We start from the raw sequence: 59,028 nt of genomic DNA, 5'->3' as shown, positions 1-59,028 counted from the left end.
AAACTAAAAAAAGAATACACTTGGCAAAAAATATCACTCAGATGTCAGGAATCTCCAACTTTGGGTCATTACGAATAGAATAGAATAGAATAGAATAGATTAAAACGGAATAGAATTGAGAGAGAAAGAGAAAGAGAAAGAGAAAGAGAAAGAGAAAGAGAAAGAGAAAGAGAAGAGAAGAGAAGAGAAGAGAAGAGAATATGGGAGTTCTGGGTTGTAATGTTCAATTATTCTAACAAGCAGTTGGACTAAAAAACAACAACAACGGGTGTTATTATCATAAAAAATGTAGCAAAAACTTGTTAAAAATCGAGTTGATTATTTAGTTTGGGTTTTACTTTAAGATTTTTTTTTGCAGGAATACAATTTGGTTAGCTCTAAAAGAAAAGAAAATAGATCTACTGAAAATCCACTTCAGAGAAATAATCACAATTAATCCCAATCAATTGTAATGGAATTGTTGACATTATCAAATAAATAGGAAACAAACGAATTCAGACTTATTTAAAGGGACACTGCTATCTTTTTTCTCTCTTCTTCTCCATTTTTTTCTATCTCTCTTTTTATCACTTTATCACTCGTTTCCTTGTTTTCTCCTTTTCTCTTTCTATGTGTCTCTGTCACTCTTTGCTTTTTCTATATTTTTATTCTCTCTCTCTCTCTCTATTGTTTTTTTCATTTTCTGTCTGTTTCTCTTTCTCTCTCTCCTTTCCCTCTAATGTTTCTCTCGTTTTCTCTTTCGTTATCTTTCCGTCTTTCTTTCTTTCTTTCTCCCTGAACTCTATTTTTTCTCTATATTTGCCTCCCCTCTCTCCCCCTTTCCTCCCCTCGCTCTTTTTTCTCTTGAATCTATCAGTCTGGCCCCCAGTGAGAAGTTTTTTTTTCTAGAATGTTTTTTTCTAGAATTATCACAGTTTTATGGAATTGTTTGGCTGCTTGATGTGGTAAATATCAAAAGTTATTGTTTGTATTTCGTGAACCGGAGCATTAGAGGCGGGGTTAAAGTCACATGACGTCTTGTTGTCAAGGAGAACTCTACCCTCTCTTTAAATGACAGCCCTTTGAACCAATCACATATTCATTTCCTCTGCCGACTAATTCAATTGGCTAGGCTTGAGTCTGACGTCACTGTCGCGCGAGTTTATATATACGCGGCGGAGACTCGTCGCACTGAGTTATACACAGTATGGCCGGCGATATTAGCTAGCATTCGCTCACGGTGTTCTCTGCAAAAGGGAAGAACGGCAACAAGATACGAAAAAGCTTCAACGTTCGGATTCGCTCACGGACTGTACAATCCTAAATTATAATCTAATTGCGGATTTATCAAGACTAAACGTTATAAGCTACGTTATTATCCATTTTTCCCCCCTCCTTTTTTTTTGCGGGTCTTGTTGAGTCCCATGATGGAAGATAACGGCGCACATTTCTTCGAGGGGACCGAGAAACTCTTGGAGTTGTGGTTCTCCCGGCAGGACGACACCAAAGGAACCGGGGACCTGCGAACTATCCCGAGGTGGGTCTCCAACTCGCGTGACGTCATGACGGGGATGTTTTAGTTAATTGATTGAAAGTCGTCATTTATTCGATCACGTGTTTTTGACATGAGGCCATGCGAAATGCCCCCCCCCCCCCCCCCCCCCCCCATTTACTGACTCATTCGTTTGCTCACTAGTTAGCTAAATTCCGTCGTGTTTACACTGGAAATTGTCCAATTAAAATCGCGCCTTCAAATGTAAAACGGGCTGTTATTAGCTATAAACAATTGACTATTCAATCTAAACATTAGCATTCGTTAGCATTTTTGGGGGAACCGCGAAGGTCACTCTGCAACAGGCCGCAAAAGGCGAAAGTGGCTCCGTTCGAACTCGCGTTTCTGACATATGGCGACGCCAAAAGGGGGAATTATGAATTCTTTCGGTTTCTCGTCGAGGTTTCGAAGCCATTTGACGGCCGACATGTGCTCGCCCGTCGCCGCCATGTGTCGGGGCCTCGTATCGTGTTACGCCGTCGCCTTCAGGAGCACTCGGAATTCGGAGAACTGCTTAAAAGTCCGGAAGTTGTGGCGCGTGGCCCCGCCCTGCAGAGAAAAACGCTTAAATTATTCTGCATCAGTTCTTGAAAGTATGACGTCATTTGCAGTTGTCTGTATTGAGTATAAAATAGTAACTATTGTCTTTATCTTATGTTTCCCTCCAGAATACCGACATACAAAAGCAGTGCGTTACTCCGAAAGTAACTAGTTACAAATTACCATACATACTGTAATTGAAGCAGCCCCACCATAACTGCCACATCATAAAATAATAACATGTACACAATCAGTGGGAACGGTGAAGCTTTCGTACTTCAACAGTCGAGACACTACATATCCATTTTGTCGTCTTCAAATCACTATATATTTCCGTTTGGATTTCTGGGTAATGTCCAAGACATTTTTTCTCTCCAGGCATGGTGTATAGCAAAAATAATTATACAAATTCAACGACCAATCTATTTTTCAGAACTTTTGAGTTCATATTTGCCTCTTTGTTTTTGTTGTTTTATTTTTTTTTTTAAAGCCACGCCCCCCCCTCTCAATGCCTTTCATTCTCTACTGGTGACACAACCTAATATGTTTTTTAAAATCGATGATCCTCCAAGTAATACATTTTGGGACTTCATATCCGCTATCTAAATATTTGTGTTGAAAATAAATCAATAATAAAGTAAAAGGAGTATATTACATAAATACCCAATGTAACGTGTTGATATAGAGTATTTAAATAGTGCAACATAAAATACACACTGTCATAAAAATAGGGTAACATGCAAATCTGGGGGTGGGGTTTCATGTGGGCTTTTGCTCCCCCGGGTGGAGTTAAAGAGCCTTATGGCATATTGTGTTATTATGGGAGTGGTTTTTGGTTGTACTCTTGTCGAAGTAGTTTTAAAGCAGGGTTTCTGTAGTGCAGTGGTTAGCACATTCGCCTAACACACGAAAGGTCTTTGGTTTGAGACTGGGTGGACATTTGTTGTCCTGGAGAGGGATGTACTTGCCCAAGACGCACCACAGGAAATGGTACTCGTAAGACCCCTTGTGCTGGAGGGATCCACCCACCCGTTTTTGTAATTCCAGAGTAGTAATATTTTAGTCGTATTTTTATTGTATTTACTTATCATTTTTGTGTTGTTACTGAAGTAGTGTTTCATTTGTAATATTATTGTAGTAGTATTTTTGTATTGTAGGATTACTATAGTAGTATTTAATCATTATTTTGTAAGTATATTTACATTTTCAGATTGAAAGCAAAATAAAACATTAGGTCCCTGTTTTTTGCTTGTTGCTAGTTTTTAGGAGAGAAAATCATCAATTGTATCGGATGGCAATACTTGCAGAATCACGATTATCGAGAACCGTGACGTAAATCGAATCGGCGCCTCAGTATTGTGTTACGATCGAAGCATATCGTTCTACTCCGATTAGGAAGAATATCAATAGGGAGAAATTACGCATCATTTTACTCTGAGCCACCATAACGGAGTTGTTTGTGGATGGATCTAAACATCCCAGCCTTGCCTGCATGATGTATTAACGAGTGTTCTCTGTTACATCATGAGCGAAGGAAAATCCGCTGCAGAACAGAAGTTCTTAACCACGGTCTGTTTTTAAAAAAGAGTGGAGGAACGTACCATGTTGTAACCACAGCATATCATTTTCATCGATTTGGGATTTAATGCCAATTTAACTGGAACGGTGAGGGGTTTAAAGCTGTCTGGATCTTTTATACTCACTGCCGCCATTTCCTGGCTTGTGTCATCATTCCAGACTCCGTCACGCTCCTAATGTTGGTCCCTTTCTTAGACGTGCTTGACTAAACTCTTCTTTTTTTATCTTTTGGGTTTTGGGACTGTTGTAGGAGCAGGCCTTTGTCTTACTTTCACCATTTTCAAGCTACACTCATAAATGAGAAGAAAAAAACATGGATACGAGCGTGAAGTCCCCCCCCTTTCCTCTTACCTTATGTGATCCGCCCCGAACAGCTTTGCAACAGGGAGTGATATTACTGATAGCATAACTGTATTATTATTATTTCTTCCTTATTATGCTACTTATCCCTAAAGATGTTTGAAAAGGGTTAAGAGTGGATGCAAAATGTCTGCCGTCTATGAGGAAGTCCTCTGCCCCGTTCCAACGACCCATTGAAATAGATTCTGGTTTGTCAAGCAGGGTATGTATACTGGATAATTTTCCCTTCTAACAGACCTTGATGTTCATTATGAAATGAAATGCATTTCTATAGCGCTTTTCAAGTTAATGACTTCCCAAAGCGCTTTTACAATGTGCTCCACATTTCCAAATAGCGGCCTTGCAAGGCGCTAACCTGCTTTTCGGGGGTATTAGGGGTTCAGTGTCTTACCCAAGGACACTTCGACATGTAACACGGACGAGGCGGGATTCGAACTGGGATCCCTTGATCCCAAGACCAGCGCTCTACCCCCTGAGCTACTGCTGCCCTCCTTCATGCCTTTAGATATGTTTCTTCGCTCTGAGTTTTTGGCGCATTTAACGCTATAAAAGAAGCAAAGTTTTCTTAAGGCTGTCTTTGGAGATCACTTTGAGTTGAGAACAAACCCGTTCCGGAAATGTTCAAGGCGTGTCAAGGTTTCTGTATCATATAGCAAATGTACAGGTATTCATCTTGATAATTGATTTCTCATACAACATGAATGAATCACGTCATTTCTAAGACGTAATAGGAAAAGGCAACATCCTGTTAATCACACGCGATGCGAGACGTCCTCTGACAGGGAACTTAGGTCTTAAGTGGGTTAGGCAACGGTGGGGTCAAATCAGCTCTTCTTACCCTATTTAATGTCTCATTTTTTTCCTATTTAGTCTCAACGGACGCCAAGTTAACATAGGTGCCGCCGCAAGCGGCAGCCTTTCCAGCAGCTCCGTGTTATTTCACTCTTTTTGTTATTTCTTGTTTTAAGTGTCTGCTTTTATCTTCGTCCCGCTTTCGATCCTATGGTTATGGGTTTTAAGGCACAAAAATGCCTTTATTCGAGGAATCGAGTCCTTGCCCTGAAGAATTCTCGTGCCGGCGTGATGAGGGGGCCCTATCGTGGATGCAGAGCCGGAGCTAAGGCTTAGCGGCTAGTGGCGTTATAAGTCTTGGGTACCGTCCGTAATCATGGGAAATGTGAACTCTACCAAATTAGACCAAGGAACTGGCTGTCCTGGTGAAAAACATCAAATGACAGGGAGTGCAGTTTGCTGTGTTTTACGGAAACGTGGCTCACGTCTAGCATCCTGGACGCTAACGTAGAGCTACCCGGCTTCAGCGCTGTTAGGACAGACAGAGACACAAAAGCCTGCGGGAAGCGGAGAGGAGGCAGACTCCCTATCTACGTAAACATGAGGCAGTGTAACCCTGGGCACAAAGATTTCCTTCTGCTGGAGGGACGTGGAACTTTTGGCCTAGCGTGTGACGTCATCCACTCCGCTCTGGCTAAACTACAACACAGCCCCCCGAGGCCATCCTGTTCATCTGTTCATAAACAACAAAAGGATACTGCTGGAAGTGTGAATTTCCCTCCAGGGATGAATAAAGTATTCATCTATCTATCTAAATATCAAAACTTGTACTATTGCCCACCTCTACTCTCACCGTGACACTTTGTTGTCTTTAGGACCAATCAGAATCTCGAGAACTGCTCAAAAGTGCGATTTTTCCGGAGGTTTTCGGCAAGTGGCCAAGTTCTACGAGGAAGCATGTGATCCAAAATGTTGAAGTCACGTTTTCAGGCTTGCATTCTTGCAGAGTTTCCCTCCGAGAGATTTGGATTGGTCAGCGGCCTGCAGGGCCATGCCACTTCCTTCCTCCCTTGTGGGTTTGGCAGAAGTCGCTGCCGCTTACCATAATAAGCATGTTGAATCGCTCACACCGTGACAGACCGATTGTTGTTAGCTCAAAAAAAAAATACTGGCTAGGAAAATGACATTTGTCAAGTCACATTTACTTGCATGCGAACGGATCAAATCATAAACTCTCAAAAGCTGCACGGAGACCTAAAATGGTAACAACAGCCTATCGTCTCAAACCTAAAACTAGGAGTGAGCGATCCCAGAAATCCAAGTATATACAAATTAGTATCGATCAATATAGATCCAATGTTTATACTTCTAAGATTTCTCAGACTTCCATTTATTTGGTCCCCTTAGAGAAATTTATTTTCACCGACTGTACTGGGGTGTACAGTAAGTGCTGTCGCAGTAGAGCGTGCGCCAAATGACCCATTTACAGCATCAGGTATTTGCCGGCGGTCTCCCTCCGATGACTAACCAAGTCCAATCCTGCTCAGCTTCCCGAAACTGGGTGATCCTAGGGTGGTATGGCCGTAAACGGGTCATGAGCATGGAGTCATCCAAACTATCCCCGGTTGATATATTTGATATACGCAGCGTAAAGACTTTAGGCACCATAAACATCTCACTTTTTATTCAATACATACACTGCAAACTTAAACAGTATTAGAACATATGAATATTTATATTTGCTGCAGAACAAAAGTTAAGAGATTTAAACCAAAAGTAAAAAAAGTATCAATTCTCTCTCACTGGCTCTTCAATTTTGCCACATATGCTAAAAGCACAACATACAGCACAGATGAAATTACCTTCCCTTTCCGGCTGCAAACATGCAACAAATAAGGCACAATACAAGTTAAAAAGAGAAACAAAATACTCGTTTAAAAATACATAAGGTTTAGAATACAATAAGTGCAAAGTATAGCAGTCATATAAATAAAGCAATTTTGCATCGATTTGACAGGTTTTTGTTCAGGAACAGTAAGATGTTTACGTTTTTGGTTATGGCTCGTTGCTCTCTGCCGGGTGTGCTTTTTCCAGGTGTTTATGTCAAATTTTGGTGTTGCCACAGTAGCAGACCACTTTACCACACAAATGACACATGGCACTGACTTTTTCTGTAGTTCTTAAGTCCATGCTCTGCTGCCCTTCCTCTTTGTCATTCTCGCTTAGTAGCACTTGCAGTCATTATTTTAATTTGGGAAACAAACTTGAGAGTTTTAACTTTAAAAAAAAGACTAAAAGCATCCAGATCCACAAACGGTTCAACAATCGCATTCTATTGGCATTGGATACGTCTTGAATTGGGATTTGAGGTGGATTTTACAGGATAGTTTAAATGGTTAAATTTCTGTAAAGTAAACAGCACCCTCGTCTGCGGGGGGTAAAGCGGTTGGTTTAACCGTGCAGCCCTGGATCTTAGCAAAACAGTTGAGTCCCCACTGGTTTAAGGCCGGATCAAGCTAGTTGCCAACGTCCAAGTAAGCCCAGGATAAGGTTTCAATTTGGGTGTGCCTGTGTGCCTCCATATCCTCTCTCCTCCCTGGTCTCCCCATTCATCCAGCTTGTCACTGAAGAGCCGCAAATAGACGTAGCGTGGTGTGCATTTCACGCCGCAGTGGGAGTCCTGGCTCTCCGATGGCATTCATTCCTCGTTCTGTGGCTGGTTTAGTTGCGCTCTATATATGAAAAAACAATCGCAATCTCTGCTGCAACGTATTATCGTATTGAGACATTATTTTGTGAGCTCAGACTCTGCCTTTAATATCTCAATTTCTCATGAGTCACGGGCGCATAGCAACTGTTGTTGGAGTTCATGAACTCCAAATACTGACTGGTCTTCCTCCAAGAATGTTTGCCGTATCATACTACTCGTATCGAATGTGCGGTACTCGGGATATTAAGTAATACCTATGTAACATATTTTTCCTGACTTCAAAGCGCACCTGAAAGCCTCAAATTGGCTCGAAACAAGAAACTAGGCATTATAACCCTTATAGACTGCAAAATACAACGGATAACATTGGGAATATATAGATTATGAAACGTGTTTTACTACACAAGGATTTTGGGTATTGATGCAATGCACGGCTCCGGGTTTATACGGGTGCTGACAATCTTTGAAAATGAAAAATTTTAATTTGTGTAGTGCTTGAAATTGTTGCCATGTTGCTCAACAAGTCTACTTAAGAATGATTCAGACACTGCTCTCTGACGGCTTCGCTATTGCATTTCTTCTTTCTTTATGTACCGATTGCAAAATTGAAATTGTGATGGGACGAACTTGCTGCAACTGAAAATGTTAGCTACATAATACTGTCATTTTTACCCGACACCTAAATTATATGAGGAGAGATTTGTTTTCAAAACGAATATATCCGCCATTTATTCAATATCTACTAATAAGATGTCTTGATAAATGTACACGCAAGATTAAAAATGGCAGATATATTTGTGGCTCCACAAAATACATCATTTTCACTGGATTTCTTCTTTTAATGGTACTGGAGAAATAGGAAAATTGGCTTTGCAAGTCCTTATGAAGTGCTTGAATTTGGCCAAAGGTGTAAGACGCACAACTTATAAAATAAAATAAGTAAGACAAAAAAGCAAAAGTTCAGCAGTCTCTAAGACTGAAAAGATTAACGTGCATTGTTGAAGAAGAACGGCAGAATTCATGTCAGTTTATAGCAGCCCATTGACATATAAAATCTTAGCTCGGAACAGCTCAGGAGTATGTGCTAGCAGCAAGATAGCGACTTTATTTTAGTCGTCAAACAACATAACTTTCTTCCTTTGGATTTCTTTCTTTGAAGGTACTGGAAAAATTGTCCCGAAAAGTGCTTAAAAAAGTGTTTGAATTTGGTTGTGAAACCCCTATAAAAATAGTGGCTTGTAGTCTGGAATTGACAGTGATAAGTTGTAATACTGTTTCATGTTTTTGTGTTTTTTCTTTCAGGTTTGAGTGGGACAAACTTCTGGAGAATGTGCACTGTTTGATCATAAGTGTGACCAAGACGGACAAGCAGGAAGCTTATATACTCAGGTGAGAGGCGGGACGCCGCGTCTGCCGGCTAACATTAGAAAGATTTCCGGGATTACGAGGCTCACCTTTGCGAGCGCTCGACATTGCTCCCCGTCACTTTCGGGTGACGCCGCTCGCCCTCACACTGTCTGGCCAAAGGATTGACCCCCGAGAACGTTTTGCCATATTGCATCATTTAAGGCGGGGCCCTAGCAACGTTTAAAAACAAATTAGCGTCACTGAAATCTGTCCTGACACATATCGTCGGAAAGACTCAACTCTCGGAATTCATGTTATGCTGTATACCGTTTCGAAATATACTCCTCACAAAAACATCCCTGAAACAGGACACCACAAAGCTATAAGCCGGCATAGCTCCACAAATACAGTCTCAAATCCATGAGATTCCAGTGAATCCAACCGTTGAAATAATTACTCCAAAACACAATATCATGTTGACGGATACATTTAAAAAATCTTCGTTGAAATCCGTCTGTTTGGCTTCATGACTCCCCTTTAAACATAAAGGGACACGTCAAATTATTTTCAATACTCCTTTTGGCCTCTGACCTCTTAATTGACACTGCTCTTGGCCAATTGCGAGCTTTTTTACACTGTCCTTTGCCGATGCGCTAATGAAATTCCTAACGTCGCTATGTACACGTTTACGGTGTATTCAAAATTAGAGACGAATGTTAAGGTGGTATCTATTTCTACGCACTAGTTTGCTCAATCATTGATTTGACTTCTAGAAAGAGAAGTCAAACGGTTACAACTCTTTGACAAGGTCTAAAAATTGGCCATTGTGAAATGCAAAATTTTAGGGCTGCGAAACGGTCGTCGCCAAATGGCCACTTTTGAATAAACCTTGACATACTCTTAGAAAACGTGCAGAATTCCAATGTTTAGTTTTTCAGATTGTGATCAGAGTTGACCTCAAACCAGGTGGGGCTTCAAGCTATTGTCCCAGCTGTTTTTCAGCCAAGATATCCACGCTCCACTCGTATGCTGGCGTTTATTTGCAAAAAATAAATAATTCAGACGGGAATAAAAACCTATTTCTGTGTGTTCCAACTCGAATGACTCACTGTTAGTTAGATTTTACTTGGTTACCTTTGAAAGGGGACCAAAAGCGTCCGTATTCTCCAAAGGCTTCAAGAACCGCATTCTCTGACTGGGTGCGTCTTGGATTGGCATTTGAGACCAATTCTAAAGGAATGCTAAGGGTTTAAAAAACTGAAAAAATGTTTTCTTAGAATTGATAACATGCAAGACAGGATTTTCCTCTTTTTCTTCCCAATGTTTGAATTTTAGTTTATTATTTCCCCCGTTTTTCCCTTTTCGACTTTTTCCCAAAAATGAGAACCAAAATGTTGAGTCTCCGTAGTTTGCATTCTCCCTATTGCGTTGTAGCATTCCTTTGTCCCTTAAAGTCACGTGTGTTGGCGACGCATTTAAAAATATCTCCTTTTTGTGTGTGTGTGTGCATTCCAGTGAGAGTAGCATGTTTGTCTCCAAGAGACGTTTCATTTTGAAAACATGCGGAAGCACCCTCTTACTGCAAGCACTGGTGCCTCTGCTGGAACTCGCCAGGGAGTACTGCGGTTTCGACGCCATTGAGGTGAGAAAAAAACAAACAAAAACTCCCCCACCGCCACCGGCCCAGCCTCCTTGTGCTAAATGTGTCCTTGTTTGCAGAATTTCTTCTACTCCCGCAAGAACTTTATGAAGCCGACCCATCAAGAGTTCCCTCATCGAAACTTCCAGGAGGAAGTTGACTTTCTCAGCCAGATTTTCCCAAGTAGGTCGTGAGAACTTCATTTGCGGGGGGAAATACGCCCTAAAAGTATTCATTCCAAACTCGTTCTTGTGGGATCCAAAAATAGAAAAACCTGAAGATTATTTCTACCAGTTTAGAGTGCAACAGAAACTCCAAATAAGGAGAGAAAACACCGAGCTTGCAAGGGGGACAGAAGTTTAATCGTGGTCAAAATGAAGCAACCCTGGTATTACAGGCATTCTTCCTTACCAGGGTTCAATAGTCAAAACGAAACAAACACGGCTTCATAAATATTGTCTTATAGTTAAATAAATATTCTAAGGAAAGAAGCCACACTTTACAAGTGTGTAATAATTCAGAATAGAACTACCCGGGGATAATAAGCATTCTTCCTTACCAGCGTTCAATAGTCAAAACAAAACAAACACGGCTATATAAATAGTCTCTTATAGTTAAACAAACACTCCAAGGAAAGAAGCCACGCTTTGCAAGTGTTTAATAATTCAAAATAGAACTACCCGGGGATAATAAGCATTCTTCTTTGAGAGCGTTCAATCGTGAAAAAAATAAACCCATCTTTGTTATCATTCTTTTATAGTTTAAAAAATAGTAAGGAGAGAATGCATTTGTAGCTTGCATGAATAACCGGAGCACTCGATAATCGTTAAAATAAATCAACACAGGCGATAATAGACATCCTTGTTTGCCTGTATTCAATAGTCAGAAGAAAACAAACCTGGCGCTATAAGCAACTTTCTTTGCAAGCGTTTAAGATAGAAAATGGGACGACCCTGGCATTACAAGCATTCTTCTCTGCATGCGTACGATCGTTAAAATAAACCTCTCGTTGTTTGCATTGCTTTATAGTCAAAATAAGGAGAGATGACACCAATTCATTTGAAGCTTGCAAGCAGAACAGGAGTGCTCAGTCATCTTTAAAATAAACCAACCCTGGCCTCGTAGGTTTTCTTATTTGCCAACCTTTAATCATCAAAAAATGAACTACCCTGACATGATCGGCATTCTTCTTTGTAAGCATTCAATAGCCAAATTATACATAACCTGGCATTCTAAACATTCTTCTTTGCAAGCATTTAATGACAAAAGATGGAACTACCCCGGTATTATGAGCACTCTTTGTCAGCGGGCAAAAAAACAAATAGAACAAACCTGGCATGATAATCATTCTTATTGTTATTGTTTAATCGTGAAAAATGAAACGTTGTTAGCATTATAAGCATTCTTCTTTCCAAGTGTTTAATCATCAAAAGTAAAATTACCCCGGCATTCTTGATAAGCGTTCAAAGGTCAAAATAAAACAAACCTGGCACGATGAACATTCTGGTTTAATCATGAAAAATGAAACTCCCCTGTTGTTCTTTTCAAACGTTCAAAATTAAAATCAAACTGCCCCGGAAGGATAAGCGTCATTCGTTGCGAGCGAAATAAAGACCGGGCTGACGCCGATTTCAAAAATGGGACGCTAAACATCATCTGACGGCCTATTTGATGCTTTTTCCTTTTAGACGGTGCAGCCTACTGCATGGGACGTTTGAACTCTGACTGCTGGTAAGTCGACCACGGCAAACGCCCAAAAATTGTCGGCGCGGCCGCGTCACAAAGGCCTTTTCTCCGCAGGTATTTGTTTACTCTGGACCTGCCCGAGTACTTCGAGAACAAGTACGCGGATCAGACGTTGGAAGTTCTGATGAGTGACCTTGATTCGGCCGTGATGGACCAGTTCTACATGAAAGATGGTGTTTCTGCAAGTGATGTCACTCGTGTAAGCCAACCCAGCTCACCGTGTTTTGCGAGAGTGTAGAGTGGTGGTGGGGGCCGGGTCGCTCATGCTCCCCCGGAAGAAAATTTGGTACGTTTTTAGGGCAAAATCCAGAACCGAGATCTATGATCAATGCGTAATCTTGTAAACGATTGAATGGTCAACACCCACAAAAGCATGGTAGTGTGGTACTGATTTTTAAGGCATGGTATCGGTGTGTGAACAAACCAAAGAACTCGTATGAGTTCATCATGAAATGACATCTTGTATCAGTGACGGTATCAAATATCTGTACTGATAGCTACTGTGACAGGATGCCGGTTCTTCTTCTATGGTTTTTATGAAGTTCGGCGTGTAAACAAATCAAAGAACCCGTATGAGTTCATCACGAAATGGCATCTTGTATCAGTGACGGTATCAAATATCAGTACTCATAGCTACTGTGACAGGGTGCCGGTTCGGTTCTTCTTCTATGGTTTTTATGAAGTTCGGGTGATTCCGGGAATCGAAGAAAATTCGTGGTGGTGTCGATCGATACCGTGTAATGATCATGCAGAATTGAGCCCTCCTCCCTTTAGTTGCAAAGCTTTTAGCTGTCTCCCTTTTGAAACACTCTCTCTCACTTTCATTCCCTCCTTTTCGCTTTCTCACTCTCTTTTCTCTACCTCTTTCTGTTCTCTCTCTTTAGCTCTTGTTCTTTCTTTCCCTCTGTCCCAGTTTCTTTTGCTTTCTGTTTCTCTTTGTTCTCTTCCATTCTGTCTCTTTTTTTCTTGCTTTCTGTTCTCGTTTTCTCTCATTGTCTTCCTTTCCCTCTTTCTCAGTCTCCTCTCTGTGTTTCTCTCACGTTTTCCGTTTCTCTTTCTCTTATTGACTCTGTTTTTTTGTCTTTTTTTCTCCAGTGCTATCTCGTTTTCTTTCTCAGCGCAAAGATTTTAGGCTCTAGAAAAGTTTCATTTTTTATTAGATAACGACGGCGCTAATAAACGTTACGAAAACAACGGGGCACCTATTGACTCACAGCAAGACAGATTATTTGAAATCAAAAGGAGCATTTTATTGACTGAATAATAGTTCACGATCTTTCTTGGTTCCAGCCGCACGTGCAGGAATTTTATGGTAAAAGTTCTTTCGATGAACTCGGCATTTCCGCCTATTTAAAAATGCGATCCGGTTCGAGACTCTGGCGGGGCGAACGAACGAAGGCTGCAGGGATCTTCCCGCAGTACGGGAAACAGTGCGCTAGCTCACCTGAGCGAGTACGGTGACCTGTTTCTTGTGGTTTGTGTGCAGATGAGTGGAATTTGTGACCTGATACCAGGTTCTGTGATGGACGCCACCATGTTCAACCCGTGCGGTTACTCCATGAACGGAATGAAGACCGACGTGAGTCCCGGACCGGTCAATCGTGTGTGTGCTTCGCTGACGTCACCTTTGAAACGCTCCTTTTCCCTTTTTCTTTCTCCCCCTCTCACTTTCTCATTCTCTCCAATTATTTCACCTGTTCTCAGTCTTTCCCTCTCTTTTTTCATCATCTTTCTCTTTCACTTTGCAGCCCTTTGAGACTCTTTGTGATTAAGGGCTATACAAATAAAAATGACTTGACTCTTACTCTTTCTATCTGTTTCCCTCCTTCTCTCCCTTTTCTCTCTTTTTGCTTTCTTTCTTGCGCTCTCTCTTTTTTTCTCATTCGTTCTCCTCTCTATTTTTTGCTCTCTTTCGTGCTTCTTCTCTCTTGTTCTGTTTTGTTCTCTTTTTCCTGGTTTTGTCATTCCTTCTCTCATTTTCTTATTCTTGTTCTTTTTGTATTACTCTTTTTTCCCCCTCTAGTTTTCTTTCTCCTTTTTTTCTCTTTTCTACCTCGTTTTCTCTTGTTCTCTCTGATAATTTCTTTCATTCACTTTTTCTTTATTTATTCTACTCAATTGTTTTCTTTTTCTCATTCACTTTTTATCTTTCTCACTATTTTAATATCTGTTTCTCTTTCTCTCTTGCTCTCTCTTGTTCTCTCTCATTGACTTGTTCTCTTGTTTCTTTTTTTTGTTCCCGCTCTCTGTCTCCCTCTTGAAGGCGCTCGTGATTGGTCAATAGGAGTAGCGTCATCTCTGTGTTTTGCCTAGCATTAACAATTTGACATGAGGTAAAAGTTGACTGTACATTGAAACAATCGAGGCTATTCTAATAAAGACGCATGATACATTTTCAAAATGAAGGAATTTGCTGCATAAGGTTATAAGGTATATCATTTTAAAACAACAAAAAACGTAAAGAACCCTCGTCTTATTCGCGAGAGCCAGAAGAGCCACTTCTGTAGAAACGTCCACGCCGCTTGGAGCTAATGGTGTTCCTCCTGCTCCTTCTCCTCAGGGGACCTACTGGACCATCCACATCACCCCCGAGCCCGATTTCTCCTACGTCAGCTTCGAGACCAATTTGTCGCAGACCTCCTACGACGAGTTGGTCCGCAAAGTGGTGGACGTGTTTAAGCCGGGGAAGTTTGTCACCACGCTGTTTGTCAACCAGGCACGTATTCGGCCGCGCCGCTAAAGTGCCTTGCGAAACTATCGACCCCCGCCTGCCTTATATCATTTCGACATATGAATCGAAAACGTGTTTGATGCGATCGTGAAGAGGAACCGAATGTTGTTGGGCTGTTAAATACAATTTTGATTAGTAGGTTTTGACTAAATACTTTTTACAAGCTCCTTTTACTGCGATCGATTTGGTGTATGTCTCTGCAGGTTTTGCATATCTTGAAAACAGAAATATTTGCCAATTCTTCTTGGCAAAACCGCTCATGTTCCTTAAGGTTTGATGGCAAGCCGTGCACATCATTTTTCAAATCTTTCCACAAATGTTCTTTGCGACTTCGGTTTGGCTGTTCTAACGCCTTAATATTGTTAGTTTTGAACCATTCTATTGTGTTTGACCTGACGGAAGGTGAACCTGCGCCTCATTTTCAGGTCTCTTGCAGACTTCAACAGAGTTTCTGCCCGAATTGACCTCTATTTGGCTCTAATCATTTTCCTAATAACTCTAACTGTCTCTACCTTCCCTGCTGAAGAAAAGCAACCCCAGAGAATGATGCTGCCACCACCATGTTTGACATGTTGGACATGTGATGTTCCAGGTTACGCTTACGTCAAACGTAACGCTTTGCGCCTTCAGCCCAAAAGGTTCAACGTTGGTCTGATCTGACCACAGCATCTTGTTCCACGCGTTATTTGTGTCTTCCATGTAGCTTCACACGCATATTCTTTCAAAAAGGGCCTTCTGTTGGCCCCTCCTCCATAAATGACAAATTTATGCCGAGTACGACGAATGGTTGTCTTATGCACAGACTGTCCTGCCTCAGCTGTGTATGCCTGCAGGTCATCCAATGTGATCTTGACCCTAACGGTTGCTTCTCTGATTAGTTTTTTCTTGTTCGGGCTCATAGTTTAGAGACGGCCAGGTCTTGGTAGGTTTGCAGTGTTTTTCATCTCATCTCCATTTTGATATTACTCATCGCACCGTACTCCAGGGAGATGTGCAAATATTGCTAAATCTTGCATCCCGTTCTCGCTTTGAACTTTTCCACAGCTCTATCCCGGACCTGCCTGGTCTGTACTTGAGTCTTCATCATGCTGTCTGTTCTCCAGGGTCTCCTTTCGCATACCTTAGGGTTGATCACTGAGCAGGTGCATATCAACTGAGACTCGATGACACTCTGATATTGTGGATTATTTAGCGCGTTTTTGGATCATTTAGAACTCTTAAGGGAATTTCTGGAGTCAGTTAGCTGAATTGAGAGAACGTAGGGACTATATTTTTGCAACACCTACTTCTCAGTTTTTTTTCTGTTTTGAATATCTGCTTATTCTCAGTAGATTTGCAGGTGAATGTAATCTAAAATGTTGAAATCATTTGGCCTCCAACGATTCCGTCTCACACGTTGTTGATTCTTGGCTAGTATTCTGTTTTTTTAGCTTTAAATTTGAAGGTTTCCGGGGTCGGATATTTTGGCTCGGCACCGTAACGGGCCGGGTTTGTTCTAACGTGCCGGATTTCTCAGCAGAACTCCAAATGCCGCAGCGTCTTCTCCTCCAACCAGAAGCTGGAGGGCTTCAAGCGTCTGGACCGCCAGCTGGCCCAATTCAACGATTACAATTTTGTCTTCACCAGCTACGCCAAGAAGTGCCCCAAAAGCTGAGGGCGGGCCGGGCGTCCCGAGAGCGCCCCCTGGCCGAAGACGACGCGCTCGCTCCAAAGGCTTTTTGTGGTTTCCCTGACTCGGAGCTCTCGCACGCGAGCTCTTTTCTCCCCGGGGACGGGTCTTCTCGACGTCCCGTGGCGGCGCGAAGGCCCCTTCCTGCGGGTCTCCCCCCGAATTCGCCACAGACAGGGATTCCGGCCCCACTGACCTCCCCGGAACAGGTTTCAAATTGGACTTTTTCTATAGTTTGTGATCCTTTTGCTCGAGAATCTGCCGAATAGAGAATCCGCCCCTTTTACCGCTTTCCGGTAATGACCAATTTTCTTATCCGGGGTGTTTTAAAAAATTGGGATATCCTTTGAGATGTCGATGTCACAGAAAGCACACGATGAGGGTAAATGAAAGTAGATTTATTTTGATGAAATCTGAAAAAGCATGTGGATCACGGGAATGATTTCACGAATATTGTTATGGTATTTCCTACATATTGTATATTTTATTGTCGTGTTAAAAGTTGGACCCGCCTCCCGTTGAAATGACATCATTCCGTGACAAAATCCACGCCAATTTCAGAAACGACGACAAAATCCAAAATGTCTTTTGCCCGAATCGCGTACTTTCCCCCCCCCTGTATTTTCTGGTTGGTTTAGGACGCATCCAGTCCGCTGTCAAATTCACTCTGTCTCGCCTGCGTTAGCTTATTGAAAGAAAAAAAAAAAAAAGCGAAAGTTCCAGAATCGAATGTAGAACTCCGTCACGCAATCCCCCCCCTTCACGCTCTCTAGCACACAATGCCCTCTGTTATTCTGTTGTTTTTCTGAGCGCTCGACTAGGGAACGATTTGAGGTGAGCCTCGAGAAAGCGTTTTAGGCCCGGCTTCTTCCCTTTCACGTTGCGAAGGAAAAAGTGAATCCGATGGTGTGCGGTTTTGGTTCAATGTCACTTTGCCCGAAGGCGTCCTTCACTCTTTGTTTAGCCGGCGGAAACTTTAGATAGGGGGGACAAACGTGAGAACCCTCTCTTTTCTCTCTCATTCTATTTTTTCCTATTTTATCACTTTCCTTTCTGTCATTCGTTATCACTCTTGTCTATCTCTATACCTCTATCCATCCATCCATCAATTCATCTCTTTTTGTTTCTCGCTCCCTTTCCAGGATTCTAAAAATGAGGCCTCGTTGGCATTCAAATGTCTTTCGATCCAATTTTCAAAGGTTTTTTAAAACATGAAGGCATGAATAAGATTTCAATGTGTTTGGTTTGAAAAGAAGAAATAACGTTTATCAGTTGTCAAGATTGAATCATTCACCGATTGACTTTAGCGGCGCAATCGCGGAAGTATCAAAACGGCGATGTGCTTTCAGTCGCATGCGTGTATTGTGTTCTGCAAGAAATAGTTGTGTTTTGGGGTTTCAATGTTGGGTTTTTTTGTGGACTGGGTCTTTTATTTGACGTTGAAAGGCATCAAAAAGTCTTGAATTTATTTTGCTTTGCTGGAGGAACCCTGCCTTATTTTCCTCCCCTCTTTCACTTTTTTTTTCTAGCTGTTATTTTCCTTATTGTCTCTCGTTCTCCTTAGTTTCTTTCTCATTTGTCTCTATTTTTCCTCTTTCTATCTTTACTAATCTTTCTCCCTCTTTCTTTCTTTGTCTCTTTATTTATGTTCCTCCCTCTCTTTCTCTTGTACCTTCTTTTTCTCTCTTTTACTCTTTGTTTCCTTCTCTCAACGTTCTTTCATTCTCCTTTGGTTCTTTTTTTCTTAATCTGACTCGATCTTTTTCTCAAACGTTCTCATTTGTTCTTTCTGTCTTGTTCTCCTTTTCTCGTTCTCCTTTTTTCTTGTTCTTTCGCTTTCTCATCTCTCACCTTCCATCCCCCCTGTCCGCCCTCTTTCTCATCTCGCGCTCTTTCTCTCAAAGAGAAAGTACCATTTCGACCACGCGGGCCACTGAGCCGAAACGAGCGTGACGCCCCCGCTCTGAGACGACTCGAGAAAGTGGAAAGCGAGGGATCGTCTTTGATGCTCTTTGAGTGCGCTTTTACCAAATGTCCTACCTGCGTAGGAGCACTGCTGGATCTCCCTCACGGTCCAATCCAACATGGCCGTCTTTCCTTCTCCGTTACTTTGTCGGCCAGTGTTCCCCTTTTTGTCCAGCGCTCGTTGCAAAAGTGAAGGTTTCCCGCTGTTACATATACTGCTTTCTGGTTCTTTTGCTATTTGGATGCTCCAAAATGGAAAGCTGTTTGTAAGAACGTCACGCTTCAATAAAAATAGTCATCTGTGAGTCGGAGGTTCTTATTAATTCAATTGTCTTTCCCGCTCCCTCATTTTCTCACGAGTTTTCTCGCTTTAGCGTTTGGCCCCCGAGTCGGCTGGCCCCGCTTTGAACTCGTCGGTGACGACGGAAGGCGTTTTGCGTGGAAACGGGAAGCAAGAACTCGTTTCTCCTCCAAGCTCTAAGAAGAATTTGCAGTTTCTTGAAAACACTCTCAATTCCGAGCAATAAAGATCTTGTTGCAGGTTACGCCCGTGTTAGGCAAGGAGAAACGGTTTTCCCTGAAGTCGAAAGTCAAGGGAGTCGGGCCTTGGAAGCGAGGATCCCGTGAGTTTTTTTGTCCACAAAAACTGCCGATTTAAAACATCTTAAAGGGAAATGAATTCATATGTGTTCACTAGATGGCACTCTCACCCGAAATGAGTCCAAGGAAGACTACAAACTACGGAGACTGAAAGGGAGCAGAAAGCAGCCTTTTTCTTCCCATTTTTATCCAGCCTTTCTCAAAGTAAAGACAAAAAAAGGAAATGATTTTAAATAAGAATGAGGGGGGGGAAGGAAAAGTTGAGGAAATAAAAGAGAAAAATGGCGGGAAAGGAAAGCAAGAAAAACAAAGTTATTTAAATGTTTTTCTCAGATTTCATTTCATTTTTATTTTCCTTTTTCTTGAATTCTACGATTGGTCTTTTTTTCTTTTCTTTTTTGTTTTCTTTATTTTCTTATTTCCCTTCAAGAATAATAAGGTGTTTTTAGATCATTTGAGTCTAACCCTTATTTTGTGTTCTGGTTTTTCGGTGGCATGACAGAATACAGCGACATCTAGTGGCTATATGATACACACTGTCCCTTTAACGTTCATATTAAGGCAGGGGCCTCCAACTATTATCCTGGGGGCCGCCATTGGCCTCGGGGCTGTGAGCTTGAGACCGGCAGCATTACTGCGGCGTGTCTTGGGCAAGTACAGCCTGGTGGCGCCCATCCCTCTCCAGGACAACACCCATTTCCAACGGGGGATCAAATATGGACGAACAATGACGTAACGGGTGTCAATGGAAGATTCCGGGAATCGAGATCAAAATGATATCGTGACAAATAAAAGTTCATTTTTAACTTTAGAACGCATCAGAAGATGGCGCTTTTATTTCGGGTAAACTTTAACCTAATTCAGAGCAAATATTCTCCCTCTCACGTGTCATTTTCACGTGAGTTTATTTTTTATCGTTACGTCCGCTTGTGCTGCCATCTAGCGGACACAAGGAATACTCGCTTTTACCCTTGCCTCATCCAGATCCGAAACACGAAATGTTTTATTGCGTCCTGATCATTTCATACCTATATTCAAAACATGCCTAAGAAATACTATAAAAATACTAGAATATAAATACTCCCAAAATACTATCCCAATTTCCAGTCACGTCATAGAACAAAAATACTGCTACGTATTCAACGGAAATACTATAAAAATATTGCTACAGAAATATTACGACGAAAATATTACAAAATACAACTACGGTAATACTAATAAATACTACATATGTACTGCAAAAATTACGCTATGAAAATGGTATAAAAACTCTACAAAATAAAAGGTTTTTTTTTTGTTTGAACAAATGTATTGACACTAATAACAGAAAACAATCATGACAATCTCAACAGCAATTAAGCACATTCACAATATTATATTTCAATATGACGTTTAACAGCAAACACAATGTGAGGTTTGAACAACCCTTCTCGAAAATCTTAATAGCAATCAAGCATATTCACAATTTCATTATAAAAGTACTATACACAGGGTTAGGTAGGGTTACTTTAACTGGATTACTTTCAATGACTTGGATGACTCCAATACCAAATATGCTAATAAAAGACAAAAGAAACTAAATGGGAATCAAATGATGACTCACAACACGTGGTAAGCTTTCTCTCCTGGCTTTGATCTCCGGCAAAACGAACATCAAATGCCACAGAAACAAAATTAAAATCAATCCAACATAATTTTTGCCCTTCCATGTGTTCCGTTACTCCCCGAGCCTGCACGAAATTTTGTCATTTGATTCATATTTAGTTTCTTTTGTCTTTTCTTAGCATATTTGCTATTGGATTAATCCAAAAGGAATTGAAAGTAATCCAGTTAAAGTAACAATACTACAAAATATAACTATGATGATACTAAAAAAATACTACAGATATAATACGAAAATTACGCAATGGAAATGGCACAAAAACACTACAAAATAAAAGTACATTACAGTAATACTACGAAATATACTACAGAACTATTACAAAAATCCGAAGAAATACTACAAACTACAACTACGGTGATATTAAAAAATACTACAAAAATTACGCTATGGAAATGGTACAAAAACACTACAAAATAAAAGTATTATACGGTAATACTACGAAATATACTACTACCTAAATACTACAAACATTCTACTGTGGAAATACAACAAAACTACAACAGCAGAAATACTACAAACATAAAACTACAGTAATACTACAGACATACTACACTATTATGACTACAGAAATACTTGTATCCCTTAAGCACACGATCGGTAGGACACCATTTCCTGGGGTGTGTCTTGGGCAAGTACAGCCTGGCGGCGCCCATCCCCTCTCCAGGCAAACATATGCTTGTCCTTTGGTGGTGGGTGTGGGGGGCTGTTCTGGTTGAATTTGGAGGTGCTTAAGCATCCCCCAAAACGGACTGGTTACGCCCATGTCACAATCGCCACAATACTGTGTAAATAGAGGTGCCAAAAACGCTGGTTTTTCTCTTTAACACTTCACAAAATTCATTCAAACTTGAATTCTGGATAAAAGACTTCCACAATTCACTTTAAAGTGAAATTTATTTTACGCACAGCAACAACAAGCTCGATTATTGACATCGTTTCCGGCTTATTGAGCGCATCCTAAACTCTACCGTTAGGAGGCAGTAGTGCCTTTGATAGAGCATTACACAACCAACAAACAAGTCCTTGTTGACTTCCGGTTTCCACGTGCTTTTCGATCTCCGCCGCGGAAGAAAAATGACGCGCTCCGACCGAATTGTGTAAGTTTTTCTGACATTAAAATCATTTTTCTCGCTAATTTAGTGTCAATAAATACTCATTCAATGCGTGTCTTGGTAAAAGTTAATCGGGAATAGTGATTGTTATCACGACATCGACAGGGAAGATAATAATATGGTAGCTACAATTCTAGTCATCTTTCATATCACAAAAATTCAAAACATTTCATATTTAAATCTCCAAGCATGAAGTTATGAATATATTTGCCCATTTATCCTATCAGTTTGATGTTTTTTTCTCGTTTATGTCTTCGTGTCTTACCCTGGAGTGCCATGTCTAATCTCGTTGCATTCAATGTTTAACACCGTCCACTTCAATGACCATGGAGACAATGAATTCAAGCGACTTCTGACATTAAATGAGCCAATTGACTACTCAAATCAATTTTGTAATGTTCTTGGACATCCACCGGACAATGGAGGATTGTCTTTTTCAGAAAATGGCAATATAATAGGGTCAAGTTCTTGATTTTCTGTTCAAAGTAATCCATTTTTGAAACATTGCAAGTTATTGTTTTAATCTTGCTGTCGATTGCAAGAACTCAAATCCCCCGTCTCAAAAATAGAATATGACGAAAAAGTTTACTAGTAAGCTGCAAGCCATTATTGGCAATATTTCATTTGCAATCAATCCAGAATGTAAGACATGATTCATTTGTTGATTTGCATTCCTGAAAAAAAAATAACCAACTTCTTCGAAATGTTTTCTTTTACCAGTATTTCCTTGTCATAGGATTTCTATATTGGCACCTATATAGTGTACTTCAACTTTACCAATGTCACCCAGTCTTCGATAGGGGTTCTAAACAAAAAGGAAGTAAAATGAAAAAAAGACTACACCATAAGGTAAAATCAAGTAAAAATTAATAAAAAGTAATGCATATATATATATCGGTGTGTATTGTAGCAGTTAACCCTGCAAGAAAATATATTAAAAATAATTATAAGGCCATTAACGAAGCTAGCTATCTTCGTACATTTTTCGCTATTTAGCAAGCTGACTAGCTTTTTACATTTTTTGCATCCTTTCGAGCTAACATTTGATCTTTTTTGGGCTAGCTATCTAGCTCCAAATAGTTTTTTTTTTTACCTAAGTATGAACTTAACATCACAATAATATCATTTATATAATCATATTTGGCATTTGGATTTTAATGTAAACCACTTTTTTCCATATTTTGCTTAACATTTTTCTGTTCCTCCTCCTTTCTGTTATATTTTAGTAGTTATTAAGTTGTAGTTGTTGTGCTCTGTACAGCCTTTTAAGAAGAATTAGAAGAAGACTTTTTGTGATAAAGGGCGTCACAAATAAATAGGACTTAACATAAACTATAGCATTTGATGTCACCAGTGGGACTCCACTAGCAGCCAATAACAAGAATGACCCACTTCATCGCGGAGGATTGTTTTGAATGTTTTGTTTGTGCAGAAAACCCAAAACGAGGCGCTCCAAACGCTTCCTGGAGAGTCGAGCGCCCAAACTGGCCGAAGACGGCAAAAGTGCCATGATCATGAAAGGAGGAAACGCCAATCAGACCGTCAGCCAGGCCCTCAAAGACATTGTGAGACTTTTACATTCTCCTTTTCGCAAACACCTTGTTTTATTTTATTTTATTGTCTTTCAGTACTCTCTCAAAAAGCCCAATGCAGTTCTCTACAAAAAGTAAGTGTCATCAATTCAAGTTTTTATTTTGAAGATACTGCAATGCAATTTAGGAGTTTCCTACTTTACTCTTGCAATGACTGTATGCAGGGTTCGTATGGGTGCTTGAATTCCTTGAAAATGCTTGAATTCTTGTGTTTCAAGGTCATAAAAATGGTTGAACGTTGGGTGAAGTGCGTGGAAATCCTGGAAATTCTTGCCATTGTCAAGTTTCTTGGCTATTTGACTTTATAAACGGCATGATAATTGAAAAAAAATGTTTTTAAAAGTGTGCGAAAATGCTGCTGACACACTTGCTCTCTGTCATTACGGCGTTTTCATGTGCAGCGTCATTGCCCCCTACTGGTCACACACGAGGACCGCTCTATTTAGAAAACTGGCTCTTTTGGCTCTGCACACTTGAGAAGAGCTCCTTATATATTATCAATAATATGAAAACAATATGCACCCACGGATTTAGTCATTAGTAATATTTTGTTCTGCAGGGCATCCTGAGTCCAAACCTGACTTCTTTATTTTTTATACATACAGTACTTTCTATTTTAGTCTTCCGTATGGAACCCAACACTCAGAGACGTTTGTAAACAAGTGTGACGTCATATTCTTGAAGCAGAACGACAGAATTCCTGTCAGTTTATAGCAGCCCATTAACACAAAAATATCCTGGATCATAGATGGAAACCACTAGAAATAGCACAAAGTATGTACTAGTAGCAGGATAGTGTCTTTATTTTAGTCATCAAAACATTCTTTTGATGGGCGTTTGATTTCTTCCTTTGTAGGTAGTGGAAAATGGAAAACGGCCTTTTGAAAGTGCTTGAATTTGGCCTCAAAAAAGGTGTTTGAACCCTGATATTACTTGTAATAATAACGTACCGTCAAACCTCCCGTTTTGGCTGCTGTTTTATATTTATATGAATTGTCAAAAATATCGTCTCATTTTTCCTCTAGAAGGGCATCACAAACGCTTCCAGTGGCCACCGCTGTGTTTTGTATAAGAGCGCGTGCGTTGCGGAAAAGAGCAGCTCGCCCTTTTCCTCGGGGCTGCCGCAAAATAAAAAAAGGCCGTCTTTCAAGCGGAAGTGTTTAAAATCCAGCAAAAAAGTCTCCCTTTGGAATTTACAGTCAATCTTTGCTTAAATTTTGGGGGCGCAAAATGATTTTCTGACTCGTTTTTCCAGGAAAAACATCACGAGACCGTTCGAGGACTCCACTTCACTGGTTGGTTTTTGTCAATATCATTTGAAAGATGATTCTACTCGATAGCTTGAATAAGTTGTCACCGACAGGAATTCTTCTCCAAGAAAACGGACTGCTCCCTGTTTCTCTTCGGCTCCCACAACAAGAAACGACCCAACAACCTCATATTCGGTGAGAATGTTTTGCTTTCCTTCGTTGGAGCGACAAGTGGGTCTTTGGCGCTCCCTAGTGGCTCCCTGGCACTCTTTGAACAAATAACCTTTTAACGTTTTCCAAGGAATATAGCTACTTTATTCATCCTCGTAGGGAAATTGACACTTCCAGCAGTATCCTTTTGTTAAAATAATAAAATAATAAAAAGATATAGAATACAAAAATACCCAATATAACGTGTTGCTATAGAGTATTTAAAAGTGCTAGGGTAAATACACACTGTCATGAAAATAGGGTAATATGCAAATGTGGGGGTGGGGTTTCATGTGGGCTTTTACTCCCTCGGGTGGAGTTCAAGAGCCTCATGGCATGAGGAAGAAATGATCTCCTCAGTCTGTCCGTGGAACAAGACTGTGAAGTATAGGAGCCTAACCCGGAAAATAAAAATACTGCTTTTTGGATCACTTCAAGTTTCTATTTGTTTTTGTGTTCAGCGGCACTTGTCTTCAGTTGCACCACAGTGACGTCTAGTGGTCAAATAGTACACGCTGTCCTTTGGAGCGACAAATTCCAATTTGCACCCCCTAAAAAGGGAGTCAAATAAAGAAAATGTCAAGATTTAGATGAGAAGTTTTCAAATGAAATTGAATTTTTAAAAAAAATCATTATTTTTCTATACAACCATTATTAGAGCGGTAGGGTCACCATTTCCCGTGGTGCGTCTTGGGCAAGTACAGTCCGGTGGCGCTCATCCCTCTCGAAATTATTCTACATTGGTTTCTTTTTTTACATTTAGACGGATTTTTTGCTTCACCTTCTGAAACAGGAGGAAAAAAAACGATCATGCCGAGGGAATATTTGTAATTCGTTTATTTACTTTTTTCAGGTCGTCTGTTCGACTTCCACGTATTGGATATGGTGGAACTGGGAATCGAGAAGTACGTCTCTTTGAGCGAAATCAAGGTACGGGAATACTTCCGGTGGGGCTGGCGTCGCCATAGCAACAGACGCTTACCAAGTATTGAATTTGTTTTGTTTTTGCAGAAGGACAAATGTCCCGAGGCCACCAAACCCATGCTGGTTTTCGCCGGCGAGGCTTTCGACCTGGACAACGAGCACAAACGCCTCAAAAGTCTGCTCATCGGTTTGTGCCGGCTACCTCCAACGAAAGTTTCGCAAATGGGGGGGCGGGGCGCGTTCCGTCGGGGCCGTCTCTTCTTTATGGCAGTTCGCTCCGCCAAAGAGTAAACTGCACTCGTGCGGCCGCGATCCGTTATTCCCAGTGGCATATCGCTGCGAGCGGGGCACTGGCAGAGCGCATTTTTTTTTTTTTTTCTTTTTTTTTTGCCTGAAATGAAAGGCCCACTTGTGGCTGCGATCCATTTTCCCCACTCAATTATTGTTTACAACAGGGACCAAGAGGGCACTTTTTTCTCTTGCACGTCGACTTTTTTCTTTGTTTTCGTTCTTTACCTTGAATGAAATGCACCATTGTGGCCGCAATCCCTTTTCCCCGGTCAATTATTGTTTAATACAATGACCAAGAGGGCACTTTTTTGTCTTGGTGTCGACTTTTTTCATTTTCTTTCGTTTTTTTTACCTTGAACGAAATGCACCATTGTGGCCGCAATCCCTTTTCCCCGGTCAATTCTTGTTTACGACAGGGGCCAAGAGGGCAATTATTTGTCTTTGTGTTGACTTTTTTCATTTATTTGTTTTTTACCTTGAATGAAATGCACCATTGTGGCCGCAATCCCTTTTCCTCGGCCAATTATAGTTTATGACGGGGGCCAAGGGGGCACTTTTTTGTCACGCCTGTCGACTTTTTTCGTTGTTTTCGTTCTTCACCTTGAATGAAATGCAACATTGCAGCTGCGATCCCGTTCTCCCCGGTCTACGGCTGCTGAAAGCAAAGGCCGAGAGCTCGTTTTCCTGTTCTCTGCGCCTAATATGAAGCGTGGCCGTGATCCATTATTCCCGGTCGACAATCGTTACGAGCGATCGCCGAGAGGGCAAACCGGTGTCCTGCTTGGTGGCTCTTTTATGAAAAGGCACCCGAAGAGAGGCAGTCCGAACCCTTTTTGTTTTCGCAGACTTCTTCAGGGGTCCTACGGCGTCGGCGGTGCGACTGGCCGGCCTGGAACACGTCCTCCACTTCGCCGCCGTCGACAACAAAATCTTCATGCGCAGTTACCGGTGAGCTTCTTTGATGCTTTTTCCCGTGTCCTTGAAAAGCACGCCGGAGGTCGTGGATGTCTTCTGTCGTTTTCCGTTCCGTAGCGAGATTTTGGTGGGTCGCCAGTGTCTCACAAACTCCTATTATTTAACATTACAATAAGGACAAAAATAGAGAAAGTACTGTATGTATAAAAAAAGCTGTAAAATGTGCTCAATTTGTCAGTGGCATATTATTAGACTTAAAAAGCTAAAAGTTCATTATTTTCATTTCATCTTTGTTGCACTGAAGCTAATATTTTTACTTTTGTTTGCTTTTTGGGATTCACTGTAGCTTGACTTTTAAGTTCCTTACTTCACACAACTTGCAAGTTTAATTTAGGTCAAAGTTAACCGTTGATTGAAGCAATAAAGCTTACTATAATATAGTAGCAATAGCGAGGTGGGTGGGTGTCTTGGGCAAGTACAACCTGGTGGAGCCCATCCCTCTATAAATTATTATACATTCATTGTTTTTAGATTGAAACCTTTTTTTTTGCTTCCCCTTCAGACATCTGAGAAAAAAAATCAGGCATGATCTTATTGAGAGAATATTCTTTTTTGTGCTAACCACTACACTGCGGAAACGCCCATAAAAATGTAATTTGGTGCATAATGTTTGATTATTATTGGTAACATTTGACTGAGAGAAAAAAAATCGACCCGAAGAGCTGTTTAGGAGCTTAAAAAGCCGGGCCCAAAGAGTCGCTTTTTTGAAAAGGGCCAGAATTCCCACCGCGTATAAGTCGTGCGTTAAAATAACCTCCTGTCAGCCAAGGAAGAAGAAGCGTCAGCTATCACAAAACAAGCAGTATTTTCTCTCATTGAACTCCCGTCTCGTTGACCGTGCTTTGTGGGTGTGACTTGTTTGTTCAGTAGTTTACAAGAGCATAGATCTATCTGTCTTCAAAATGTTGTGGCAAAATTCAATGGAAAACCGATGGCCGTCCGCGCAGATGCCTGCTGAAAAAGTCGGGCTGCAGGACGCCGCGCATCGAACTGGAGGAAATGGGGCCCTCCTTCGATTTTGTCTTGAGGAGATCGCATCTCGCTTCCGACGACGCCTTCAAGATGGCGCTCAGGCAGCCCAAGGCTCTCAAGGTAAACTTCCTTTTTCATACATTTTGCATCAGGGGGGACGGCCCGTTTCTAGAAATGACCGTCTGCAAGGGTGGGTCCGGGGTTCTCGCGGATCCTTGAAAAGTATTAAGTCTTTGAATGTACTTGAGCAGCCCAAGAAGAAGAAGAACATCTCCCACGACGCCTTCGGAAGCAAGCTGGGTCGCCTCCACATGCAGAAGCAAGATCTTTCCAAGCTTCAGACGCGGAAAATGAAGGGACTGCGCAAAAGGAAGGGACCCGTGACGGAAACGGGAGACCAGGACCAAGTCCCGTCGCCCAAAATGGCCAAAACCGAGGAGGATTGAGGTCCTGGCTGTCTTGGACGTCCCCGGTGGGCAAACTGGGGACTGCGGGGCCACCCGCCGCCCCTCCGCCTTTTCATCCCAAAACGAGAAGACGATATCGAGAACAGCGAAGAAGTACTACTAATAAAAAAAGCTTGTTTATTTTATATTGGTGCCAGCGTTGTCCTTTTGTGTGTAGTACAAACATACTACTACAAACTAAGGATTTTGCTTTATTCTGAAAAAAATAAAGTAATATGACAGAAATACTACAGAAGATCCACTGCGGTGATACAACAGATTCTACACACACCTAATACTTGAAAGCTTAAAACGGGTATCTACCTAAAGTATTTTGCTTTAATTCTACAATAATACTATCCAACAAAAATACTATAATAGAAAAACAACTACATTCTACAGAAACTATAAATAAAGTGCCACTATGACAAAATGCTGTATCGGCACAAAAATGTTAAAGTAATACTACAATGTGCTACCACAGAAATACTACAAAACGACTTATTTTAGAGCTTCAAACGGGTACCTTGCAGTATACATTATTTTGCTATGATTCTGAAAAGAATGTTAAATAAATGCTATAGTATTACCTTAAAACGAAACTATTACTACAGAAATACCACAGTAATAAGACAAAATACTACTACAATAACACTGCACAAATACTTCGGAAACAATACAAAATTCTGCAAAAATACGACAAATACTGTACCACCACTTAAATAGTACAAAAATACAATAGTAACACCACAAAAATGCTATAGTACTACTACAAAATGCGACCACAGAAATAGTACAAAACGGATCACTTTTGGAGTTAGAAATGCATTTACTAAATGATTTTGAAAGAGAAAAAACATTACAGAAGTACTGGAGCAATACTGTAATACAAACAGGGTTGGGTAGGGTTACTTTCACTGGATTACTTTCAACGAATTTTGGATGACTCCAATACCAAATATGCTAATAAAAGACAAGAAACTAAATAGGGATAAAATGAGTCAAATTTGTGCAGGCTCGGGGAGTAATGGAATACATGGAACGGCAAAAATGATGTTTGGATTGATTTTCATTTTGTTTCTGTGGCATTTGATGTTCGTTTTGCCGGAGATCAAAGCCAGGAGAGAAAGCTTACCACGTGTTGTGAGACATCATTTGATTCATATTTAGTTTCTTTTGTCTTTTCTTAGCATATTTGGTATTGGCGTCATCCAAAAGTCATTGAAAGTAATCCAGTTAAAGTAACCCTACCCAACCCTGAATACAAACATATTACAACAGTAAGACTCCACAGATACTGATTCCGAAATACTACTACAGGAATATCTCACAAATTCAATGGTAGTAATAGTAGAAAATTGGTTGGTGTGGATTCGTTAAGCACACACGTGTTGTAGGGGCAGCATTTCTTGTGGTGTGTCTTGGGCAAATTGTCGTGTGAAGCGTTACTGCCCCCTACCGTCGCGTACAAGAGGACCGCTTTTTCAGACTCGTCGTGGGAATTCCGGCTCTTTTGCAAGAAGCGGCTTTTTCGACCCGGCTCACTGAGAAGAGCCAACTCTTTCGGCTCCTGAACGGCTCTTCTGATTTTTTTGTTTTTGTTTAACCATATATTAAGGGATCCAACCAACCAATCTAAATACAAAACTATTCTAGCTCTTTGCACACTGAACGCATTTCTAATTCAACACAAAATCCCTAAAAATGCAAAAAAAATAAAACGAAAGAAAAATAACAAGAGAAAAGGAGAAAGAAAAAACAAAAGAAAAGAAAAAGCAACTTTTTTCTTTTCGGTTACCTTTTGTCACAGTTGCTACAGTGCCCAATTGGCCCTGGCCGTGTGGTGCCAGCTGCGGCTCATTAACAGATTGGGTTTCCTTCTATTTAAGCTCAGTGCTGTCAATCACCTTTTGTCAGTCTGTCAACAAACCTTTGCCCCGCAAGACGTGGGTTTTGACTCAATTCGATTTCGTTCCCGTCTGTTTTTGTCCTATTCATTATTATCTCCAGTTATTGTTTTTGTCTAGTTTGTCCTGTTTGATTTCAACATCCTGTTTTGAGATCAATCCTGTCCGTCCCGTCCTGTCCAGTATCGACCCCATCTATCGGATATCTGCTCGGGCAATGGGTATCGATCTCGTCGGCCTCTGGCTTCCTGTCATTCCACGCCAGACCGCTGCCTAACGTGCATGACTCCCCATTTCCCGTACAATAAAAGGCTTGTGTGAGAAACGTCACGCGTTTGGGTCCTGATCCTGTTCCAGTTCATGACACCTTTAGCAGCAAAATGGCGGCTCCCTCGAGGTGAGTCTCATGCGCAATAAATACAAATTTCTCAACTCGCGAGTATTTTATAAATCGTTCACGTTTTCTCTTTTTTTTGCCTCTAAATCCTACATACTGTCCCTTTAACGCCGCCTCCTTTTCACACTTGGCGTAATAACAGCGCGACGTCCATCTTGTATCGTCTTCGTTTTGGACTCCAAAAGTCTTTTTGCCCATCTGGCGCAAAATATTTTCCAGATCTCGGTCAAAGCAGAACTCGAGCGAGAAAAATGCGATCTTTTGTGTCTGATTTTGGCTTTTTCGGGCGGGGACAAAGCCTTTCCCTTCTCTCTGAGAAGAACTTCCGAACTTCCTCCACTCGAGTGCTCTTTTTGTCTTCTTCCTGTTGCACAACATGAAAAACTTGCTCTCTCTTTTATTGTGAAATGATCAGCCAGCTCCTTGTCCCCTCATTAAGAGTCTCTACACCAAGAAAAACTAGAAGGGTTGACTCGCCTTTTTGACACAAAAGCATTTTTTGGCAGGGGCCTTCACCTCTAGGGTGACCTACCTGATTGCTTGTAAAAGAGTCTGATCCTGGACGAATTTCTTTTGGCATAGGAGAGTAGAATGTCTTACTGTAAAAGCTGCCGAGTCAGCAAAACCAAAAGTGCCGAGGCAGTGTTTTAATCGTTTTCACCTCTAGAGTGACCTCCTTGATGGCTTGTGACCGATTGTGATCCTGGCCAAACTTGATCTTGCCTACAGGAGTAGAATGTCTTTCTGCGAATTCTGCTAAGTCAAATAAATATTAAGAATTGAATATCGGAATTTTTATCTCCACTGGTATAACTGAAAATTGTTTACTTATCGTTACAAACAAAACGGCTACAATTTACAAGCGTAATAAATTGTAGGTTTTTATTATTTAAATGTTTGCTGCAAATTGGAGTTTGCAGTAGAAGCTAACAAGAGCAGCTAGCAAGTGTAGCTGTTCAAGTGAGCTAATTTTGTGTGTCTTGTTTTTTGCTTTTTATTGAAATGTGTGATGTATTCCTTTCACAAATAACACACAAACAATATGAAATAATTCCCTTTATGAAAATAAAACACATAACGAACAAAAACGTTAAAATGACGCTTATGACGTCATTCGAAGTCACCTAATCAGCAACGGGACTGTATTTTATTAGTATGAGCTGCCAACAAAACTAAATGGTTTATTAAATATATTTTTTTGATTATCAACAAAGTCACGTCAAAACGGGACATTATCAGACTTTTTGACGTTAAAAAGAAAAAACTTAATGACAACAACCGGTGTGACGTCACAGGCCCAATTGGCAGCGGGACGTCCCGATGCCACGCCCCTTCGTATTTCTTAGTTAACAAAAAGATAAATGATTTATTATTTAAAATATATCTATTTTAATTATCTACAAAGTCAAGTTTCAAATGGAAAAATATCAATTACCAACAAAAATGTTTTTTGTTTTTGAACATATCGATAAAGTCACGTCAAAAAGCAACAACATGAGGGGGGGCTGTGACGTCACCCGTAGACACTGTCTCATCAGCGACGGGACGTCTCGAAGCCCCGCCTCTCCACATTTCATTTGTATAAAAATAATATTTTTTGGAAACAATTAGTGATTACAAAGTCATTTTACAAGGTAACAATACCAGTTGACATAAAAAAAATAAATGTTCATTTTTTAATATTTATGTTTATATTGATAAAGTCACGTTTTAAAGAATCAGCTTTGTGACAACATAGGGTGCTTTGACGTCTCCTAAAGACACAGTCATCCAATCAGCGGCGGGACGTCCCGAAGCCCCGCCCCTCCGCGCTGTCTATTTCTACGAGGTTGCTCCACGTTTCGAGTGACATTCGTTAGCCGAACTTTGGCGGACTCTCCCCGCAGTGTCCCCCGCCTCCCTCCGCGGATGCTGCACCAACCCTCCCGAGCCCCCAAGCACACCTGAAGGCTACCTGGACCCCTCCGAACCCTAACCCCCCCCTCTACGCCACCTTCGAACTCTGACCCCAAAGTTCAGGCGCCAACAATGGCCGAAGTGGTCGTCGTCCCCGGTGATGATGACGCTGCTCCGACCCAGGAGGAGGAGGAGAAGAAGCCGCCGACCGAGAAGAACGGCGGAACCGCCGCCGAACCGGCGACCGAAGTCGAGTTCGTTCACCCGGAGGGCGGCTGGGGCTGGCTGGTCATGCTGGCCGCCATGTGGTGTAACGGTTCGGTGTTCGGCATCCAGAACGCCTTCGGGATTCTATTCCTCTCCCTGCTCCGGGAGTTCGGTTCCGAGGACGACGAGGACCTTCGCTTCAGGACAGGTGAGACCGAACGCGGAACCCCGAAAGTCCCGACAAAGTCCCTGTAGGTGAGCCGGAACGAGAACCCCCAAAACTCCCCAAAAAGGTTTATTTTTCATGTCTTGGTCGTTTTTTCTGTTTTTTTATTTTGTAGTACTTAACCATGTGAAAACATTTAATTTTCTTTTTATTCTCTCCCCATTCTTAAGCATTTTATTTTTTAGTTATTAACTGTGTAAAACATTTAATGTTTCCTAAATTTATTTTCTTTATAACCACTCCTTGTTATTTAGTAATTAACCACGTGAAAATGTTTGTCCCGTTCATTTTTCTTTTTATTCTGTCCACGTTTTCTAGTATTTTATTTATTGTCATCACATTTAATGTCTTAGACATGTGTTTTTATTCTCCCTATGCTCTTAACCCTTTTATTTTTTAGTAATTAGCAAACTGAGGAGATCATTTCTTCCTCATGCCATGAAGCTCTTTAACTCCACCCGGGGGAGTAAAAGCCCACATGAAACTCCACGCCCTCATTTGCATATTACCCTATTTTTAATACATTGTATTTTATGTAGCACTATTTAAATACTCTGTATCAACACGTTCTATTGGGTATTTCTGGATTCCATTTTCTGTTATTATAATTTTATTTTCAACACAAGGATACTGCTGGAAGTATGAATTTCCCTACAGGGATGAAGACCGTATCTATATCTATCTATCTGCAAAAAAATCTAGTCTTATCCATACACATTTGAATCCGTCATCTTTTTATTCTGTTCATGTTGATCACGTGTGTCCAACTCTTGGCCTGTGGGCCATATGTTGCCCGCCTCAACATATTATGTGGCCCGCGAGAGCTTAAAATGTTTGAGTTTGCGCAAGAACTACATTTCCCACAATGCCGGTCGACTTTGGTATCCGCAAATTGATGGCTCGGCGCATTAACCCGCCAGTCCTTTTGTATCGATGTCAACGAGTGAAATTAGGAAAGAAATAATTTCTTAAATGTCCCAAAAGATTTTATATTTTTGTACAGCGATACCTCTTCGTACGAGAGAACAAAAAACTGATATCCTGTTTTTCTTTTTAATTTTTCCCCATACAAAAATTGATCAACAGTGTACACGATTTAAAATGATTAAAAACGTATGAAGCACAAGGAAAACACATACTAAAGCCAGGTAGCGTTGTTAATGTGTTGGTTTCCTTCTAGTCTGGAAATAAGTGGAAGTCTCGGTATGAGATGATGCATTAGCCTCACGTTGATATATACAAGCTATGTCGTTTGATTTTGTATCACGTGTGATTTTCGCGTCAAGTCCATCTGTCTTGCCGTCAACGCGGTGCGTTCGGGTTACCGCTCTAAGGTGGGGATTTGGAAAGCCGGCGCTCTGTCTCCAAAGATGGAGGGATAACGGAAGCAACATTTGCTGAATAGCAGGTTCTGAGTATTTGAAGAGCTATGCTTCAAGCTTGATTTGAGACCGCAATCCGTTTGCGAGACGTGTCTGTCCTTTTTCAGAATGGGACAAGGAAAGCAAAATGTCCACTATATGAAACATTTTTGCCCTGGTATTGTCTTTGTTTTAGGAAATGGTTAACCTAATGCACAATTTACTCTCTTTGTTGCTGCTATAATAGAATAAAATATAATAGAGCGGAGTACAGTAGAGTATATCAAAACTGAACAAAATGGAGTCCAATGGAGTAGAGTATCGCGGAGTAGAGCAGGGGTCTCCAACCTTTTTCAAACCGAGGGCTACTTTTTATGACTAATCAGTTTAAAAGGGCACACAGTTGAATTTGCATTTTTTTAGATAACTACTTATCGGCAGTGGCTCAGGAGGTAGAGCGCTCGTCTTGGGATCAGGAGATCGCAGTTCGAATCCCGGCTCCTCCGTGTTACATGTGGAAGTGTCTTTGGGTAGGACACTGAATCCCTAATACCCCCAAAATGCAGGTCATGTTATTACTATATTGTTACCACCAGGTGAATTACTGGAAGTGGGGTTAAATGGACTCAGTCAACAACTCACAAAAATCATGTTACTAGAAAATCACGACGACGGAGCACCGGTAAGCGAAATTCCGTAAAGGTTGGAGACCAGTGGAGCACAGTATAATTATAATACAGTAGAGTATTATGTACTATTTATGATGATTATTTTTTACAAGGACAACTTGACTCCGAATTCCTAGTGAACGCGTTTTGAGCAGCGCAAACATTTTCTCCTGGAGTCTTTTATGATTTGCAAACAACATGGCGGTGTTCAGCCCCGCCTTCAACACAAACATTTCTTTCTGTATTTTCCGATTTCATCAACAATTCCTCAAACACACCAATGGGAATCTGTGAAATATGTGTCGATAACTTCGATATTTACTTCATGTAAAGATGCCTTTGAAACGATATACTGTATGTAAGTATGACATCTTCATTTTTGTAATGAGTAAGAGCGCCCCTAGTGGTGAAAAATATCCACAGAATGCTCACAAAACAGAAAATGTTTACAGCTGCTTTTGGGGCTGATTTTATTTTGAAGGGGAAACGATTGCTTTTTATGTCGAAACAATTATGACTTGAATCCATATAGCTTTATTTGGTTTTCCTGGGTTTTCGTGGCTGCTTGAACTCCTTGATAATGCTTGAATTATGACATTGTGTTTTGAAGGAACGAAAACTGCTTGAATTTTGGGTGAAGTGCTTGCAAATTTTTGAAATTGGTCCCTCTTTTTTCAACATGTCTGCTTGAAAATGAGGCAGACACTGTTCTCTAGTAGTTTGGCTTTGCCATTGCATATCTTTCCTCTAGTAAACGGCAGCTGGTACTAGTTTGTATGGCATTGTCCTACGCATTGCGTATCGATTATGGGCCGTGCGAAACATGAAGGTAGCGTTTCCCAATGGGAAATTGTAAGGGGAAGAATTTCCTGCGACTCAAAATGTAAGCCACATATTACCTAACGCCTATACAGGGACGTTTTTTTTTTTAAAGAATATTTACACTATATATTTACGCTATATAAATGCAGATCATTTCATTTTCACACTTATTGTTTGGATTAGGGGTCTCAAACGCATTTTCCACAAAAGGTCTGGATAACTACATGACCCTGTTGTGAAATAAGATCTCAAATAAAAAAGAATTCTTATGAAAATCCGTCAGTTAATTAATTCATAATATGGTAGGGCTGCACTTTTAAGGGACAGTGCGTATGATTCAGTGTCTCCTAGGGGTAAAAATGTCATTTATTATGATATATATCAAATTTGCTTAAGAATATGTACATTGTGTTGAACAAGTCTTCGTCGTGTTTTCAATATTAATTTTCATAATTTTTACCTCTGTATTTCTGCAGCACTTTCTGCTCCATCGAAAATTGCTAGCTTGGTGTTTGACTATTTCTTGGCAATTTTGTTTGTAATGTCATGTTGAACAAAAAATGATAAAAAAAAGTAAGATATATTATATTAAAAACGGTCAGACGGCACCCTCTGTCGGACCCAGGTGGTACTACAACTTCACAACACGTCTCGATGCACTTATCTGCATTGATTTAACGCGGCTCATTCATCGCGCAACACGACTATCTGAGGATATGAAGTCGACAACGCTTTTAATCATCGATTTTATCGATTGGTTGTTGCAACCCTGATCCAGACCACAATTTTCACTATCCTTTCGAGGGCTTTTTTTTTTTCTCTCGTGTCTTCTCTATTCCCAATTGTCTGCTATGGAGAACGGTAATCAACCAATGCCGGGGCCGGCCGGCGGGGCGGAGGGTCTCCGCCCATGTCCGAAAGCCAAGGTCAGAATCCGTATCTGGACTTTTGGCGGGGCCCCCCCGTGGGAAGCCTGACACACGCGGTCCTGTTTGCCTAACCGATAAGGACCGAAAGGTTCTGCTGATGTTTGGCCACAGCGAGCGCCGCAAAATATTTTTCCAGCATCTGGGCTCGTGTTACGTTTTGTCGTCGGGCGGTCCCGGTGTTTTTCCAGGTCACCCCATCGCGCTCGGAAAGCCCGACCGTGATTGTTGACTCTGGTTTCCTATTGGTGGAGATGATTAGCCTCCGTCCCGGATGGAACCGTAAAGTTGGGCCCCGCCCGGTTAATGATTGCCCGAGCGCTTGAACTGCACTTCTGTCAAGGCTGTTGAGATAAGGGACACGAGGTCCAAAAGGCTTTTGAGAAATTGCAAGAGCGCCCTCGTCTTCCACGTTCTAAAAACTAGATGAATAAACCTCACTTCCCTGGGTTAGAAACGACGTCCTGAAACTAATTGGTTGAAGAAAGTGCACGTTTTAAAGTTCCTCGCTGTCACAACGGTCCAAAATGAGCTAAATATCAAATCTCATTTTTGTTCTGGGTTAGAGCGTCCCCAGTGAAGAAAAAATCCACAGAATGGTCACGAAACAGAATTTTTTTTATAGCCATTCCAAATTGGTAATGGATTACTTTTAGATGTATATTATTTTCACAACTTGGAAGCATTTAGAACATTTGGAATATCATTCCAATGTTTTTTTTTATTTTGTGCTTGTTTAATATTTGCTTGACATGCACTTTTTCTTATCAGCGCCTTATCACCTTTTCTTTTTTCACCTATTGGAGGCTTTTAAAAGCCCTAGAATGAATAGATTGTGTTTGAGTACCGTCCTCTTTGGTGTGAATGAAATTTTAAATTATATAAATAATTTAAAATATATTATTGTACGCTGGAAACGCAATAATATAAGAACACCCTTATATCCCAAAACAATAAGGGTCAGGAACCTATAGGTCCTTTCGTGAGTACATAGGGCTTGGAGATCAAATTTGCATGGTAGGTTTCTGTGGCTGTGGGGGATTTTATATTGATCATGGTACCAGTGAAGCTGTGGCAACACTGAGGAAGTAGTGGTTCAGTCCAGTATATATATAAGGCACTTTTTCAACTACAGTATATTGTCATGGTGTCTCACCAACTTGCGCCGTTTTTACTATAGGTCTTTCAGAAATCCTTTAAATTGAAGCTCATTGAACGACACTATTGAGATACTTTGTGACAGGGGTGTCCCCACTTTTGAGAAAGCGGACCAGATTTGGTAAGGTGAAAATGCGTCAGCCTAGTTTTGAATAAATTGTCCCACAGTGAAAGGTTTTCAGTGCTCGGCGATCAGCGTCACAACCTCGTAGCTCGCCCTTTGGAGCATTTTCATTAGATTTTTGGTGCGTCTTTATTTTATATTGCGGTCAACATTACTGGCGGGCCACATATTTATAAATTTTATAACTTTGATCACGGGCCTCCAAAAACCTCCAAGCGAGCTGTACACAGGTGAAAACTCCATCAAACTAATTCGATTGGGTGAGCAGTAGAGGTGGGAGGATCTTTGCACGCAGCGCAAGACATTCATTCGTCTCACTTGCTCAGCGCAGTCTGCGCCGAAGGATAATACCATATTGTGCTTGTTTGCAGTATTTTGTGGCATTTTTACTAAAGAACTTTGCTCGCACCTAGTTTTTTTTTAAAGCTGTTTAAAGAAACCGACTTGATTTTCAAAACTGTCAAAAATTAACTTCCCATGTGTACAAAAACACCCTTATCTTCCAAACTATAAGCCCTAGAATAAAACAATTTGCTTTCCTGGAAATCCTATCCAAAATCGATTTGAAACTGACTTTTTTTGGTGATGTCAGACATTGTTGAAGCACCGCTAGCAAGCTAGTATACGTGGATATATTGCAGCTCCCACAAGACTTGCAAAGGATCCAATTCAACCCCTGCAAAACTGATGGATGCGTAAGCCGGGCAAAAAAAAAAAAAAAAAAGATGGAGCAACAGTTGAAATTTGAGTGCTGCACATTTTTAGCTCTTTAACTGTGGACAGGCCCACCACATGTTATGCCGCTTGCAACATTTTCAAGAGTACGGTCTTTAAGATTGCATTTTCTTTTCCAAAATCCGATTTCGCCGCTACATTTGATGTTTTCCAGACACCAACCAAGATTTTTAATGTCCTTATAATATCATTTGCTTTAAAAGATTGAGCCTTTAGATTTCCAACATGCGGGTTTAGCAAGTTCCCAGGGTCTCATATATTTGGATTTTGGGGGTAAAACATGATCAAAGTTGACTTTTGTTTATTTGAAAGACAATTCTTGTAAAAGACAAATGCAGATTTCAATACAAGTGGAAATGTTCTGTATTTTCTTGCAATGGCGTGGCGAGAAACTCGAAACCTGGACGTATTGCAACACAGCGGAATGTCAGATTTTTATTTTTAAGGGAGAGTGTTTGAGCGTTGTAGACCAATGGCAGTCGCGCTTTTGCTCTCCACCCGCCTCGATCAGGATACGGCATTCCCACTCAACGTTTTCCATCTGGACCTTTTTGACGATTGTGTGTTTCAGCTTCTTTTTTTTTTTTTCTTCCACATTTTTTTTGCACACACATCCATCAGCGTCCTACTCGCTAGGTTTCACTTCCTGCCTGCTGAGGCCCCAAACCACCGTGAAGAAGGAAAAAAAACATGATTTTTATCTCATTTGAAAACGAGATAGGGTGTGTTCTGAAAAAAAAACCTGTGGTCGGCCAGTTTCGTGCGGCAGAAACCTGTTTTTACAATTATTGTTTAGTTAAACACATTGAAAGCAAAGACCACACTTTACAGCCTCAAGCGTAGGATTGACAAATAAAAGTATTTTAATTCCTTTTTTATCGCAGTGAATCGTAACCACAACTCCCTGCGATGAGCAAAAATACAGTTTTCCCTAAGGTCAAGTCAAGTCATGTTTATTGGTGACGCCCTTAAGAGTCTCAAAGGGCTGCACAGACTATTATGACAGCATCCCCTGATCTAAAACCTTCATGAGGGCAAAGAAAAACTCAAAAACCTCAACATGAGGAAAATGAAAACTTTGAGAAGGAATTGCACATGAGGTCATCCTCCTATTATGCAAACTTTTTGTTATTTGTAACCAGGCTAAACATGCCCCCAAGCTTCACAAGTTTTGGTACTTATAAAATGTACAATGTATGTCTTTAAAACCTTTTCGGTTTGAATGTTACTCTACTATTATCGAGGCGACTCGGACTTCGTTTCGCTCAACTGTCGTGCTTTCTCTTTGAATGTTCGCATCACAAACGCTGGTCCACTAGTGATCCCAAGAGCCAAGAAGAGATCCGCAGGTTGGAGAGCATTCTCCATCCGTGCCCCGGTGCTGTGGAACGCTTTTCCCCCTAAGATTGGATCTGCAACCTCAGTGCAAATGTTTCAATCTAAGCTTAAAACACACTTCTATTCTATAGCATACGAATAACCTATATTTGATGTTGACAATATCTGTGTATTATTTGCCCTCATGTGGGTTTTAGATCAGGGGATGCTGTCATAATAGTCTGTAGTTTGCAATAGTCTGTGCAGCCCTTTGAGACTCTTTGTAATTAAGGGCCAAACAAATAAACAGGAGTTGACACAGAGGTATACCGCCATCCTACGCAAGGTCTGTTTAGCATAGTTAGCAAATAGTCTCTTTATTTGCTGTATCCAGGCTAAAATGCTCTCATATATGAGAAGCTTATGTACTCGATGTTGACATTGCCATTTTGTTTTACTGCTCAAGACAGAGTTGAGCATGCACAACTCTCAGCAGGGATTTTATTCATGTGGAGATGCGTCACTCTGTTGGGAAAAACGTGTCTGACGACCAAAGACTACAATGGAATCAATTCGTTGACTATTTCTAACAAATGTAGTCGAGGAGACCGTTGACCGGAGTTGTCGGCCACTTTAGCCAGCAGAAATGACAAACCGAAGCAGAGTCACGAGGAACCCATCGGTTCCCGTTTTAGATTTATTCTTTTTCGTAGAACAAAGACATCATGTGAGTGGTCTTCTCGGGGTTGTCGGGTTCAACCCTGCAAATAAGTCGATCTGCTGAGCGGAGTGGAGCGCTGGATGTCATCGGGACGGAGGGAATCCCGGATTACGTTTTTTGGTTTTGTCTCCCGCAAAAAACGATTCCGCAAGAGGAGCAATTTCCTGTCATCTTTTGCCGTTTATTGCTCCGATTCGCGTCGACGGCGGCAAAAAGGCGGCTGAAGAAATGCCTGCAGTAAAATATATGTTTAGGCTCAGGGATTATTGTCAATATTGCTGCATTTGTTGTCTTGGATTAAGAAAGCTATGACCATAATACTTGGAAAAGTTTCTTATTGTACATTAACTGTACCTCTACAGCGCTTTGAGTTGCATCTCAGTCTCTGAAATCATATCTTTGATTAAAAACCTTTTTATTATTATTATTTTTAATGAATTGTAGCAAAGACCGCAAACGTGGTTGCAGTCCATGCAAAGCGAGCCAGTGGATTTTTGTCTGGGCTCCAGCGTGACCTCCGCCAGTAATAACACAGTAACGCGATACAGCGTTCTCTTCTTACGCTAGTAAAAAATCGGCTCTTCTTTTTCTTTTTTCTCACAGGTTTCCTCTGACCTCGCCTCTTATTGTGAGAAAAACATGTTTTGTCCAGGGTTATTTTTCCTTTTCTTTCTGTTACCTGACACTGCTGGACCAGGAGATAGATATCTCTAGCTTTAGCCAGCTCCAGCCATCTTAAACGGTCTTTAGCTCTAGCTATTTCCATCCCTAGCTCTACTGCTAGCTCTAGCTTTCTTTAGCCCGGTCTCTAACTCAATCTAGTTAGGAAAAAAACCTCCTGGGGGCTGGACTAGTAGGTTTAAGAGAAAAAGCTATACAGGGGGAGACAAGTACAGTTGCTTTGCTTGGGTGACATCAAGTGGACATATTTAAAACCGCAGCTCATTTTTCTCTTGCGCTTTGTGTTGTCCTGCAGGCCTGATTAAAACCCTCAGCGGGCTCGACAAGCCCGGGGGACGCCTGTTTGACACCTATGCTCTATTGCTAGCGTTCTCGCTAACTATATCTCTGGCTCTATTGCTAGCGCTAGCTTTCTTTAGCTCTAACCCCATTTCCATTGCTATCCCTCGCTCTCTCTAGCCCTAACATTCTGGCTAGGTTTATCCTCCCTAGCTCTTCCTAGCGCCCTCCCTATCTTGTATACCCACACCGTACTCTCTATGTGCACACCTTAGAAGTCCAAAATTGCCAGATATTAGAAAGTGGGCCTTTAAAATCTGGTATTCTTATGAAATGAAATGCATGCATTTCTATAGCGCTTTTCAAGTTAAGACTTCCCAAAGCGCTTTACATTGTGCTTCACATTTCCTAATAGCGGCCGTGCAGCCATGTAAGACGCTCACCTGCTTATTGGGGGTATTAGGGGTTCAGTGTCTTACCCAAGGACACTTCAACATGTAACACGGAGGAGCCGGGATTCAAACTGGGATCTCTTGATCCCAAGACGAATGCTCTACCTCCTGATATACCCTTATACAGCGGAATCCGTTCCAGAACCCTGTTCGAAAACCGATTTGGTCGATCACCGAAAATCGTTTTTGCCATTAAAAGTAATGTAAAATCATTTGAATCCGTTCCAAATCCTTGAAGGCTTACTATGAACGTAAACATGAAGGCTAATCGTACGTTCGCGTTAGCGTAATCTTCCGTACGAAAGATTACGCTAACGTGAATGTGTAAAAATAAAAAATCAGGTCATTTACACGTCATTTAGCACCGGGGTCTCCACAACAAGTGGTGAGCGGTTAAAGGATAAAGAAAAGACTTATGAATAGGATTTCTTACCTTTGTGGTGGTCTACAGAAACCATGCTCTATTCCCTCGAAAGAAGGGAAACTCGCACATCTTCTTCATATTTTCCTATTATTTCTTTCTTAAATGCAATAGTTGTACGCACTACTCTTCTTTTTTCACCTATAGCAACTTTGCTGCTTGCACCGAACTTTTTCCGAGGCATAATTAGGGGTTAAAACACTCCGTTCACCGATATTAAAAACGAAAGCGAAAAGAAGTGTGCGCGCACGTGATAACAGTTCTTCACGAGGGGTGGGGCCAATCTACACGATCTACACCCGTACGCCGCTCGGCATCGCACCCTAGCATACTGGCGTTCGAACTCCGATTTTTTTGAACGAAAAGCGAAGCAAGAATTTCTCAATTTTTGGTCGAGACCGATTCGTTCGAAAACCGAGGTTCCACCGTATACCTGAAAGTTTGGTAAATCAAATAGAAAACGAAAAACTACATACAGTAACCATTTATAAACGAATCGATTTAACTTAGTTGTGGAATTTCCTGATATATATGTTCCGTGATGAATTGTTTTCCTGCAACTTTTTCTTTTGAATGCAAACCATCTCTCCTATTGCCGTTTTCATGTCAAGTGCTCCTTATATGTATGTGAAGAGAAAGCTCTCATCGAGGAATTTTTAGAGGCCGCGCCTTGTAATCGAGTGCGCTTTCAGTCCGGAAAATACAGTGTCAATATATCATTGTATTATTTTTTGGGGGGGGGATAAAGGAAATGAAATGATAAGGCGACGTCTGGCAGTTTCTGCAGACCGTCGCAGAAATCCTCCTTCGAACTGCTGCGCAAACATAAAACACGAAAAAACAGAAGCCTGCGTTTTCACTCGCGTCCGTTTTTTCTTTTGGGAATTTCAAGTCCGCTTTTTCCTAGAAAGGCGGTCAAAAGCTTTGGCGTGTCGGCGTCAAGCATTTCGCTGGCGTACGCAAAAGAAAATTAGAGAGACCGCGTGAAAAGAGTTTCCTTTCCGTCCGCGCGACGACTATAAACATCGCGAATGGACGCCAAATAAAGATTGTAGAAATGGCCAAGCTAAAAAGAAAACGGCAATCTTTTCTATTGTAGGTGTTGGTTGATCCTCTTAATTATTGTATCGATATACACTGCCTTGCAAAAGTATTACCCCCTACAAGAACTTTTTGACATCTTGCCATATTTCGGGCTTCAAACTTTGATTAAAAAAAACTTCAAATGCTTTCTAAGAATCATCAACATGTGAGACACAATTGTGAAAACGTATGTATTGAATATTTTCTATCTGCTCATCCAACGTGATCATGGGCTGTAAGTGTGAACTGTACTTCAAACCTTTCCCTTGTTGGTGATAGGAATGAGTGGAGAGGTGATGTGAAGGGATAGTGGGATGTTTAGACACCTTCTAAGGGATGGGCAGGGTACCCGCATGATGCGGCGGGGGTAAACCAGTGAAAGCTGTCAGCCCTGCTGTTGAAGAGTGTGTTGTGTCACCCTGACCCGAGTGACACGGCCGCTTTCTGGTGTCCCTCTAGATTCTAGAGGGACGAAACTTGGGTGCCGAGGTGCTTCAGTTGTTTGGGTGCTTGGGCATTTGCGTTGGTCATGGTCCTAAGATCTTAGTCTGTGTTTTTTGCTATTTTTTTTTCCCTTCTTTATTTTCTTTGTTATTGTGTTTGTCTTGCTGTCGGTCACCCCTCTTAAGAGAGAGATAGATATGTTCCGTACTAAACGGATGACCTGGCTGAATAGATGTTGCTCTGGGAAACGATACACAAAACATATTCAACATCAAACTTGAAATGGCAGAATCTCCGGTTGGCTGTTTCCTGTCGCAAGATCTCAGTTCAGGTTCTAGAGGATGTCATAAATCAAGTCCGAGTGCCCGAAATGCACGCGCCGTGCAACAACCGGGTTTTTCCTTTCCCTTAAAGACGAGAGAATGAGGTCGTTATCGCTCGTAAGCTTTTGAATAAGAGTGTCTTTTCAGCCTAAATTTTAAACCCTTCCACTAGCGTTGCAGATTGAATCTTAAAGATGGTAAATCGTCTCGTCTGCATTTCTCTAGCGCTTTTCAAGTTAATGAAGACCTCCCAAAGCCCTTTACAATGTGCTTCACACTTCCCCATTCTCACACTCACACACCAACATCGGCGTCAGCCATGCACGGCAACTACCTGCTCATTGGGGGCATGAGGAATTCAGTGTCTTGCCCAAGCACACTTGGACATATTACATGGAGGAGCTGGGAATCGAACCTGCGATCTTTTGATCCCAAGGCGAGCGCTCTACCTCCTGAGCTCTAAAACCATAAACAGAGTTCAGTTCTACCGAAGGACGCTTTCAACCTGCGAACCTTAAACTCGATTGATTTAGGGGCCGCTGAAGCTGCGGTCTGGGTAAGGTCCGGCCAATTAGGGGTCTCCACAAAAGCAGCGATGATAAAAAATAGCCCGCTCTTCTTAAAGGGACAGTGTTTGATATTTGTCCACTAGATGTCTTTTTATTCCCATTTCAACCAGCCTTTCTCAAAGAAAGACAAAAATAAGGGAACAAGATTTTTTTCAAGTCATAAAAGAAGGGGAAGAAAGAATAAAGAGGCAAAAAAGGGAAACGGAGGCAAAAAAATAAAATGGAGAAAAGGAATAAGGAAAGCAAAAGGAATTCAAGAGAAAAGACTACAAATCATTTTCATTTTTCTTTTACTTCTTGTTTTCTTTTTTTTCTTTTTTCCCCCTTTTCTCTTATTTTTTTCATTTTCTTTTTAAAAGAAATAATCCCTTTGAGTCCCCACATTTTGTCTTGCTCTAAGCACTCGTTTTCTGTGACAGCGAGTGGGAAAATAATAAACACCGTTTCTTTAACTTTCATCTTAAGGCGAGGGCTTAAAACTCATCCTAGGGGCCGCTATTGGCCCCCGGGCCGCGAGGTTGAGACCTCTGACGTAAATGATGAATTGGTTGTCTGTCTGACCATTGTTGTTTTTTTTAACACAATGTCAAGGCGTGTTTGTTTTTTTCACATCAAGTGTGATTGAGCGCGGAGACGGCCGGCGCCTTCCCGCCCGGGACAAAAATGTGTTGCGGACGTGTCGGCGTGTCCGACTCGCGCTCTTCGCGGAAATCTTTTCCTCGCCGTATATGATTTATTGCAAGATGGCGTGTCTGGCCGACCGGCCTCCTTCTTTTCCTGAACACTCCTTCCTGTCCTCCACTTTGTCTTCCCGCGGACACGTCAACAAGACGTCTTCCGATATACCCTAGATTCTGGACGATAAAATGGACCAGAAATGTAAACGCGTGCTTTATAATCCAGCGTTCGTACAGGTGCTTGAAATCCTTAAATAGTTGAATTTTAATGTTGCGTTATCAAGGTCAGGAAAATGCTCGAAGAATCTTGAAATGGGTGTCATTGCTGTTTCATGGCAGTCTGAAAATTGAGAATATTTTAAAAAAGGTGGATTTATTCCTTTGAAGGTCATGGAAAAATTGACCTTGAAAGTGCTCGAATTTGGCCATGAAAAAATGTGTAAGAACTCTGTTTATGATTTTTAAAGAAAGTTAACAGCCATAAAATATGCAAAAGACTATTATATATTTTCTTCGTAAAATACGTTAGGATGGCTGGACCGCATGCTTGACTAAGTGCTTTGTTTTTGTGTTTTTAGCATGGGTGGGCTCCTTGTCCATGGGGATGATCTTCTTCTGCTCGCCCATCGTCAGCATCTTCACCGACATCCTGGGCTGCAGGGTGACGGCGGTGGGCGGGGCCGCCGTCGGATTGGTCGGACTCCTGGCCAGCTCCTTCGTCACGTAAGACAAAAAAAACATATGAAGGTCAGGGCTGCGACAGTTAGTCGACGTCGTAGGCAAATATCAATCGTAGAAACGGTCGACGATGGAATTCGTCGCCAGACGCGATTTTCCAACAGTGACGCGCGGGTTTGGTAGAGTGCTTGAAATCCTTGAAAATGTTTGAATTTCAAAGTTGTGTTTTCAAGGTCAAGAAAATGCTTGAATATTGGGTAATGTGCTTAAAATTGTTTCTCTCGACTCCATAAACCACGCAATAAATGAACATTTTTTTTCAAAGAGTGCGTGAAAACGACGCTGTCGCGTCTGCTCTGGTGGCTTGTTAGTATGGCCTTGTCATGTACACCCCCTACTGGGCGCACCCAAGAGGACAGCTCTGTTTAGAAAATTGGCTCTTTTGGCTCTGCTCACTTAGGAGAGCAGTCTTCTGGTTCCTAAACCGCTTCTCAGATTTTTTTTTTATGATAATTACTTAAAAAATAAATACAATTATTTATTAATAGGTAATTTCATATATTTTGCAGGAATCACTGAAAAATTAGTGAAATATATGTTAAACTATTCACAGATCTACAAAAGAAAATGTTTAAAATACAAAACTATTTCAGCTTTTTACTCACTAAACAGATTTAAAGTCCAACAATACGAATTCCTTGAAAATGCTAAACAAAAAAAACTTCACTCTTCAGTACTATCACTAAATGATAAGATGCAAAAAAATCCATTTGAATCCATTTTAGACACGGATCCTCTGAAAAACGAGCAAAAAATATCAGTAGCGGATTGATGAAGACGATCACGCTAGCAAAGACGCGTCGGTAGCACCCGTTGGTTAATCGCGTCCCGGAATTTCGGACCGGCGTGCGGAAACGGCGGCGCCTCAGAAAACAACCGGGCCGACACCTTCAAAGGTTTTTGCCGGGGGTTTCGCTCGCCCCGCCGAGATTCAAGTGCAAAGTCGGCTATTTTGAAAGGGAACCATCTCCTTCTGACAAAAGAAATAAGAATATCCCATCACCTTAAATCATTTAGAATAGAATAGAATCTACCTTTATCGTCATTGTTACAACATGGGTTAAATATATTGTGACAACAAAATTGGACGTGGCACTCCAGGTCCACATTTTACAGTGAGGATAAAGAAAACAAGGAGATAAAGGAACAAAGAAGATGTGTGTACTGTCCTTGATGGCATAGGCTTTTTTTTTCCTCCTTAAAGGGACAGTGGGTGATATTTTAGCACTATGTCGCTGTGTATGGTGTGGTGCCAAAAACTACTAAGAAGAAAAAGCATGTAGGAATTCCAAAAGAGAAAATAATAAGCACACGAAAGAATAAAAGAAACGTAGACTTACACTGCAAATGTTTTTTTGCCGACAAAAAGAAGAAAAAGCAAGAAAAGGCAAGACAAAAAAAGCAAGAAAAAAGAAAGTAGGGTTTAGGAGTAAAAGAAAGATGGAATACAAAAACAAATTGTACCACAAGCAAGAATGCAATCTACAGAGACTCAAATTAAGCAGTTTTCCTCCAAAATTTCTGTCCACCAAAAAGAAAAATGGCAGGAAAATTTCGAATAAGATCAAGAGGAAAAGAGAAACTGTAGTTGTATTTCTTTCATATTTTTAGAAAATATTTTTGTAGTTTTTCTGCAGTAGTACTGTCAAGTCAAGTGACATTTCTTTCTGACTCCCTTAATCACAAAAATGTCTCAAAGGACTGCACAGGATTACAATGACACCATTACCTGATCTTAAACCAACATGCTACTCTTGGGATATTTCTGTAGTATTTTTGTATTTCCATAGTAGTATTTTTGTAGTAAATTTTTAATATTTCTGCCGTCATATTTTTGTAATTTTTCTGTGCAAGTATTCTTTGGGTCAAAAGTGGGAACCTTTTATATTTTGCTTAGGTTTTGAAGCGCTCATAATTACCGGTAATCTATTTAAAAACGAATATAAAGAAAGATCAAATTATATTTATTCATAAATGGAAAAATATAAGTCATGAGCATGGCCTCCTTGGCCAAATTGTGAACCCCAATGCGGCCCCCTGGCCACTCCAAAATGATTCCCACAACCGTTTTAGTGTTTGAGACCAGGTTTGTCAGCCTGTAGAATGATGGGCGCTACCAGGCTGTACTTCCCCCAAGACAAGTTGAATCATGTTTATTTGTTTGGCCCTTAATCACAAAGAGTCTCAAAGGACTGCACAGACCTCAGACTATTAAGACAGCATCCCCTGATCTGCAACCAACATGAGGGCAAGGAAAAAGTCAAAAACCTCAGTCAAGTCCTGTTTATTTGTTTGGACCTTAATCACCAGGAGTCTCAAAGAGCTGCACAGACCACAGATTATTGCAAACCACACACTATTATGACACCATCATCTGATCTGCAACAAACATGAGGGCAAGGAAAAAGTCAAAAACTTCACCATGAGGAAAATGAAGAAACACGCCACACGACCCGAGCGGTTAAGGGATAATAAAATAAGTTGTCGTTTTTAGAAACTGGTTACAAAACGGTATCTTTAAAGATGTCAGAGACCCGCGCCCTAACCCTAGTTTAAAAAAAAGACTAAAACTCCGGGTTCTGTGCTTTCTGCCCGCTCAACAGGTCCCTGGGCCCCCTCTACTTCACGTACGGCATCGTGTTTTCCTGCGGCTGCTCTTTCGCCTACCAGCCCAGCCTGGTGATCCTGGGCCACTACTTCAAGAAGCGTTTGGGTCTGGTCAACGGCATGGTGACGGCCGGCAGCAGCTTTTTCACCATCTCCTTGCCGTTCGTGCTCTCCGGCCTGCTGGAGCGAGTGGGCCTGCACAACACCTTGCGCTTGCTCTCCGTCTTCATGGCGGTGCTGATGCTGGCCGGGCTCACCTACCGCCCCCTGCTGCCCGCTCCGAACCGGCAGCCGGGGGACCGCCTCTGCCCGCCCCTGAGTCGGATCTTCAACGTCAACATTTGGAGATCGCTGGGCTATCGCATCTGGGCTTTCGGGATCCCCGCCGCGCTCTACGGATACTTTGTGCCTTACGTTCATCTGGTGAGACCTTTTCCTTTTTTTCGTTATCGAGCGGCTCCGAGCCTTTTCGAGCCGAGAGCTCCTTCTTGTTCCCGATGGGGGCAAAGGCCACCCACTTCCGTATGCCTTTGTAAATGAGCAACATGGCTTTCCAAATAGCTCAAAAGGTAGCTCCGTAGTGAGCTAGAAAGGTAAATGGACAGCTGAAAGAGTAAAAAGCTACCTAAATAGCAAGAGAGAAAGCTAAAAACTAAGCTACAAAGCTAGGCTAAAAAAGAGCTTGATAACTGGCAAAGGAGGGAGAATGTTGGCTTAAGTAGCATGCAAAACTAAGTAAAAATGAGCTTAATGACTTGCCAAAAAGCTGAAAATGTAGTTTGATGGTCGGCTAGAAAAGTAGATAAACTACAAACTAAACTAAGTCAGCTAGATAGCTAGCTGAAAGAGTAAAAAAGCCATCCAATTAGCCAGATAGAAAGCTAAAAACTAGATAGTGAGCTAAAAAGGAGGCCAAAATTGGACTTGATGGCTATCAAAAAAGGTCAAATGATAGCCAGCTAGCATGCAAAAAAAGTAAAAACATACCTAGAAAAGACCAAAAGCTAGCCAGCTAGTTAGCTTAAAAAAAGCACATTTTTTGCTCCTTTGCTTTATAAAATCCATAAATTAAAATTGGGTTTGTTGTATTTCCTGTAAAGCATTGAAAAGATGAATATATATATATAAATGGATGAGATGAATCAATTCTCATGATATTCTTAAATAATTGCCTAAAAATAACAACCATGAAGCCCATCAACTGGAATTTGTTTATTTGAATTTTCAAACATAGCATCTTACTTTATTTTTACGATGTTATTACCAGGATCACATATTTGGATGATTTGGTTCATTTGAGTTTCCGTAGTTTGCCAAACTCCGCGCGCGTTCGTCAGACCTCAAACTCTCCAAAATACCGGTAGCGCTATCGCTAACCTTTGGTCCCGTGATGATGCCGCTCGTGTCGCGGCGCTTTTTTTTCAAATAACTTTTGTAATTCATGCCGGCCGCCGTTTCCATTTGAAAATGTTTTCCTTTTTCTTTTTGTTGCCTTGGCAACCCCAGAGGCTCCGTTCTAAGGTCTGCGAAAGCGTAACCCGGAAGCGCTCACGTTTGGTCGCGTGATGACGCCACTCGAGTTGCGACATATTTTCAGAACTTTTGCCACGGATTCCGATTCTGTCGCTATTCAAAAATGTTGCCCATTTTCTTTTTGTCGCCATGGCAACCTGCAAAAATGTAACCTGTATGCGCTATCGCTAACGTTTGGTCACGTGATAAACCCCTCGAGTCTTGACTCATTTGAGTAACTTTTGCAATCCTTGCCAGCCGCCGATTCCGTCGCTATTCAAAAATATAGGCTCTTGGGTTGCCACGGCAACGCTACTTTAGGATGCCGAACTCTGCCCGCGTTCGTCGGACTTCGAACTCTCCAAAGTACCGGTAGCGCTATCGCTAACCTTTGGTCGCGTATTGACGCCGCTCGCGTCGCTTTTTCATCACTTTTGCAATTCGTGCCGGCCGCCGTTTCCGTCAGCGTTGGAGAAGGTCCGCTTTTGAACGGCTCGGACGGAAAGGACCCCGGAGGTACGGCAGTTGACCGTGAGGCTGGAATTCTGTTCGCAGATGAAGCACGTGGAGGAGCGCTTCGGCACGGACGCCAACAAGGAAATCCTGCTGATGTGCATCGGCATCACCTCCGGGTTCGGCCGGCTCATTTTCGGGAGGGTGGCCGACTACGTTCGGGGGGTCAACAAGGTCTACTTGCAGGTATCCCAATGCTTTTCTCTATTTGTTTCAACCTTTGATTCAAAGTTCCCCGAAATGAACCCCAAAAGCTATAAAGTACACCCTTCTGATCACTCAAAGCACATTCAGACGGTCATTAAGCAAGAAATGCGTTATTAAGATCATATTGACGAAATGAAATGTGATTTTATTATGAGTCAGTTTGTTGTACCAATTTTGGCTCTAATCTGGATCGTTTCGGTCATCGTAGATTGCTAATGCTGTCGCCCTATTTTGCTGTCTTGCTGTGAGTAAATAGGTGCTGCGGTGCGCGAGTAAGGTTTATTATTGTGAGGGTCTGATATACATCCTGCCACCGGAGGGCCCCAACTGGGGTTTGAACTGAGCACATGTGTGTCCAATGATGAAATGAAATGATCTGCATTTCTATGGCGCTTTTCAAGTCAATGACTTCCCAAAGCGCTTTACAACATGCTCCACATTTCCCAATAGGGGCCTTGCAGCCATGTAAGGCGCTAACCTGCTTATTGGGGGTATTAGGGGTTCAGTGTCTTACCCAAGGACACTTCGACATGTAACACGGACGAGCCGGGATTCGAACTGGGATCCCTTGATCCCGAGACGAGCGCTCTACCTCCTGAGCTACTGCCGCCCCTATGATCACACACTTGTGCTCAATTATCCAGAACCCTTTAAAAGGACATTTTGAACATTACACGTATGTGATAATCGGATAACTTCATGTTGGCTGTACGCGGTCTTGAGCCGTCTTTATTTATAGCTGGGTTCGGACACGTGCTTGAAATCCTTAGAAGTGCTAGAATTTTAATGTTTGAGGTCAGGTAAATGCTTGAAAGTCTTGCCATGTCTTTTGGCAGTCTGACCGTATAGAGCACGCTATAAAAGAGAAAACATTTGTTAATGCATGATACCCCCAACCAACTGCTCTCAGTCATTATGATGTCATCTGAAGCGCCACTGCCCCCTACTGGTCGCACGCAAGAGGACAACTCTATTTTGGCACTGACAAGGGTCCTGAACGGCTCCTCAGATTTATTTATCTTGAAGATACAACATCAATAACAATAAAACGGTATGCACCAAATTATTTACTAATTAGTCATTTCATATGTTTTGTAGGGATCCCTGAAAAACACACGAAATATAAATTAAAATATTCGCAGATCTATAAAAATGTTAAGAAAATACAAACCAATTTTAGCTTTTTACACACTGAACAGAGTTCAAGTTGAACAACACAAAATCCCTGAAAATGCAGAACAATAAAATATCATTTAAAACATTTAACTCTTGAGTGCTATAAATAAATAATACATGTGGGAAAAATAACTATTTTAACCATTTTAGACACAGCTCCTCTGAAAAACATGCAAAAAAAAATCTAAATCTAAATAAAACAAACTCCGTTATTACCCGACACCTGTAGAGCCTTTTCTGTGTTAACACGTGTGACTTAGCTAATTGTTACGGCAGAATTCATGTCAGTTTACAGCAGTCGGTCGACACAAAGTCTGCCTTTTCCCTTCCCTACAGGTGACGTCCTTCCTGGTGATCGGTGTGATGTCCATGATGATCCCGCTCTGCCATATTTTCGGCGGCCTCATCGCCGTGTGTCTTCTGATGGGCATGTTCGACGGCTGCTTCATTTGCATCATGGCGCCCATCGCCTTCGAGCTGGTGGGGCCGCAGGACGTCTCGCAGGCCATCGGGTTCCTGCTGGGACTCATGTCCGTGCCCATGACCGTCGGACCGCCCATCGCGGGTACGTACGCCGTTATCGCGGGACCTCTACTTACCGATCGAATTGGTTCAGGGAGTCGCTTTGGGTCTGGTCAATAGGAAAAAAATATTATCATTCTCCCTCCTTTGCCAGTTATCAAGCTCTTTTTTAGCCTAGCTATCGAGCTTAGTTTTTAGCTTTCTCTCTTGCTATTTAGGTAGCTTTTTACTCTTTCAGCTGTCTGTTTGCCTTTCTAGCTATCTACGGAGCTACCTTTTGAGCTATTTGGCAAGCCAAGTTGCTCATTTACAAATGCATACGGAAGTGGGTGGCCTTTGCCCCCATCGGGAACAAAAAGGAGTTCCGGCTCGAAATCTGTTCCGAGCTCAGCAAAAGTACAGTATATTTCTTGGGGAAATCATAAAAGAGCATCTGAACATAAAACAAATGCATGTTATAATTGGATTAGCACAATAAACGTCAAAGAATAATCCCCCTGTAACTCCATCTCTGCATTTTGTTGGTGGCACGAAGAGCATGCTGGGATATACGGCAGTTTTTGCTTTCTAACGTTCGAGAAACTCCTGGTAGCACAATAATCGTCAAACGAGAGGCACATCGCTTCAAAAAACAGAATAATCCCCCTGTAACTCCATTTCTGCACTTTGACGGTGACACAAAGAGCATGCTGGGATACACGGCAGGTTCGAAGCCGTAGCCAGTTTGTCGATGTAGGGCAGTTGGTGAAAAGTGTCACTAGGGGGTGTTTTTACTGTCTATTGTTCAAGAAACTCCCTAGAAGTAATACCTTCCCGTTCAGGTACTACTTTGGTAAGTGGAGGTACCAGTGTAGTTTCCTTTTAGGGCGATTTCTCTATTTTCCTTTCCCGTTTTATTCTCCTTATCCCTTTTTGCCTCTTTATTTCTTCATTCCCATTTTTCAATTCCTTCTTTATCGTCTTACTTTGAGAAAGGCCAAGTCTGGGGAAAAAGGGGGATGCTTTTTGCCCCCTTTCCGTAGTTTGTAGTCTTCCTCGGACTCCCTTTTGCTTGCAACACCATCTTGTGGACTCGATCAAAGACTGTCCCTTTAAGAGCAGGGGAATGTTTTCATCGGCGCTGTTTTTGTAGAAAGCCTCCTTTGGCCTGAGCTCATCTGGACCCTTGTGTTTTCCTTCTCTTTATTTTCCCCTTTTTGCAGGTTTCCTACGGGACCGACTGGGAAACTACGAGCTGGCGTTTTACCTGGCGGGTATCCCGCCTCTCATAGGGGGCGCCGTGCTGTGCCTGATCCCCTGGGTGGAGGCCCGCAAGAAAAAAGCCAAAGAAGAAGCCCTGGAGGACGCCGCCCAGCAGAAGATGCTGGAAAAGGGCCGAGCTCAGGAAGAACCCAAAGCCGGAGAGTCCGTCCTATAAGCCGGCAAGCGTGCCCTCTCGCCTTCCGGGTCGCCGCTTTTCTTTTGAAGGGACACGGACGGGAAGTCTGCCGAGGGACCCCCTCCCACCCGTCCTTTGGTTTTCGGACCCTTTGGATCCCGTCCTCCAAAATCCCTCATCTGAAACGTCTTCGACCGGGTCAAAACTCTCATAAGGAAGCCTATCAAAACGTCCCAGGTTTTCTGTCGATACCCAGATCGGATGGGAGAGGCCCCTCCTAGATATGTGATACAGACTCAAAAGATAAAAATCAGATGAACTGTCGGAAAGAGATGGCAAAAACTTTGTGCTTAAGACTTAGGATATTCCAATAGTGCAGCAATAAATATTCCCCAACAAAGTTAAACAAAAAGATATGAATATATATATATTTTTTGTACAGTTGTTAAAGGTGGAGATTGTCCTAAGGAAGAGACTTTTCCTTTTTCTAATTCCTTTTCCTCTTCTTTGTCTTTTTTGTGATTCATTTATTCTATGTTCTCCCGTTTTCCCTTTATTTTTTTTCCTATCGTCTTCTTTTTGTTTTTTCTATATCTTTTACGTTTTTCTTTTTGTTATCCATTTTTTTCAATGTCATCTTTTTTCTTTCTCTTTTTATTACTTTTCTTTTTATTTGTCTTTTTTTCCCTCTTGTTTCCCTTTTTTTGTTTTTTTCCATTTTGTTTCTTTTTTTTCTCTATTTACACTTTTCTATTACCATTTTCTTTATTTCTTTTATTTTGTGGAATTTCTTTATACTTTTTATGTCTTTTTAGCTTTTATTTTTCCATGACCAATCTTTTTTCCCGTTTTTCCCTTTTTTCTGTTTTCATTACTTTATACTTGTCTTCTTTCCAATTCATTTTCATTTTTTTCTGTTTCCCCTTTTTTTTCTTGGCCCGTTTTCTTTTTTCCTTTCTTTACCGTCTTTTTTTTAATGTTCTTTTGATATTTTCTTATTTTTGTCAAGATTCCGAAAGAATACAATCTTTTAAGTGTGGGAAACATGACTGACATTCGGATGATGACACGTTTTGGAAAGGGGACAAGATGTCGACCGGGTTCCCGTTTCGGTCAAACCACCTTAAAGGACGGCCAAAGTAAGCGAGGCGTGCTAGCTCGCCGGCTAATCATTGACCCGGGACGGCGCACGTGCGAGGACTATTCTGCCGACGTCCTCGAGAAATCAGCGACACCTCATCGAAGAGTGTCCTCGTCGATGGATGTTCTCTTGAAAGGATTGGATTGCGAAAGATCGAACGGGGGCGAAAGTCAAAGGCGGGCACAAGAATCATTAACCCAAAGTGCCGGTTACCGCACGTCCTCATGCTAGTTTATTTATTTCTATGTTCTGGTGCAAATTGTCTTTTTTTTGTGCTCGTTGACTGAATTCACCGTCCAAAATCATTTTGACTGTTTTAACTTTGACATCAGAGATGTCAAAGTGGGTTAGTCTCCGGTGCCGGATCCAGACTTTCTGTTCTCAGGCGGGCCCCGTCACTAAAAAAACCTGCTCATTTAATAGATAAGTTCATGCAGCTTTACACCTGGTCCAACTCACCACACTTTGTAAATTCAACACTGATCTCTTGTGGCCAAAGAAAATATTTGGTTTGCATGTGTATAGTCAAGTCATGTCCAGTCCTGTTTATTTGTTTGGCCCTTAATCACAAAGAGTCTCAAAGAGCTGCACAGATCAATGACTATTGCAAACTACAGACTTTTATGACACCATCCCCTAAAAAAAACAAAAAAACTTTTTTTTACAACTGACATAGAGCAGTGGGCAGGATCATTCAAAGAAATGTTTAGCTTGTTTCCTAGTATTATGCTATTTAGGCAGTTGACTTAATACAGTATTACACCTGAACCAATTCACCTCGCTATGGAAATTCTACACTGCCCTTTAGTGAGCAAAGAAAGCACTTGGATTGCATAAAAACATCAAAACTTTTTCAGGGACGTACTCGTAAATAAATGACGGGGAGGATGAAATCACCAAACGGTCTGGATTCGGCCCCGCGATCTGTATGCTGTGAACATTGTCATGATAACTGCTTTTCTGACGATTGCGTCCGCTTACTTTTGCGCTTCTTTTAGCTTTGTGCCGAATTTCAACCGATCCAAATCATGTTCGAATAAGACGGGGTGGGCCGACTGTTGCTTTTGAGAAAAGGCCCATGGATGTATTTCACTTCTAAAAATATGCTTCTACAATCTTAAATGGTAAAAATGCTCTGCATTTCTATAGCGCTTTTGAACTCAATGAAGAGCTCCCAAAGTGCTTTACAATGCGCTTCACACTTACCCATTCACGCGCGCGCACACACACACACACACACCAATAGCAGCCATGCAAGGCACCTACCTACTTATTGGGTGCATTAGGCATTCAGTGTCTTGCCCAAGGACATTTTGACATATAACACGGAGGAGCCGGGAATTGAACCTACGTCCTTTTGATCCCAGAATCAATGATGAGCAAACAGATATATTCTTAAACACTCAGTTTGTTCATTTGCTTTGACAACTCATTTCATCACAGGATATTTGCTGCACTGCTTATCCTCAGTAGGATCGCGGGGGTGCTGGAGCCCATCCCAGCAATCATCGGGCAGGGGACACCCTGAACTGCTTGCCAGCCAATCGCAGGGCACACAGGGACAGACAACTCGCTCGCTCATTCACACCTAGGGACAATTTGGACCGGCCAATCCACCTGAAATGCATGTTTTGGGAATGTGGGAGGAAACCGAAGTGCTCGGAGGAAACCCACGGGGAGAACATACAAACTCCGCACAGGAAGTCCGGTAGCTGGATTTGAACCCACACAGAAGTTTCCCAAGACCTTTAGAACTGTGCCGCACACGCGCTAACCACTGCGCCGCCGTTCTACCCTTACTTTAAATCAATACATTTAAAAAAAAAAAATGGACCCAGCTATGTTCTGTCATTGAAGGATGCCGTTTTTTATTGAGTTACACATATAAGATAAGGCATGAAAACGCGTTTGATCAGTACATTTTGAACATTTATTATCATTTTGCGGGCTGGATTAAAATGACGGTCGTGGCCCCCGAGCCCTAGTTTGCCCACCCCTGCCATGGGACCAATGTCACCCAAAGAGAAGATGATTGTGTCATTTCTGCAACAAACCAGCCAAATATTTTCTGTGTATTCATTTCATGTGTTGCGTCATATCTTGTTTTGTGCCTTAAGATTGTACACCGTCAGTGACTTAGTATTCATTGAAAATATATCTCTTTTCTTGTCTTTTATTTCCTTATGTTTGTGGAGTTGCCGAGCGAGCCGCTGAAATATTACGAAGATTCGACAAAACTCCATTTCAAGTTCATTGCTCGTGTATTTTGCCTCCGTTCTGGAAAGAAAAATACCACTACAGTGATATCCTTGAGAAATATTACAGAAATGATTCAGAAATACAAATGAATACTACAAAAGTACAGAAAATACTTCTTCAGTACTCATACAGAAATGCTCCAAAGAATACAGCTAGTTATGCTTAAAATACAACATAAATACTATAGAATACTACAATTATCCTACACAAATACTTCAGAAATAATGCAATAGTCATAATACACAAATACATTGACAATGCTATAAAAATACAGAACGAATGAGAAGACTTCTATGGAAATGTACATAAAAAATGAACAAACTATATAACCACAAAAATATTACAACAATAGTACTTTTAATCCAGAAATACGTCCACAGTAATACTTCAAGGCGTGGCTCAATGAAGATGACGTCACACGTCGTCAAAAAAATCTCATAAATTGAAAAAAACACATCATAAAAATAAATAAGAGAAGAATAAAAGGGGGAGAGAAAGGAAAAAAGAAATATGTAAGAAGCTTGGAAAAAAGCAAGAAAAACAAAGAAAGATAGAGAAAAAACTAATTGAAAAGAATCATGAAGATAATGAATCAAATCAAGAAAAAAAATTAGAAGAGTGGGGGGGAATGAAAAGGAGGGGGGAAGGGCAAAAAAAGGAAAAAGCTAAGAAACAAAGTGACAAAGGAAAAAAAGTAAGTAATCAAACTATAGGTAAAAGGCTAATAAAACCTGTGCGGTAAAAATAAAGGCGATGACGTCACCAAACCCGAGCGCGCCTTCATATTTTTTAAAGCTCGCATAAGAAGCGCGTTCACTTTGCTCGCATGCAGGACGAAGAGGAGGAAGGACGCAGAAGCTGCAGAACCTTCAGGAGAACCTTCAGGAGAACTTTTACAACTCTCGGAAACTCTCAAGCGCGGACTCGAAGGAGGATAA

General features: G+C 41.4%; 3 protein-coding genes across 3 annotated transcripts; all 3 read left to right on the top strand.

Moving 5' to 3' along the window:
* Positions 1-1,161: 1,161 nt before the first annotated feature.
* Positions 1,162-18,913, top strand: amd1 (adenosylmethionine decarboxylase 1). Its single transcript, XM_088325178.1, has 9 exons — positions 1,162-1,516; positions 8,814-8,900; positions 10,374-10,500; positions 10,578-10,680; positions 12,186-12,228; positions 12,298-12,442; positions 13,730-13,822; positions 14,804-14,959; positions 16,494-18,913. Exons 1-9 carry the CDS (start codon positions 1,404-1,406, stop codon positions 16,626-16,628), a joined length of 1,002 nt encoding a protein of 333 aa, XP_088181304.1. The 5' UTR covers positions 1,162-1,403; the 3' UTR covers positions 16,629-18,913.
* Positions 18,914-21,840: 2,927 nt separating this feature from the next.
* On the top strand, positions 21,841-28,789 carry rpf2 (ribosome production factor 2 homolog). Its single transcript, XM_088324866.1, has 10 exons — positions 21,841-21,968; positions 23,416-23,548; positions 23,612-23,649; positions 24,831-24,870; positions 24,939-25,020; positions 25,889-25,965; positions 26,047-26,146; positions 27,096-27,198; positions 28,173-28,317; positions 28,449-28,789. The coding sequence occupies exons 1-10, from the start codon at positions 21,946-21,948 to the stop codon at positions 28,641-28,643; spliced, it is 936 nt and encodes a 311-aa protein (XP_088180992.1). The 5' UTR covers positions 21,841-21,945; the 3' UTR covers positions 28,644-28,789.
* A 4,001-nt stretch (positions 28,790-32,790) lies between these two features.
* On the top strand, positions 32,791-54,873 carry slc16a10 (solute carrier family 16 member 10). Its single transcript, XM_088325111.1, has 6 exons — positions 32,791-33,258; positions 46,616-46,760; positions 49,379-49,805; positions 51,450-51,593; positions 53,127-53,355; positions 54,515-54,873. Exons 1-6 carry the CDS (start codon positions 32,976-32,978, stop codon positions 54,727-54,729), a joined length of 1,443 nt encoding a protein of 480 aa, XP_088181237.1. The 5' UTR covers positions 32,791-32,975; the 3' UTR covers positions 54,730-54,873.
* The last annotated feature ends 4,155 nt before the right edge of the window (positions 54,874-59,028 follow it).

The sequence above is a fragment of the Urocampus carinirostris genome, chromosome 20 (genome assembly GCF_059441175.1).
Source record: "Urocampus carinirostris isolate Australia breed hairy pipefish chromosome 20, RoL_Ucar_1.0, whole genome shotgun sequence".
NCBI lineage: Eukaryota > Metazoa > Chordata > Actinopteri > Syngnathiformes > Syngnathidae > Urocampus > Urocampus carinirostris.
The sequence above is the reverse complement of the archived record's forward strand: the minus strand, read 5'-3'. Positions and strand labels throughout refer to the sequence as shown.

Bases quoted from the DNA above. Each gene is read 5' to 3' on its own strand.
- amd1 (XM_088325178.1), top strand. From the start codon at position 1,404: ATGATGGAAGATAACGGCGCACATTTCTTCGAGGGGACCGAGAAACTC. The intron at 8,901-10,373 runs GTGAGAGGCGGG...TGTGCATTCCAG, and splicing joins CAGGAAGCTTATATACTCAG to TGAGAGTAGCATGTTTGTCT. The intron at 10,501-10,577 runs GTGAGAAAAAAA...CCTTGTTTGCAG, and splicing joins GCGGTTTCGACGCCATTGAG to AATTTCTTCTACTCCCGCAA.
- rpf2 (XM_088324866.1), top strand. From the start codon at position 21,946: ATGACGCGCTCCGACCGAATTGT. The intron at 25,021-25,888 runs GTGAGAATGTTT...TACTTTTTTCAG, and splicing joins ACCCAACAACCTCATATTCG to GTCGTCTGTTCGACTTCCAC. The intron at 26,147-27,095 runs GTTTGTGCCGGC...TTGTTTTCGCAG, and splicing joins CCTCAAAAGTCTGCTCATCG to ACTTCTTCAGGGGTCCTACG.
- slc16a10 (XM_088325111.1), top strand. From the start codon at position 32,976: ATGGCCGAAGTGGTCGTCGTCCCCGGTGATGATGACGCTGCTCCGACC. The intron at 51,594-53,126 runs GTATCCCAATGC...CCTTCCCTACAG, and splicing joins TCAACAAGGTCTACTTGCAG to GTGACGTCCTTCCTGGTGAT. The intron at 53,356-54,514 runs GTACGTACGCCG...CCCTTTTTGCAG, and splicing joins CGTCGGACCGCCCATCGCGG to GTTTCCTACGGGACCGACTG.